Consider the following 72,089-nt stretch of genomic DNA (forward strand, 5'->3'; position numbering starts at 1 on the left):
CACATGTACACTGCCCTGAGGAAGAGCAAAGAACAGGAATAAGCCCATCTATGGCTACATGCTACTTCGGTTATTTTGGTCAAATCAGCACTGGGCACTTTAATTTCATTTCAAGGGTGGTGAGGTTTAGGTTACTCTTCAGTGACCTAATCCAAGCCCAAGTGAAAGATTTTAAACTTTAACAAGAATGAAGTGGAATTTCCCCCCATTTGAGCAGATCAGCCCAATTTCTTGCAAGTATTTTTTAGGGCCAGGTTCATGTCCCATTGAGGTAGCCTCATGCACTGGTGTGGCCTCTAAAAGGCAATCAAGTACCATGAGAAACCAGGATGGCACCAGAGCCTGGACAGGTGGGTCATAAAGCAGTCCTGTTGGGAAGGAGAGGTGCTCACCTGCTCCTGGTTAATGACAAACAGGGCAGAGGTAGATGGCAGGCACGGCACTCCTCTCTGCAATATGGTGACCATGGAACAACAGCTCCTACTTAACACAGAAAGGTAACAAAATATGTGGTTTCTAAAAGCTGTCTTCTTTTTCCTTATGTGCTCATGATATGAGCCCAGTATGCGTTTTGGCAAGAAGAAATTATAATTTGATTTTTCATCTACTTCAGTGAGACCTTTTCTCATTTTCAGGATTTTTGACCTAAAGTCAGTGCTTATCGTCACTTTTTGTTACTTACTCACAACGCATGTATGTAATAGCTTGCAAAATAACTGACAATAAATAAACAGAAGAAATGTATATGATTCTTTTAATACAGCTTCCTGTTTCCTCTGAATGTAGCTCAATCTGTTTACCTGCGTATTTGTTCTCTTATCTCATGCATTCACGCTCTCTGTTCTTTCCTGTCTTTTCCCTTTCAAAGCACATTTGAAATGGAACATGGAGAACACTATATAGCAGCTGTTTTTAATTGATTAATCAATGTAGTTAGCTTCCTAAAAAGACTTCCAGAAATATGGGACATTTAAAATAAAAGTGCAGCGAAAACACCGAGTTCTCAGAAATGTTTTCATCAACACTGAATGATATTTATACCATTATTAAAACATATCAACAACGTATTGGTCCTCACTTAGGCTTTATTGAACAGCATGCGAGTGAGGTCAATAAGGTCCTTCACTGCAAGAAAAATATTGTCAAAAGTATAACCTTGATATGTAGAATTTTAAAGTGTTGGTCTTTCTATCCACTTAGGTGGAATTAATAAAGCATTTCCCTAAAACATTTCCTTTCTTTGATCGCCTTTGCTATCTGGATTCTGATAAGCAGTGAACCTGCAGCCTCCTCTCTCTGTTGCCAGAAGAATACTACTTTGGCATTTCTTCTTCCACTCCAAAAATTCCTTTTATTGCTGTTTTTCTGGACTTTTCTCTGTCTTCTCAAGGTCTGCTTGTGCATTTTCCAGCCTTTTTGCTTGGATTAGTTTGAGGCACACAGTAAACAAAATTAGCTAGGTTTCTACAAATGGATGGTTGTTCACCAACTGCTTCCTGCTTGCATAAGTGCGCACAGCGAGTAATGTGTGGTGTCATTAGTCCCGTTTAGCTGCACGTATGGCTGGGAGGGCATGTTTGCGTTTCATTTGAACAGATATGATTAGCTGTTCTCAGAGCTTGTCTGCAGTAACACTGAAAATGTGTCATGCACTATTACCCAAGCAAATGTAATGCCCCCAAAATAAACATGCCCCACTAGTTTGCAGGCAGTAATTGAAGGAAAAACAGGTGTTTCCCATATTCTATGTGATTGCCTACACATGGGGCTTTTATATTGTACTTCAGTGACTTTGGAGGTCTGGCTTCTGCTGAAAAAGAAATAGCGGTACCAAAAAAGAGTGGGTTTCAACAGTCTTCTTTGGTCTACCGCCAAATTAAATACAAGTGGTGCAGCCCTCTTTAGCATTTAAATACTTAAATCACACCAGCTACCACTTTAGCCATCAAACTGTTTCTAGCAATTGTGGTTTTAAAGTGTGGTACTGTGTGTGACTTAGCATGTTAAAACCAAATGCAATGCAAAATGCCACTTAAGTATTGTCAACACTCCCAAGTTGGGGCTTTCACACAGAACCAGTAAAATAACATTGACATCTTTTAATAGATTGCTTTTACACCGTGCAGCCTGAAGTTTCATCTTGCAGAACCAGTGAGCTCCTGATGGCTGCTGAGATCGATGATATTGCAGTGTTACCAGCAGGCATGATTTTATGAGATGCAGGTAGAAATGTCAGTGGCCACTTTTTGTGACACACGTTTTTACAGTGGGTTGTTCTTCTTGATGAATGCACCTGGATAAGAGACGGAAGGAGGAAGGAGGAGCTGCTTCTGCCAGCTGGTCAGGGTGAAAGTCAGAGTTATGCTGCACATCTGGTGCTATCCTGTGGCAGTCTGCAAAGCCACTCACACGTGATGGAAGCCTGTAACACACAGAGTACTCAAAACAAACTTAGCTTGAGTTGATTGTTGATCCTTGTGCACTCCACTCTTCCCTGAAAGCAAGTGGCCCTGCACTTCACCCCGATTTCTTTCAGCACAGAGCTTGCAGCGTGCAGCCTCTGTTCCAGCTGTCAGTCATGGAGAGCTCCTGAGAATGAAGCTCTGGTTTCATCTTTCATTGTCAATTTAGCAGCAGAATGCAGAGAAGCCTCTAGGATGTATTCCTTCTGTTTTCAAGTGTTATTATATTGATGACTTAATGTTTGCTCACAAAAAATTTCCAATAGTTTAGCCTAGTTTTGATAATGTACTGAAAGAAAGCTCTATAGGTGAACAGAAAAATCACAGAATCCCAGACAGGCTGAGGGTGACAGGACCTCTGGGTCCATCAGAACCAACCCCAGCTCCAGCAGGGACACCCAGAGCAGGGTGCCTAGGCCCATGTCCAGGCAGTTTTGGAGATCTCCATGGAGGAGACTACACAGCCTGTCTGCATCCCAGTGCCAGTCACCTGCGCAGCACAGAACTGCTGCCTGATGGTCAGGGGGAGCCACCTGTGTTTCAGTTTGTGCCCATTGCTTCTGGTCCACAGGGCACTACTGATAAGAGCCTGGCTCTGTCTTCTGTGCACCCTCCCTTCAGACAGAACATCACAGCTCTCTCAAACCTTTGTTATAGGAGACATGCTCCACTCCCTTTATCGTCTTGGTGGTCCTTCACTGGACTCTGTCCAGTATGTCCTTGTCTGTCTTCTACTTGGGAACCTGGAAAAAGACACAGTACTCCAAGTGACAGCATTGTACTCAACAAGCTGAGCAGAGAATTACTTTCCTTGACCTGCTGGCAATACTTTGCCTACTTCGGCCCAGGATAACATCAGCCTTCTCTGTTGGAAGGACACATTTCTGGCTCGTACTCAGCTTGGTGTCCACCAGGATGCCCTGGTCATTTTCTTCCAGGCTGCATTCCAGCTGGGTGGCTCCCAGCATGTCCTGGAGCTTAGTTTCATTCTGAAAAATAGTAAGGTCAGCTTTAGGAAGTGACATCAGAGATGAATTTGCTCTCTGGCAAATGTAATTACACAACTCCAGTCTTCATTAGAATAACAAACCAACCAACAAACAAACAAACAAAAAACCTTTCAAAATATGAAAATGATAAAATGATGGAGTTTCCCTGAAACTTCAAGATTATTTCTGCAGATAAATAACTGTGTTTTACGTGCCTTTGTTTCTCATAGTATCATAGACTCATTAATCTAGGAAGAGACCTCTAAGATCATCAAGTTCAGCCATCAGGTGATTCCCAACATGCTGCATTCACTCAGCTCCTGAACACCTCCCACTTCCCTGGGCAGCCTGCACCAGTGCCTCACAACTCTGTACAACAAAATTGCTCCTAATGTCCAATCTGATCTGTTCCTTTTTATCTTTGCTTTTTCTCTGTTTGCCTTGCTAACACAATTGATCCTCTTCGACAAGGTGAACAAAAATAAAGGAATACAACTTAATCTCTTTTAAGTTTCATTTGAGTGACAGCTTTCTCATTTCATGAGTCTCAGGGTTTCATGCTTGTGCTTCCTATCTTATAATCAATATGTTTCTTTGGTTACCAGCTGCCATTCAGAGGTGATGAAGCTTCTGAGCTTCCCAACCTTTCTTCATCTGGCAGAACAGTGTCTACATTGCTCTGGCCAATCTCAAGCAGAAATGTGGCAGGATGGATTTGTTGCCAATGGGAATGTGGTGAAACAATCAGCACCAGCTAGAGCAGAGATGAAACCCCAGCCACTGCTTCCTCTTCTTGGCCCCTGCTCCCCAGGCATCCAGCAGAGTCTTCTCACCAGCACATGCTGCAGCAAACAGGACCAGGTATCCTGAATGATGCTGCAGCAGCTAAGCAGCAAGTCAAGCTCAAAAATTGTAACATATTCATAGAATCATCAAGGTTGGAAAATAAACACTAAGTTTGTCTAGTTCAACTGTCAGCCTATCATCACCCTGGCCACCAACCATGACCCTCAGTGCAAGTCTTGGGGCTCAAACATGAGCTATCATGTAAGTATTTCAGCCCTACTAACAAGCAGAGAATAGGACTTTTCATGTAAGCACTTGGCTTCTCAGGGGTGGTCTGTCTCCCTTTCTCATAGGCATCTTTTGAAGGATCAGAAATCTGAGTGTGAACATAAAGCTAGAGCTTGAAATCATATTAGCCTTTTGAGAAGGAGGAGGAAAGAAAAAAACCCAAAACATGCACACAAAACTAATTAAGCTCCAAGAAATAGTGGCTATATATTGGCTGTATCCTATAGTAGTGTAGTGGGTGTAACTTTTCAGGATGTATGAGGACATGTCCATTATCATCATCCTCCAGATGGCCAGAAGCCAAACATAAACAGAAGCACTTCCAAGTACCCCTGAGATGGGTTCCCTGCACAGGAAGAATCCTGAACATCAACAACTGATTCCTGCTCAGTGATCGCATTAAAAAATAAAACCAAGCATTTATTTGCTAACATTTCTCCACAAGAAGGAAATAAATCCTTATGAGAAACCAGGTCACTTAGAAGTAAGCCTGTCTATAAAAGCCATACTGTACAAATAATCCTTTTATAATTGTTCCTATGTCTGAATTTGAGCTCACGGGAATACCACAGGGTGCTCCAGGGGCTACATGTATCTTCCACAGATAAAGAACAAACCTGAAGTTCTGGTGGAGCACAAAACAATTACTGTTGGCTCCACCTGAGGCTGCTGAGCAAGCTGTTCCCTTCATTGTGCTATTATTAGATGGGAGCAGAGAGGGTTGGACAGCAGTGCTCATTAATGGATAGGACAGCCAAGTCCTCACAGCACGTGGCTCATATTGTGTCAGAGCTCAGGCACCTGCGCACACCTGACTCCAGGTCTGAACAAAACGATTTCCCCATGAATAAAGCACAGTGGAATGAATTAAGAATTTGGAAAAGAACATGCAGATTTTCAAGACAGTCTCAGGGAGTCTTGTGAATATAAATCATCACCATACTGATGAGTGGCTTTCATTTCATTTCTGTATACAGATGTTTCCATGTACTTGTGGAGTATCAAATATATAATTGAAGCCAAAGTGCAATAGCAGTAGTGAGAACTGAGACATGGAAAGTCCTTTGTGTTCTGTGTAGAACAGTACCAGTAAAATTGACGCAGGAAAAAGCCTGCATGGACCCAGAGGTGGTTTGACAGGAAGAGCACACTCAAAGGCAACCTCAGAAACACAGTGCTAAAAGTGGAACAGAGGGATCTATATGGCATCCGTCCAGAAAGGCAAGGAAAATACATTTTTGGCAGTAAGCACTGAGAAAATCTTGTGGTGAATACAATAAATTGAATTGAACAGGAATCACATCCAGTCCCTGGCTTGATTTTGACAGACCCTGGGTTGCTTAGAGTTCTGCAGAACATGCGTGGTGCTGAATGTCAGGATGGTGTAACATAATTTTATGGACATTCTACACTGACATTCAGCGATATCGGTGCTTCGGTGTGCTCACTACGGACACACCCTTCCCTTGAGCCCCACTCGGACTCCCACTCTGTTCTGCTCCATGGGTGCACTGCCCACACTCCTCTCGCATTGTTCACAGCAGAAACACGAGGAGGCTCTCAGTTCGTGCCTGCCCCACCTGCCGGAACGCCAGCCTGTTAAAAATGCCTTGTTTTCACTCGTCTTCGTTTCGCATTTATGTTTTCCATGCTCTTCCTATTCTAAAAGCCAACGAGGAGTTGGGTAGGTGTACCTGCTAAATTACCGCAAGCAGCGTTAAAGCATTCAAACATCCAGTTAAAAAGTTGAATAATAGTTAAATACAGTGAGCAGTCCCATTTCAGAGTGAGGACATTTGTCACCCCACCAGGCTGGGCAGCAGCGCCAATTCACGCCGCATCCCTATGGGAGCTGGACGCAGCGACGCGCATCGCTCAGTCCCGCAGTCCCAGGTCGGGAGCTCCATTCAAACACACGTTCCATTCTCTCTCGGATCGTGCGGGGATTCGAGCGCGGCTCCTCCCGAACCCCCGGGGCCGCTCCGCACCACGGCAACGGGCTCTGCTCCCCCCCACCCCCGCCCCATCCCCCGCGTCCCCGGGGCGTCGCCCCCGCCGCCCGTCCGAACGCCCGCCCCGTGGGGAATCACCACCCCGCTCGGGGGCCAGGTACACTTGACGTCAGGATGGTTGTCGTCGTTTTGACGTGTAAACACTCATTTCCATTCCGGCACCGGAGGGTCTGGGAGCCGCGCAGCCCCGGGCAGCCGCACCGAGCCGAACCGCGCTGAGCTGTGCCGCGCCGCACCGAGCCGCGCCAAGCCCAGCCGAGCCGAGCCGAGCCGGGCAGCTCTCTCCTAGCAACGCCGTCCCGCCGCCCCACAGCCATGGACGGGCTCCGCCGAGCCGGCCGGTGCGCGGCCCTGGCGCTGCTGGCTGCCTGCTGCCTGGCCCGCGGCGGCGGCGCCGAGCGGCAGTTCCTCAACGAGTGGGCGGCCGAGGTCCCGGCGGGCCCCGACGCCGCCAGAGCCATCGCCGACGAGCTGGACTACGACCTCGTGGGGCAGGTAGGGGCGGGCGGCGGGTCAGGGGTCCCCGGAGCTCTGCCCTCCGGACGGTGCCCGCCGAGCTCGGGGATGCTGCGGGCACCGCACCCCCGGCGCGGCGTCCCCGCGTGCTGCTCGGGGGCTCCGGGCGGGACGGGGCTTGGCCCCCCGGCTCCCCGCCCCGCCCTGGGGCGCCGTCGCGGGGCCGCTCTCCCGCAGGCCCTCCCGGCGCTTTTTCGGGATGCCGTGACGTCAGTGTTGTCAGGGATGAGTAACCGCTTTGGGTGACGGCTCCGTCCCTCCTCCGGCCGGGGTCCGGGGCAGCTCGCTCCGAGAGCGCCCCATCGGCGGGTGCCGGCGCGGTGCGGGATCGGGATCCGCACGGAGCTCTCGCACCTGAGCCGCGGGCAGGGACGGCCCTGCGAAGTGCCGCGGGTGGGACTGCTCTCCTGTGGGAGCGCGGCTGTACCTGTCAGTCCGTCAGCCGGTCAGTCTGTCGGTCGGTCGATCTGTCAGTCGGTCCGCCTGCCGGCTGTGCTGTCAGTGTGTCAGTCAGTCAGCGTGTCAGACAGTCATTCAGTGTCTGTCAGCCTGTCAGCCAGTCGGTCTGTCAGTCTGTCTGTCTTACCAGTCATTCAGTCTGTCTGAATGGTCTGAAGGTGCTGGTCACTACTGCACGAGAAGCGCTGCTGTGCTGACTGCTCTGCTACTAATGAATGCAACTTCATTAGTGTAAATGAAACTATTCCCCCATACCTTCTGTGTTAGGTCTGTGATAAGCACTACTTGAATAACGTTTTACTTCAGAGTAACACAACTGAGGGCTGATTCTTTGCCCTTTCAGGCACAAAGCCGTGCTGTTGGTTATGAGTGTGGTATGTGCTGTTTGTAAGGAAACACCTTTCTGGAGCGAAGGTGTGTCTCTGTCTTGCAGATAGGGTCGCTCAAAAATCACTACCTGTTCAGACATAAGAGCCACCCCCGGCGGTCCCGGAGAAGTGCTGTTCACATCACCAAGAGGCTTTCTGATGATGAGAGGGTGAGTATTGCATCCCTTCTTCTCCACTGTCCGCTCTGGCAGTGTACTGCCACTGCCTAATGAGGTCACTGGCAGTCCTTCCTCGCTTTGCAAGACTGATGCATTCAGCATTCAGCTTGTGTTGAATAATACTTAATTATTCTGTCATTAACTGGCAGAGTCTGATCCTCTCAATGCATTTTTTGCAAGTGCTTTCCAGTTGCATATTTCAGATACGCAGCACTGCAGAGGTTTGGAATTTCAGATCTGTTGCTGATGAAAATATGAATGAGGAACCACAGGGTTTAAAGTAAAAAATCCATAGATGCAATCAAGCCATGCCTGTGCAATTGCTATAGAAATTAGGTTTGATTTAATGTGATTGAACACTGGGGGGAAAAAAAAGAGAAGGGAGTTGCTGGGTTTATGGACTGTACCTAAGGCATGCCCCATGGAGCAGGCTGTCCATTTCTCTGTACTTAAGAGAGAAGCTTCCTTGCTTGTTAACATGGTAAGGAAACACAGTGGGTGGCAAATTTAAGGAACAGTGAAGGGTGCTGTCAAACAGTATCAGAAACATATCAGAACGCTGACATTTGAATTTCAGATCAGCTTTATTGCAGCAGTGGTCCAAAATGTCAAGTATCTCCAGTATGAACATTCTGAGTCGTGTAAGGACATATCACTTGAGGGCAAGTAATTGGTTATCGGAGTGAAGTTTTAGGGTGCAAATGTCACTTAGGAGAAAAGATCTTATGAAGATTTAAGGGAGGGTTAGAGGTTGCATATTTGTTTTGTGTGTTCTAGTTCAGAGCTGTCCATTTCCATCTACCTCCTTTCAAATACTGCTATAATGGTTGAAATCTTTGAGGTGAAATCATTCTAACGGGGGGTATTCAAAGCCATAGTTCAGTGTAAGCAGTAAAGTTTGTGTGTTCTGATTCTTACCTGCTGCCTCAAGCAGCTGGAGTTCGGGAAGCATTTTGATTAAAATCTCTCAGACACAGTATTTGGGTGCACTGTGTGGAGCCAGGGGTTGATCTCAATGATCCCTGTTGGTTGCTTCCAGGTTGAGATGTTCTGTCTTTTTTGGGGTTTTATACACTGCTGTAGACTTATACACTCAAAAGTGGCTTCACAGTGCTGCAGGTAATTTGCTAAATTTATTCCAATTTTCCTTTTATTTACCATCTAGTATGCAAATTAGTGATGTGAATGAATGAGGTGCAATTATGTTATTATGTAAGTGTATAAACACAAAGTAATCATGCAGTACTGTGTAGTTATACATGGACCTTTCCTCTGAAGAGCAACAGCCCACTAAAAAGACTTAATTTCATTCTTAAAAAAGGGAGGGAGTGAAAACAATCCTGCTTTTCTTTATGTAGTGCCTTTGTGATTTTTACAGCACATTAAGAGTGAAAGCCGGGGGGCAAAGCTTGCCTCTAACCTGAACATTTATCTGCTATGGGTGTCCCAGTGTTCATGGTAAAGCAGATGATGGCACTGGATGCTTCAAAAGGATACAGTTATATGTTTCCTCCCTGCTTCCAGCAGGGACCTGAATCCCAATCCTTTTCACTGCTTTACATACTGGTGAGTGCCAGGTCTGGTCCACTCTTGCAGTGGATGGATAGCCTGAACCTTGCTCAGCTGCTGAGTGACAAACGTTTGGCTTGTTTGTCAGACATATGTGCTCGGTAGTTCCAGCTCATTTCCCTGAGAGCAGCTGTCCACATCAAAAAACAGCGAGAATGGAAGCTGTCAATTCTTAATTACTGTTGGGTGATGAAGAGACCAAGCTTTGCTGTGGACATGGAGGAGGGACAAAGGTAATTGTTTTAACCTGGGCACAAGTACACACAGCCCTGTGTATCAGTAATGCAGTTTAGGATGCTTACACTTGTGTTGGCATATTCGTCTTCTGTGACTAATGCTGCTTGTTAGGCTTTTTTTTTTTTTCTCTAAATATATAGCAAAGGGAATGGCATTAACTTTCAGTATATGTGCCTGATGTATCTTCTATTTTTAACGTTTTATGCTCTTGTGATGAATTCTCGTTAAATTTTCCTTCACAAAAAAGAAAAAAAAAAAGAGAAAAATATTTAAATCAAATTAGTACATATTTTTATTATGATAGCTTCCAACTCACTCTTGTTATATATGGTGATGTCAGGAGCATAAAGTTATGGGATGACAGCAGGCAAAAATGCTGAAATACATTCAGATGTTTAAAGCAAAAGGTTTAGATTCAAAGCAGTCTCCACCTGAGGCTCACAGCAGGACCCTACCAGTCTCTCAAACACAAGCTTGCTTTGCTTCTTTGGAAATTGGGAAAGCATCACCTCAGTCTGTGTCAGAGTGACTGTCCACATGCTAGCAGTGGGTAACATTTATTCCTATTTCCAAAAGGACCACACAACAGAGATGGGTATCATATTGTTTTGAACTGAATTTAGTAATGCACTGAAAGGAACAAGAGTGAGAAACACTTTTAAAATGTAGCCTTCTGATGTAGAGAATGCTGTGTTCATGTGCAAATGCTACGCAATTCAGTGTAAAGATGCATTAGCAAAACACACTGAAATGTTTTGGCTCTCATTTGCCTTAAGTGGATTTATGCCAGTGGTGAAATTAGTCCCATATTCAGAGTTTACTAACTGGTCACACCTCAAAACACCAATTGGAAGGAGACTTGAAGGTCCAGCTGAGCTGTGGGTAACATCGTAGGCATGACTGCTAGACTAAAGCCTGAGATAATCTTTCATCTTTTCTTTGAACTCCCACTTCTAGTCTATAGTCATTAGAATGAAGACAGGATAAAGAAGCAGGCTGTAGATTTGCTTCTTAAATAACCTTCTCACCATAGTGCACATTTTATATAAAAGCCAGTTTTGTTTGGCATTCACTGGGGCTCAACTGCTAACTTGTACTTATTGATTTTAATTGCATTGCATAGTGATTTCACCATGTCCTCTTCCCTAAAGTACACTGTACTGCATTGCTTTTTTCTTTTTGCATTAGGCATCAGTACATTTCTGTGAGAGGAAAACCCTGATCCTTTAGGCTAAGAAAGTCCCCATGTATATGGCTTACTTCTTGCATCTATGTAAATAACTGCAGGTGTCATGGGCAGAGCAGCAGTATGAAAAGAAGCGAACTAAGCGTGCTGCTGTGACTGACTCGGCAGAGAATCTCTTCAATGATCCTATGTGGAATCAGCAGTGGTATCTGGTAAGAATTTGACTTATTGTGGATTTTAATTGTGCCATCAACTGTACTATTCTGTAAGTAACAGAGGGGTGGATAATAGGGCACAATTTATTAGCTAAAATCTACCTTTTTATAGCTTAAAAATGTATGTCATCAGCATGTAAGAATTCCATTATCATGTCTGAAGCTGGGTGCATGTTCCTTCATTAAAACTGACAGTGTGGAGAGCATACTCCATAAGAAAGCAGAAGCATGCATGCACATGCAACAGGCACCTTGAACCTCTTGGTGTAGGATGTAAGTAGAAGAGATTCGGTGTAGATCACGTGTTCAAAACCTTAAGAAAAAGAAGTTTCCTGACCTCTCTAGCTTGAATATGACAAGTGAGAAATACAGTTAATCACATATTTTGTACAGTTTCTTTTGAGAGTCTGTATTTCCACAAGAAATCTCACTGTACTTTCAGTCTAGATGTCAGTGTTTTCACTCTGAATGGGGATAGGTTAAAAGATGTATAGCAAGAAAGATGTTCAAAGTACAAACACAGCCCAAGTGACTAGAAGTCACTTAATTTATTTTCTTCATTTCAGTTTAGAGAAACCTGACCAAACTCTAGGCTGTTCACACTGTGCTTTGTCCTCTCTTCCCTTTGGACTGGAAAAAGTAAATTATAAAACATATAGCATAAAATAATTCTTTGAAGATTACTGCAGACTTCTTTTCAACATGGAAAATGATTATCTTTAGGAATTTTTCTTTTCTTTGAAGCTGAAAAAGTGTTTGCTTGTTTACCTGCTTTCAATAGGAAGCAGGAGGTATCCAAGATGTCTGTAATGGACAAAAGCAAAAACACACAGAGATAAAAAACTATATATATATATAAAATATAAAAAATAATATATAAAAATTATATATATATTATATACATTATATATGTGTATGTATATATATGTGTGTGTGTGTATATATATATATTTGTGTGTGAGTGTGTGAAAAAAGCAAAGTCCGGCTCTCTAAGAGACCCAGTTCCACTTCCCACTTTCCTGTGGTTTGCACTCCTTTTCCCTCCAGTTTACCTATATGAGAAACAGAAAGCACAATGCTTACTCTTGTTTGCAGTACGCATTGATTTTTTTTTCTGACTAAATGCACCAGTTTCTTCTGAAATGCTATCCTTGCCTTGTAGTAAATTACTTATTATCTGATTAATGACACCAGTTTCTAACTTTCATTCTCTGTGCCTTCAACCAACACGAGGAAAAAATATATTTTTATGGATTCTAAAGAACAAAACTTGAAACCTCAAAAATTCCCTCAATAGCAGCAGTCAGAAAAGGAAGTAAAAAGTGAAAGAATTGCCATGACATCTTTCTTCCTCTGTGCCCCATATTTTGTCCACTATTCTTTTGGAAACAAAGAAATTAAAAACCTGTGATCAACTAATTTAGTATGCACAGGAAAACACAAAGTGCTGGGTTTTATGTCTCTGTTTTTATAGTGTAATAAGTGAAGCTTCAAAACTCGATGTATGTACTGTACATTTAATATTAGAGAGGAAAAATGCCCTGCTTAGGAGATGCTCTTCTGAGAGTACTTCCACTTGCTGTGGAAGGAAAGTTCTAGATGATTCACGCTTCCAGCTGATTTACCACAGGAGCAGTAATGAGGGTAGTAAACAGAAAGTTGTGATTCAGCACAGTTGTTCCTAGCCAAACAACTGCCTTAATTGTTTTAGCCATTAATTATTCTGCTCTGGCTAACTTGAATGTCAAAGGAGAAAACACGTTTGGAGAAAATACAGCTACTCAGTGTCTTCTCATCAGGACTAAAGAACAGTTAGTAGGTCTGCTTATTAACTCAGTTTTCCAAGGTTAATGGCTATGTCTCTACTATTACCATCTTTTTGTTGCATACCTCTAATAAATAGAACATGCTTTTTATTCAGAAGTGGAAGCCTTAGGTGACTGAGGTGCTGTCTTTTGGTGTTATGGGTATTTGAACAAACTCATTTTTGTTTTATTTTTTCAAAGTTTGTACAAAATATACAAATCCAGCCTGAAATGATTTGAGGAACCTTTAGAATGTGTCTTTGAATCTGTGTGCAAGTGGCTGCAAATATTAACGCATTTGTAATCCATTCTGTTCCTCAGCAAGATACAAGAATAACTCCATCTCTTCCCAAACTGGATCTCCATGTTATTCCTGTATGGCAAAAGGGGATTACAGGCAAGGGTGTTGTCATCACAGTATTAGATGATGGCTTGGAGTGGAATCACACTGACATCTACGCCAACTATGTAAGTTTAGGCATTAGATTGCTATGGAGTAAGTTAACTAACTGTAAATTTGATATGCAGACAATCTTGCTGTCTCGCTGTTTGTTCTGCAAGGCAGCTCTTACATTATAGAGAATGAAATGTTTGCCACAGGCATAATTTGGAGCCTGGTCTGTGTCACAGGAAGTTGAATGTTATTTAGCAAAGGTAACTTTTGTTTTTCTCAGTGGATTTAGTTGTGTACATGTTTGTATACAGTGGTTTAATGCTGAATTATTAAAGCTCCATGAAAAAATTATGGAATTGTTAATGTTCATCAAATTCTATGCACTTGAATGCTGTCAGCATGAAACACACCAAATAAATAAATACAGGCTCTAGAACCCATTTTGTTATACATTTAAAACCCTATTTTCTAGTTGTCCCAATAAATTCTGTTTTTTAAATGCAGGATCCAAAGGCAAGTTATGATTTCAATGACAACGACCATGATCCATTTCCTAGATATGACCCAACAAACGAAAACAAGTGAGTAGCCTCCCAGTTGTGTGAAGAGAACAAAACAGTGCAATACTTTCTGTGTTATAACATGCAAATGTGGAAGTATCTGTGACCCCTATTAGAATTATATATGAAAAGAAAATTTGTGCCTTGGAACCAGAGAGTGGTTGAAGGTGGAAGAAATCTCTGAACCAATTTGCTCCAAGTCCTGCTCTATCAGATACCCCTTGAGATAGTTGCCTAGGACTGTGGCCAAAAGGCTTTTTGAGTGCTCCACGGATGGAGATTCTGCAGCCTTTCATCAATTTGTGCTGGTGTTCAGGTAACACTCACAGTAAAAAAGTGTTTCCTAGTACAGAACTTCAGTATTTTCATTCACACTAACATTTTCACAGACACTGGAAATTAAAGCACTTAAGTTTTCACATCATGATTTTCTCCGTATCATAGTATGTGTAAGGTCTGATATACTTCTGTAAGCTGAACAAAACACTTTGTCCATATCCCCTTGTGTTTTTGTAGAATAATATCTACCTAAGCAGATTTTGACTTTCCCTGCCTTGCACTGGGAATATTAAAATGCATCACTTATGAAGGACTCTGTAAGATAATGTTTCTTAGAGGAATCTGCCCAAAAAATCTCATTCCACCTGGTCATTTTTTTGTAGCTTAGTTAATGATTTTGGCATTACCTTCTGGGCTAATAGCATGCATTCTAGCTCAGTGCAGGTGGGCACAGATGCAGTCATGTTTCTGACTTCATGCTCTTGTATTGCTGTGACTCTGAAAAAGGTTATGTTTACTTCCTGGAAAATCTTCCATGTAAAAGGTGTCTGGAAACATTGTAGATTGGTTTTGACCTGAGTGTCTTCCAGGTGATAACATAGGAAGTTTCAAAAGGTTTGAACATAGGCACCAGCCAATTTGTTTCATGGACTTGTGTGTCTTAGAAGGAGTGGAGAATTTCCTTGATCTATCCCTCTGGTACTCAGCAGGACATCACAGCGGATCTGTCACACCTGGGAGTATTCATAGTAGCTCTGTGAAGGTTTTGTCCTTCAGAAGGAGAACAGAGGGGACCTGTTTAAAAGCTTGCGGAAATAATAAGTGAATTTATTAAACCAACTGGGATGCCACTATTCCATGATGATGCAGTGAGAAACCAAAGCACTTGTTCTTTATTGTCTGTCAAACAGTACGATAGCATCCACAACAACATAAATCATGGTGTAGGGAAAAATGCAGTCAATCAGCGGATAAACGTCCAATGAACAAGGCATTTGAAAAACAATATTTCTACTTTACTTCAGCATTATTTAAGAGCAGGAGCACATTATCCTCTTGCTCTGATTACATTATCTCTTATATCTACCTGTATTATCCCTAATCTTTATTAATAAGTAAATGGAACCCAGCCCAGAAGCATTCAAACAGTTATTTGAATATCAATCTGTAGTATTAAATAATGAAACTCTTCTGCAAATACGTTTACCTGAAGATTTTCTGTATCAATTAATAAAGAACTGCCTATGGAAAAAAACAAAAAAAAACCAAAACAAAAACATAGTATGTACATAGTTACAAGAAAAAATTAGCAGTGGTGAAGATACTTTAAAGGCTAACTTTCTTAAATCCTAAATAAAGACAGTCCTTAGGAAAAGAATATCTAAAAGTGTGGTTAAAAAAGTCTCACTCATGTTTTGTTCTGAAAAAAATTAACATCATAGCACCATAATTTTACACTACTGTTATGCTCTACTAAAATAACGGTAACTAATAGGTCAGTGAGTCTTAGATTGGTTATTTGTCACCTTGTCGTGATGATTATTTGACAATTAAATACGTAAAATTATACTGACTGAAGTCTATGGAAAACAGATATTTTTGTCTAATATGAATATAACTCCAAAGCTATTAAATAGCTACATTAAATTCAGTTCAAGACACCCACCACATCAAGAAAGTTACTGATGACTTTTTGTACAAGTTACGTGGAAGTGTCTAGGTTATGAGAGGTCATTTACTCTTGCTATATTTATCCAGGCATGGAACACGGTGTGCAGGAGAAATTGCCATGCAAGCCAACAATAGAAAATGTGGAGTTGGAGTAGCCTACAATTCTAAAGTTGGAGGTAAGAAACCAAGAATAGTTAGATGTCTGATGTAGATGGAAACCAGGAAGCATCACTCTTGCAGTTATAGGCTACAGGACAGAGTGAAACTGTTTCTTAAATTCCAGCATATTTTCTGCATTCTGCTTTTCACTTTGGTATAGGTAGATCACGTAATATGTAGAAAGAAAACAGTAACAAGAAAATAATAATATGGATGGTAAAAACAACCCAGAGAAAAGACTGTATCTTTAGCAGAATGATGGATCCACTTCTTGCAGCCAGTTATCTTGGGAGAAGTTGCCATGGGGGAGAAGGATTTGAGCAGAACAGACGAAAATATATCCAAATTTATCCTTTGCTTACAGCGCATTATTTCTATCTACACAGTTATGTTCAAAAAAGTCATGTCAGTCCAGATACTCATAGTGCTGTGATTAATATCATAAATTAATTTTGAAAATAGATATTTATGCTTGTCCATCATTATTTTCATTTTTTGAAGAGGTGATTAAAAGTTCAATCCATTAGTCATTTATGAGCTAGTTATAATCAAAGTATCAATGGTAAATGGTTATTTAGCACAGAGGAAGATACTTGTTACAGTCCTGGTTTTTCCATTACTCAATTTTTCCTTTTAAACAAAGGGATGCTAAGTGGCAATTGACACCTTCAACCGCCATTCCCACCATTTTAGTCTTATGTTCATAGGTTCCCATTTACTCTACTGAGCTGTCACAAATGTCAGCTTTGCAGTCTACCTTTGCCACAGTGCATTATGCTGTCATGCTCTGTTTAAATAAAATATCTCACTCACACGATGAGGATGCCAGATTTTCAAAGCAAGACAAAATGGATGAAGCTGCAGTGATATCTGAACTCCTGCTGTGCCACTATTTTAAGTTACTTGCATCTACACAGAAGGTTTTTTCACAGTTTTCATTTGCAAATGCATATTAGGGAAAGCAGTCTAGCACTCCAAATCCAAAAAATCTACTTGTGCCTGGACAAGGAAGGAGAAAATTAAGGAAGCTGAAATGAATTGTAAGCTGGTATGTATGACTACCCTGATTATGCAAGGGATGTAACAAAAACTCGTTCAAAGAGCAATAGAAGATAGGAGGAGTCTTCAAAGGATTAGCTAAATTTGGAATCTGCTCTGGCTGGTCACTGGAAGGCTTTTTTTGAAATGAGAGCTATGCAGGATTTATTTCTTTACAGGATTTTATTTTATTTTTTTTCTTTTTAAGTGCATAAATGGTGCATTTAATGCTTGTGTTGGACAGGAGTTCAGCAAGGCTTCTTTTAGCAGTTATTTCATTGTACCACTTGCCATGCTGCATGCATTCAGTGATTCAGAGCCACTGCATTGTCTCTGAAAGTCAGGGATATATGCTTCAGAGAAAGAGACTGACACTTGGAGTATGTTGCTCTCTGATAGTCCACAGCAGAGACTGCTTTAACCTTGTCTTAATGATACTAACTAAAAATACCAACTAAAAATCTTGTCTGTTCTAATTTGTCATGTTAATTTCTGGCCCTGTTCTGAAATCTGCACAAGCTTTTTCAAGATCTTGTGTCTGTTAAACCCACGGGCTTTTCTGTGTATGGCATGAAGCAAGTGCTTACTAATGTCATTTTTAAAAATGAAAACTTTCATTTTCTTTTAACACGAACCTCTTTCTTTGAATAGAGCTGAGTAATGTGTGTGTATTTGGAGTAAAGCAGGGTTTATATATCTTCATGCACATCTAACCATCACACCACGCTACAGTATTTCTCTGGCGCTACCATAGAAATCAAATGATGAAGAAGCTTCATTTTACAAAGGACTGGGCTGAGAGTTCCAACATAGTGATATGTTGCTAAAAATAGCCTTCTGCCATGCAAATGTGTCTATGTCTCTGAAATTACCTTGGGCTTTGCCTGCTTTTCAATTTGTGGGACTGATGATGAGAGAAGGCACGCGGAAGAATGTATGCAAGAGCAGATCACTGGAATCTGCTTAAGGAAATATTACTGCAGTCAAATCTCTGGGTTGGCTTAAACATGCAGCATTTCTGGAGATTATAAAGACAAGGCAATGATTTATTTATTTTTTCTTGAGCCTTTTTTATCGGTGTGTTATCAGTGATCTTGTTTTATTCCTTGCTACATTATTTATCAGCTCAGTTGGCTTGGTCTTGTTTGGGAATTATCTGTATACTATTCTCTGCATTCCCACTATCTCATGATGTGTTACAACTCAGTGCCCAAAGCTTTCAGTCATTTTCACACAGGCAGATATTTTCTCACAGCACACTGCTATGACTGAATCTCACAATTCTAAGCCACCTGAAATAGGAGTGTTCAAAGCATTACAAGCTTAAACTTCTGGAGGGTAAGTGGTATTTTTAGAATCTGAGACATAGGATATACCTTGATTCTTTTCTCAGCTTTATGTGTGACAGTGGTATCAGTGGTGGAGCAAATTAACTCCTTTGTCATTTTTTGCCACTCATTAATATGAAATGACCATAGAATCATTTGAGTTGGAAAGAAGCATAAAGCCCACCCAGCCCCAACTGCATGCCATGGGCAGGGCTGCCATCCACCAGCTCAGGCTGCTCAGGGCTCCATCCAGCCTGGCCTTGAGCATCTTCAGGGATGGGGCACCACAGCTTCTCTGGGCAGCTGTGCCAGAGCCTCACTGCCCTCTGTGTAAAGAATTCCCTCCTCACATCTAACCTAAATATTTCCTCTTTTAGTTTAAAATAATTCCCTCTTGTCCTATCACAACCAGAATGTGTAAAAAGTCGTTATCCCTCCTGTTTGTAAGTCCCCCTTGTAAACATTATTAAATAATAAAGCTCAGATTTCTCACAAATGATTTTAGGAGTTTTAGGGTTCAGCTGTTTGCGCATTTTTTAATGCTTAGTAGTGAAGAGGAAGAATGAGACACACAGATGCAAGAGGAAGAATTTCTTTTTTCTTTTTCATTTTTCTAGAATAGTCACATTCTTCTTGACGTGTTTTGGAAAAATTCCCATTTAGTGGAAAATACTAGAAAATGAATAAACAGAATTCTATAGTACTCATGCTGCTGTAATATAAGCTTGGCAGGTTTGGGAGAATATTTATTCCTTGAAAATGGGCTGAGTCCTGACTCCTGTAGCTCGTTTATTGCTGCTGTTGCTGGGAGAGGTATACCACAGTGGGAAGGTTGCCAGGCTGCTGCTGTTTCTGTCCTCATCCAGCCCTGGATGGTGGCAGCAATCCTATTGCAGGTCTAGAGTTTGCAGAGCAAGAGATCCAGTGCAGATGAGCCACTGTCTGCTGCTGAATTTTAAGTACCGCTGATCTCAAGCTTGCTCTGAAGATTAGATCATGCAGTTCCTAATAAAATGTTAATGGCTAGATATCGCTATTCTCTCTGGATTGCTCACAGTGGGAAAAAATGTAGCAGTAAAACAGCAATGAGATTTTTTTTGTCATAAAGAATGAAGAACTGGTGAAATAGAATCACAAAGACAGCACAAGCTTAATAGAGTGGACTGAGTGTATCAGTCATCAAAGTCATAATTAACTCTTAAAAAAACCTGTGTAGTTTTAATGATAAAATAGCCATTTCAGGAAAATGCAGATTTTGTAAGAAAAGAATTAAGTCAAAGAAGCTCAATGTAATAGCAAGAAAACAGGTACACTAATATTTTCTTCTTGTCTTTCTGCAAGAAGAGAGAAAGATGTCAGGTGCAATCAAGTTGTTGCACCTGTTTTAGTTGTTGTTTGTTTGTTAATTTTCAATGTGTATAGAGAACCCTGAGCTCTGTATAAAGTGTAAGTATGCTGTTTTACACTGACCTGGTTATTATTTAGATGAATAGTAATAGGCTATGGCACAGTAGTGGTGCAGTAGTTTTAGATTAATTTTGCTGGTCGGGTAACAAAGGGGAAGAGGAGAACAGGAAGTAAATACAATCTGCTTGTTTTTCTGTGTTAAGGTATACGCATGCTGGATGGAATAGTCACCGATGCTATTGAAGCCAGTTCAATTGGTTTCAATCCGGAGCACGTGGATATCTACAGTGCAAGCTGGGGCCCGAATGATGATGGTAAAACTGTTGAGGGACCTGGGAGACTGGCACAGAAAGCTTTTGAGTATGGAATAGAGCAGGTATGATACTTAAAATACAATAAAATATGTCAGAGGACAGAGTTTTAAAATGGTTTGTCTCAGGCTGAAGATGAAAATGATTTGTGCTCTATTCACATAACTGAAAAGGAGAACAGAAATTTTAATAGTCCTGGTCAGAAATTACCAGCTAGAACATGACTTTCAAAAAGGTGCCATTAGAGCCTTCTTAAGCTTGTTTTAGATGTTATTCTCCACAGATAAGCTTTCTTCTTCCATCCTTACTTCTGCTGCCTTTATCTCACCCTACCCCCACCCTTCTCTGCCGCTTGTTTTGCACTGAACAGTAATTGGATTTCTTCACTGAAAGCCTATAAAAATTTAATACAAAATTTCTGCTTCATGAATATTTTGCTGTATGAAATACTGATGCATTTTAGCGCTCTGTAGATGGGTTTGTATTGTGTTAGTTGCATTAGCTTAGAAATAAATGCATATCACGTTCCAATTAAAGTGACGATAGTAAAAACGCATAATGAAGAGTAATGGAAACAGTGGTTTTACAAGTTGGTGTCTTTTTTTTTGCTATGCTTTTTTGATCTCATTGGATGATAAGTGGGATACTAACAGAGCTACTGGGAATCTATCAAAAAACTGCTCTTGCTCTTGCCAGTGAGGTGAAAAGATATCTAAAGGTGGACAGGCACTAATATAGAAAGGAAATGTGAATCAGAGTCAAGAAAGGAGGAAAATGGAGAATGAATGGACAGGAGCAGAGCAAAAGAGGATACTGGAAACAAAGCAGACAGGAAAGAAGAAAAAAGGCAAGTCTGACAAGTGATGCGCTCTGAGGGAAGAGTGGATGTTGAAGAATGGGTTTACGATAACGAGCATCTCAGTCCAGATGTGCAAGGCAAGAAAAGAGGGATAGCAAAAAGCAGTAGTTAGGGAACCAGTGTTCAGTGGTTCTACTTGGAAAAAAACAGGTTATTCGGTAAAGAATATACATTTTCTTTTTTTTTTTTTTTTTTTTTTTTTTTTTTTCCCCAACTTGTTTTGTTTAATGAGGGGATCAAATTTACTCATTAATTTGTCAGGCTTCTTCTGGCAAGGATCTGAATGTTCTCCATTCCCCATCAAGTCACATAGAGATGAGGCTGCCAACAAGTTAAGTTTAATCCCTGACTCTTTTATTGCTGGCCCAGTAAAGCACTTAGGCATGTGCATAGCCATAAGCATCTGTGAGCTGTTAGGAGCACTCCAACAGAAATAAAACACCTGTTTACATATATAATTGCCTTTCTGGACTGCAGCCTTGATTCTCAAAACAAAATATTATCTCATTTTATGTAACTGATGTCGGTTGTCCTGCATATTTTGTATCAAAAAGAATGTGGCTTTTTGTTTTGTTTTGTTTTCTTTATTTTTAATTTTTAAGTGCTGCAAATGTCACTCAGTTCTTGCTTGAATCTCATCTTAGTGGGGAGGTATTTCAAGTGTATTTATATTCCAGTGAATATAAATACATTAATAAAGAATAAAGCATGAACTTTAGCTCCTCATATGAAATGTATTTTCTCTTCTGGAGGACTGTCGCAGCATAAGACTAATTAAATAGCTGGTGTATACTTTCTCTGTGATAGCTGTGACGGTTCACATGCTGCTGCAGCACTCTGTTGTCAGCTGTCAGGATCAGTTGTTAGCTGATGGTACCTTATTACACACTGAAGGCCCAAGCAGCGAGTGAGAGCAACTACATCCTGAGTTTGCTGGTGCTGGTTCATGGATTTGTAAGAGAAGGGAGTGTTTTCAGCCAGATGTTCTTACTGGTTTTCTGTTTTTCAGCAAGTGAGTGCTAACAATGAAAGACTTCATTATAAACTAAACTAAACTAAACTAAACTAAACTAAACTAAACTAAACTAAACTAAACTAAACTAAACTAAAATAAAATAAAATAAAATAAAATAAAATAAAATAAAATTGGTGGAAGAGTCAGATTATGTATATCATTTTCATTGGTTACCCACAATTCAAGTGCAAGTGAAATAACTCCTGATGAAATATAAAGGGGAAGGGGAAGAGAAGGGGAGGGAAGGAAAATAGGAGGGGAGAGGAAAGGAGAGGAGAGAAAGGGAAAAGCAGCAGTGAAAGGGAAAATAACAGAGAAAGGGAAAAGGGAAAAAGGAAACAGGAAAGGAAAATAAAAAAAGTATTTTTCCTACAAATGTTCAACACTATACACAGTCAAGTGGGAAAAACTTACCTGTTGATCTGTGTTTAACATTAATGCCTATTTTGAGGAAAATTATTGTCCCTGGACACTAAACATAGAATAGTTAAACTAAAAGGTACAGACAAATTAATGATGTACTATGGAATCTGAGATAGGATACCTCAATTAGCCTTTTTCTTTTTTCTTTTTTTTTTTTTTTTTAAATATGTCTTCTATTATATTTATAGAAGATTGTGCTTTTCTACCTGAAAATGTTAGATGTGTTAGGGTCTCGTGTTAGAGACAAGAGGATTTGTTAAGAATGTATTATGATGACTGAAATCTTTTTTATAACCTTTCATTTCCTCTAGGGCCGAAATGGAAAAGGCTCCATTTTTGTGTGGGCTTCAGGGAATGGAGGTCGTCAGGGTGACAACTGTGACTGTGATGGTTACACTGATAGTATCTACACTATCTCCATTAGCAGTGCTTCTCAGCAAGGCCTTTCTCCCTGGTATGCAGAGAAGTGCTCTTCAACTCTGGCCACAGCATACAGCAGTGGGGATTATACTGACCAAAGAATTGTAGGTTATTTTTACCAGATTCAGAACAAACATAAAAATGTGTCATATGTGTAACTAACAAATTAGAGTTCTTAAATGCTTAGTTTCTACTGCTTGCTTTTCATGTGCTTTACACACTTAGTGATTTTGTTTTCAGACAGTAGGGAGTCTGTAGTCCAAAATATGTTTGCATTCCCAAACATCTACTGTAAAACAGTGGCTGATTGTTGCATTTATATTAACATGCTGAAATCTTCTGACATTTTGAGTGTGACAGTGGTCTCTGCATGAAGATGGTTCCATTCATCATAAAGAGAGACAGAGTATATGCAAAAAGAACTTGTGAGGTTAATGTGCCCATATGATATAGTGCCTCTGTTCATGTTGTCACTCTAACACTTACTTTCCGTAAGATTTTTAGCCCCTCAGTTCCTACTAATGACAGCAACAGTGGTGCTTGCAGACCTATAAAAGGTACCCAGTAAGTGGACAAATTGGCCTGTACCTTCATCAGCTGTGCAAGAAATAACTTGTACTAAAGAAATTTGCTATGATAAAATAATGCTGAAGGACCTATGATTTTTTTTCAGCTCTAGTTGATGGTAAATTTAGAATGAATTATATAGATGGAGATTAAAACAATGTCATTGCAAGTTAGCTGAGGAACTGATACTTCCTAAGAGATTACTCTTCAGATAGGAGTTGTAAAGGTCTCAGTGTTCCCCCTTTCTGTTTCTAGAGATACATAGGCAGATGAGTGTGGTATTTAATTGCCAAATAAAGCACATGTTTCATTGCAAATTATAGTTCTTCTGCTGAAGAAGGAGCAGAACACTAATACTAATCCTATGAGTAATTTTCTAGCAAGCAGTAATTTTAAATGTTCTAGGCCCAACACAATGATCTGTTTTCATGATTCACCTGTAGGCCTAAAACACTTATTGTGAAACCTTAGAAGAAAAAAATATATTCAGAGTGGGAGTATTTTGTTCTAACACAAACCTTTTTGATACAAAAAATACAGTTGAAGTAAAAATTGTAGAATGAAACACGATCAAATTTAAACATCTCTCTTTTTGCTGATAAGGAATGTATAAATACACACCAAATGAAAAATACGTGGTTACGTTTGAGAGTGTGGATATGACAGTATTTACAACTGTTTACTTATGCTGTTTTTTGTTGTTTTTCTGTCAGACAAGTGCTGATCTTCACAATGAATGTACAGAGACTCACACTGGGACCTCTGCATCTGCACCATTGGCAGCAGGAATTTTTGCTCTTGCTCTGGAAGCAAAGTAAGATGCCACAAAATTACAGCTGAAATGGTTCCCTACTGGCTTTCATCAAACATTGCCTATTTCAAAATTAAACCATATCACATTGCAGCTCCTCTTTTTGTCAGTCAGTCTTGCTCAGTCTGATGACAAAACTAAACAGATTTCTGCCCCAACACCTGTCTAGCAAATTGGAACCTACATAAGTAACATGTAATGACCAAGGAATTTTAGTCCATTTAGTGTATTGGTGATAACTGTTTACTGAGTCGATCTGCAGCACTTAAAGGCAGTGAGGCTGTACTTCTGCTAAGAGAGCATAATTTGAAGATGATAGAATGCAGGAGTATGAGTGAAGTGTTTAATCAATGTGCAGAATCTTTCCTGGCAGTGATGAGACATATAATTAAAGGTACACAGGCTTTACTTTCAAAGCAGGCAGAGAACAGATATGTTCAGACCATGCCGGACTAACAGTTAGATAGTATGACTTGGGGGTGGGGGTAAGGAATAGGACAGGACAAGAAAGGCAATGGCCTTTTCACTTCAAGTGTTAAGGTGCAGGCATGTGTTTGGCTCCATATTCTATTGCATACTCCTTTGATGATGTAAGCTAGGTCCATATTTTAAAGATTGGAGTGTAATCACAGATAGATAGAATCAAATGCCCAGTGAATATTCATACCCAGCTTCTATGAAGACTGGTGGGAAATAATGATTTTGCTGGATAAATTTAATGCCTAAGGGGTTTGGAGTGATTGGAGTCTAATCTTTCTAGATAACCAGTTCTTAATTTATGTAGGAATCTTGTCTACCCAAAGTATTGTCAGAATAAGCATTCACTGTCTTTTTTTTTTTTTTTTTTTTTTTTTTTTTGTAGAAATTCAGTACTAGGTACATTTCAAACACTTTATATTGGAAAATACTAACAAAGAGAAAAGCAATAGTTAGTACCAACACAATTAACCAGGATCATTTTCTCAACAGCCCAAACCTAACGTGGAGGGATATGCAGCACTTGGTAGTGTGGACCTCAGAATATGATCCGCTGGCTGGCAATCCAGGATGGAAGAAGAATGGGGCGGGACTAATGGTGAACAGCCGATTTGGATTTGGGCTACTCAATGCAAATGCATTGGTGGAGTTAGCTGATCCCAGAAGATGGAAAGGTGTACCAGAAAAGAGAGAGTGTATTGTCAAAGACAAAAGCTTTGAACCAAGGTAAGATGTTAGCAGTAGTTAGGCTTGTTTCTTGGTAAAGTGTGAAATATAGTATTGCACACAGATTGCTCTAAAACAAATTGAAATTAAGATGTGTCTCTTGATTCATTTGGTCTTGCCCAGCTGCATTCCCCAGGGATAGGAAAGGAACATTTGTTTGTTTGCTATTTTTTAGTGTGAAACTGATTAAAATAACTAGTGTGAAGCCTCACATAGAATAATATCACTATGTGATCTTATATGAGTGGATAATGCTGTGAGACCAAACCTGATCAAATAAGAGTGTTTAGACTACAATTAGTGGATAAAGAAAAAGATACCCAAATTTTGCAGTTTTAAAAAGGAACATCTGTATTCAGTCTTAGCAACTCTTCTCATGTGACGACCATAATGTGTGTTGAAGCCAGGGTGATATACTTAGCTTTAGTCCTATCTACAGCACTGCTCTTATGAAACGTAAGCGTCTCTGGGGCCTGCTGAAAAGAGTTACAAGCCATAATCACTAATGACTGCAGCACAGTAAGCCTAAACTGAGCTCAATGTACAGGTAGGTTATATCAGAAGTCAGTAACCTGGTTAATCAATAAGAGCTTTCTTTTTTTCTACCTGTTCCTATGTAAGTTTGTTCTATGGAATAAATACGTTATTTCAAAGATAAAAATTATATTGTGAGTGCACTAAAAATCTCTCTGTAGAAATGGACTGCAGTGTTTTGGATTGTCGCTGCTTGGTAACCTTACTATTTATGTTATTTTACTATCAATTTGATTTTATGAGGCCTCTCCCTTTCACAGTGTTGACCTAGTACTGATGTATGTTGTCTTTGCTGTTCATGCATTTTTATTCCAGTCTTCTTTGTTACATTATAAGACAAATATCCAATATTCTGACTTCTGAATTATTTCTTTGGATATTTGGATACCACATTCTCATTACTAGTAATGGAAATTATGCATAGAATGCTATGTGTACTGCTCTGAGAATGTGCAGGATAAATAAGGCTTTTATTCTAGAGAAGGTATTAACTACAAAAGTTTAAAAGCACTAAGGTTCCTGCAGTGTTTTAACTCCATGTGAACTGTTTGGATGTTTCAGTGAGGCAACTATGTCTAGGTCTGATATAATTATGTAGCATATCTGACTGCAGAAACTTATTTTTATAGTTTCTGTTGGACAGCTTCAGAATCAAATATTTTTGTAAATAAAACTCCTGTAATTTTACCAGATTATTAAGAGCAAATGAGGAGGTCATCATTGAAATTCCCACAAAAGCCTGTGAGGGTCAAGAGAACTCAATTGTATCTCTGGAGCATGTGCAGCTTGAAGCAACAATTGAATACTCCCGGAGAGGAGATCTTCACGTCACTCTGGTGTCTCCATCAGGTATGCATTAGAGACTACCTGTATGTTCTTTGTGTATTAAAAATACATAATTACACAAGTCTAGTCACAGTGAAGAGTGTGAGAACAAAGCATCTAGGAAATGAAGGAACTGATTATCTGAATCCCTTTTTCATTCTTCTGTTTTGGGTTACTTTTGCAAGACGATGAATGTAAATCGTGCTTTAGAGATGAAGGCACTATTTCTAGTATGTTGCCTTCAAGCAACAGGACCTGTAAAAATTGAGAGCCCCTGGTGGTGTCAAATTATACTTTAATAATGCTTATCAACCTTACTGTGATTTAATGGCTTAATGGAAAACTGAGGAAATCTGACTCCCTAGATTTCATCTAAGAGTGTCTCCCCACTGGTGTATGTAAAAAAAAAAACACCAGTATGTCTTTGTTTGACACCTTAGTACAACTGTACAAAATGTACTACAACATGGCAAGCTATCCTTGTGGTGCATTGAAATAGCATCATGAGAGGAAGAAAAGTAAAGGAAAATGAGTAAAACAACTTTGTTGAAAGTATGATCTTTAATATCTTCAGCTGATATTATTCAAAAGCAAAAGAAAACAAATGAATTTAAACATCAGGCTATTTCATAATAAGTCATGATTTGTTCATGTCGTCGTTTCATGATCTCACTTCAAAGCAGGCTCAGATATTGTACATATAGTATACTTACACACCCAAACTTGCATGAGATTTGTCTTAAGCCTGACTCTTCTTTCCCTTAGTTTTCACTGTTTTTTCTACTTTCCTACCAAATGTATGTCATCCCATTTACACTATTATCTTTAATCATAGAATAAAAGAATCATAGAATGGCTTGGAAGAGACCTTAAAGCCCACCCAGTCCCACCCCTTCCACGTCTTTCTTTTGCTAGGAGCCCTAGACATGCATGCAGTACACACCACTCTTTTGATGCAGCCCAAGATGCAGTTGCCCTTCTAGGCTGCAAGCACACATTGCTGGCTCACATCCATCTTATTGTCCATCAGAACCCATGGTCCTTCTCCACTAGACTGCTCTCAAGGAATTCTCCTCAGATGTACACCCGCCTGGGATTGTCCCGACCCAGGTGCAAAACCTTGCACTTGTCTCTTTTGAATATCATTTGGTTCATGTGGGTCTGCTTCTTAGTCTTGTTCAGGACCCTTTGGGTGTCATCCCTTCCTTCTGTTGTGTCATCAGCGAGCTTGCAGAGGGTGCACTTGATTCCACTGTCTGTGTCACTGACAAAGATGTTGAAAAGTGCTGGTCCCAGGTTGGACCCCTTGGGTACACTATTCCTCACTGGCCTCCACCTGGACATAGAGCCATTGACTATAATTCTCTATCTGTGAGCATCTAGCCAACTCCTGATCTACCTAGTAGTCCACCCCTGAAATCTGTATCTCCCCAGCTTAGAGATAAGGATGCAATGTGGGGCCATGTCAAAGGCCTTGCAGAAGTCCAGATAGATGACATCAATTGCTCTTCCTTGGTCCAGTTATGCTATCACTCTGTTGTAGAAGGCTGCCAAATTGGCCACCAGTGAAGCCACGTTGGCTATCTTGAATCACTTCCTTATCTCATATGTGTCTTGACATCTTTTCCATTGGCTCCATGGAGGATCTGCTCTGTGATCTTCCCAAGCACAGACATAGTCTCACTGGCCTGTAGCTCCCCAGGTCTTCCTTTCTACCCTTCATAAAAATGAGAGTGATGTTTCTCTTTTTCCAGTCACTGGGGACTTTGCCTGACAGCCATGACTTTTCAAATGTGATGTATTTTTATCTTGTGATTAGGCTCCCTGGGGTTTCTCTGCTCCCCTTACATAAATAGAGCTCCCTTGCTCCTTGCTTATATACAAATCAGCACAACAGATCTGCTCTCCAGTAGAATCTCTTCTGCAGCAGAATTGTTTTGTGAATTTTTGTAACAGTAATAACAATACAAATACATTTCACCCTTTCAGAGTTCCAGACTGTAATGGTTTATATTCACTCACCAAAAAATATATAATGATAAATTCAGGGTGAGGCCTTGGTGCATACGGCATAAGCTTGTTTGTTAAAGTAACCAGTCCTCAGAAATAGCACATTCCACACTCTCCAAGCCACTGCTGAATAGTGTTTTTTCAGGGTACCTTTACATTACATAGCTTGCAAGCAAACAGTGTGAAAGTTGAAGGGGAAACATATGAACAGTCTCTACTGTTGATTTTGCACTAACACAGGGACCAGCACTGTCTTACTGGCTGAGAGAGAGAGAGATAAATCTCCCAATGGCTTTAAGAACTGGGATTTCATGTCTGTGCACACTTGGGGCGAGAATCCAACAGGCACTTGGGTGTTAAGGATTACTGATGTGGTAAGTATGTCTGCACACCATCCAGCTAAGTTTGAAAGCTAACATGTCACTAACCATATCACAACTACTACCAAATATGTTGAATACTGAGTGTGCATTAAGCAAGCTGTAACAGGAGTTTATTTAAACAAAGCATCCCTTGGATTAAAGATTAAAGGTTCTTCTGAGCCAGAAAAAAAAAGACAGTCAGATTTTCTTGTTCTTACATGAATGCAATGCACTATACTCATTTCATTGACATGTACCTGTCAAAAGAAATTTCATGCCTGTTTTTCTCACATTATATGTCACTGAAAGAAATCACTTCTTCATATAATTTTCTGTGATTCATGGTGTTAAGTATGTAATCAAATTTGCATATGATTAACTGCAAATTAGTTCTTTTGTTCAGAAAAGCATGCAAGATAAACCTAGTCTCTCCTTGGTACACAGACATAATTGTCATTAACTCAAAACCTTCTGAGTTAATGAATTTCTGGTGACCTTAGGGAGCTATTCCGTTACATATCTTCCCCCTAACCTCTTTCTCAAGAGTAATGACTGCTGAAAAGCCTATAATGACTAAAGACAAGAAATCTACAGATATAAAATAAGTAAGTTTATTAAAGCCATGTGGGAATATGAATTGCAACAGTGAGACACCAGGAGATGTTTGATAGGCAGCTGAAAAATCATTCTTTTCAAAGTAAGAATAAGAGCTCACTCATCTCTGGAGAATTTCATTGAAAGTGTCTGTTAATCAGCTTGTCCTTAGGGATCAGATCATGCAAGAATCTGAATGCTTCCTATCAGACACTGAGTCTCCAACCCTTATTGGCCTCGAATTGTAAATATAGGTTTAATACTGAACAGATGGACAAGGCAGTAGAAGTAAATATTATTGACAACTCTATAGTGTTAATACTGTAGGCTTACGGATAACCCCATGGTTACAGATATCCTGCTCTTTGTAACTAAAATAAGGCATTTTTCTAGAAGAAACCTAAGAAGGCCATTTTGTTTTTGATTCTCTCTCTTTTTCCAATTGCAACAGGTTCCTGAAACCTTCAGTACAGTAACCTTTTGTCTACAGTAAATAATGTGTTAAGAGTTTTTTGGTTCCAGAAATGAGTTTTCCCCTTAATGACTAATTGGAATAACAGATCACCATGCAGAGTTACTGATAATTGAGTTGTCATATAACTTTCATACGTAAAATTTGGTATAAACTTTCTATAGTGAAGAAGAGATTCAGTGGTTCTGCTCAGCCACTAAATAAACAAGCAAAAATTCTGAAAGAAGCTTTGGAAAAATAAAATTTCATTGTTTTCTGTACTTGTCTCTCTGCTTTTTAAAGATCAGTGTCAAAACTAATGTACAAAGCATTTGTTTCTTGTTTCTATAAGCTGTCATTCAGAACGCTGATATACATCACTGCAGAATGTTATTCCAAACATTTTGTAGGCAACTTTTTAAAGAAAATTGCCATTTTGTTGGCTTAGTGAACATTAATAATACAAAATACTGATTCAGTAATTTTAATATTGTTATGAAATTCCATTGATGCTTATCCCATCTTCTGATAAGTTCTGTCCCCAACAGTCAGTCTTTAGGGGCTTACAAATAAAGGTCTAAATTTATATGTTGGCAGAATCATTTTTATTTTTTTTTTAATTTTAGTGAATTCTCTCTGCTTTATGATAAAATATCCTCTGTTTATTCCTCTTATGTTCTTACAACCTATGCTAATGCTGTCTTGTCCTTTAGTCCAAAAGAATACAAAATGAAGGAAGAATCGTAAATTGGAAATTGATTTTGCATGGCACTGATACCCAGCCTGAGCATATGAAACAACCACGTGTATACACATCTTACAATGCTGTACAAAATGACAGAAGAGGAGTGGAGAAGATGACAGACCTTGTAGAGGTAGTGTCACATTAATTCTTTTCTTTATGTATTTTCAAATTTGTAAGAAAACTGAAGTGTTTTGTTTTTTGTGTTTTTTGTTTTTTGTTTTTTGGTTTTTGGTTTTTTTTTTTGTAGTGTAAAAACATACTCTACATTTATTTCCTCTTGCTCCAGATTGTTTGTGAGTTGTGCAAGCATTGCAGTTTTGTCAGCAAAACTGATACTTTTATTAGTCTCAGGGTTTTTTTTAGTCTAACACCTAACAGTTTTAGTATGGAAAGAGGATGCTGATACTATAGCTTTGAATTCAACAGCTTATGCAACTGATGGTACAGGAGGGAGGAATGCACAATTTTTCTAATTCTGGTTAGAATGAATGTTGAATCCCAGAAGAATCTGCTGATATGTTTTTAGGGAGTTTTGAAGTACGCTTGTTATATAATGCATCACAAAAGTCAGGACAGTTCAGACAGTTCAGTCAAGGAGCAGCAAGCTCCTTTTTCACCCCTTTCACCCATAAGACAGAGTTCTTATGGAAAACAAATGTATTTGGGGCTTCTGAGAATAGCAGTGGGTTTCTGGATGCAAATGATCACAATACTCTGAATGTAGTACCTTCTCTTATTTTAGAGGAAATGATAACAGATAAAAAGACTACAATAACACTGTTTGATGGAGCACATTCTCTGCTACAAAACATGTTTTTCAACACAGTCACCACCAATAGGTTTGCATTTTTTTGCCAGTGATAAACATGAGCCTGAATGACATAGTCATAAAAATCTGCATCAGCAGAAGTGAACCACAGCTGCTATGACAGCACTGTTGCTTGTAATGTGTTGCTCACACAGTCCATCTTTCATCAGCCCAAAGAAGTGCAAGTCAGAAGGCACCGTATCAAGACTGTATAGTGGATGTGGTACACAGTTCAAACAAGACTGGCAACATGCTCCATGGTCTTCAAACTGTCTCTGATGTAGTGGGCAAACTTCATAGAAGAGGAGGCGTTATTTTTGAAGTGGCCTTTGTACCAGCGATTATGTTAATGTCTACTGAATACTTAATTCATTACATCCCATCTATTCATGTCCCCTTTAAGTAATTAGAATGTCCATAATGTATAAAGAGATTAAACTTCTTCTTCAGAGAAGATTGAGGGAAACATGATTATGGACTTTAAATACATAAAATTAAGTGTGGCAGACAAAATAAAGTAAAATAAAATTGGGAAAAAATAAAACTGGATTCAAGTAGTTTTGTAGGAGAAACTTGGTGGAAACATATAAAAATCAGCTCAAGATGAAGTGAGTCTTTCAGTAGAAAAACATCATGCAGCTTCATACTACAGAATTCGAGGCATAGGAAACTGTTCAAATGAGACTGTGCATCACTGATTTCTCTGTACATCTGTACTTGGCACTATCCTTCTAGAGTTTATTGAAGTACAATGTCATGGCCTCAGATAAGCCAAAGTTCACTGTCTTCTCAGGTAAGAACATCTGTGGAGCAGATAACATGGAAGCATTAATTCAATCCTTTCCACAAGGGTATGTGGCACATTTGGAGTCTCTATCACCACCGTGTGTACTTCCTCCATATGGATAGCCATGGAAATGTCTCCCATAGCACAGCCAGGCATATTTTTGAAACTAAGACAAATGTCACTGTAAAATTACAAGTCACATCCTTCCACTGTGGGATCTGAGTAACTTCATAACCTGTAGGGAGATTTGATTCTTTTGTCGTAACTGACAAAAATAGCATCTACACACATGTACGTGAAAATTACTAATAGAGCAAATCTTAATCCAGTTTTGTATTGATGCTTAACCACTTTTTATGCCAATCTGCTTTCCAGGACCACACCACACAGGAGAACTTGAGTGAAAAAAGCAAAGTAACTCAGGATATCAGTAGCAGCAGTAACAAAGCAGAAGATAAGTTCCCATCAGAGGCTATGCTGCATTTACTGCGAAGTGCTTTTAGCAGACAGATGGCTCAGAAGCGACTGCCAAAGAAGACTGCAAGTGAGAAGCTAAGTATTCCATATGAACACTTCTATCAAGCCCTCGAAAAGTTAAACAAGCCCTCACAGCTAAAAGACTCAGAAGAAAGTCTGTACAGCGACTATGTTGATCTTTTTTACAATGCCAAACCATACAAGCATAGAGATGACAGACTGCTGCAAGCCTTGGTTGATATTATAAATGAAGGAAACTAAACTATAGGATATGACACTGAGTTGGAAATATTCATTCTCCCACCCCACCTCCAGTTTTTTGGGTTTTTCTTCAGAACTCTGTTGTATGCTCTAGTTGTGTGATTGCTGCTTTGATTGCTTCGTATTTAACACAAACATCAAGGAAGGAAAAAACAAATGTGAGAGGATAAGGCAGTAAGCTGATGCTTTTTAGTAATAGCTTTTTTTCACAGACTTTCTTCATTACCATCAGAGTAGATTTGCCCCCTCAGGCATGAAATGCAGCAGTATTCCCTTGAAAATACTAATGCTCTATTTTAAACAATTTTCATGTTACTTATTCTTCCACCCTATTCCCTTAGCCTGCAGTAGGATTCACAGCCTGAATTTCCAAGCAGTTTTAAACGCAACTGCCGAAGCTATGGGGAGATACTCTCATCTCTGTATTTGCAATGAGTAGTGCAGTCTTTCTTATATTTGGCATTTATTGTAGATTTAACACCTGCAGCAAGTACCTCTTCCCTCATAGTATAGTATTTTATTTTATTTTTTCTGAACAACAATGCACTCTTACCCTTCTGTTCTCCTGTAAAGGAGCAGTTGGGAAACTGGAATTGAATTGGAGCATCACTGAAGTTATTAACGGTTTAGACTAGAGACAGTCATATTCTAACATAAAAGAGCTCCAAACAATGCATTCCAGACCATGGGGATTCTCACCACCTAACTTAAACTGCCTAAATGAAGTGCCTGAATTATGAGCTTAGTTTTTCTAGGCTGTATGTAGCTAATGAAGACAGATAGCACTTAAGAGCACTTGACTAGATTTTGCACTGGTTCAGAATTACATGATGTGGAGTACCTATCTATTTTTATTGACTATGTGAACTTTGAAGAACCAGCCTCCTGCCTTTGGAGCCTCTGTCAGATTTCTAAGGTTAAGTAACATAAATGCCTCCTGAGACGTCCGCAGCAGCCAGGACAGCAAAGCTGGGATCGTTTTGTCCCATCCTTAACCTGTGATCATAGTGGTATAGAAAGGAACAGTACCGTCAAAGTCCATTTAAAAAGTGCATCTTCAAGTGTCCGGTGAATTAAAACACCTCCCAGATATCTAGGAAGTTAGGGCAAAATGAATGGAGGGAGGTGTAATTAAAAACAAACAAACAAACACAAAAACAAAAAACAGAAAAAGGGAGTCATAAATAGAGGGAACGACAGAATGGGATGTGGAGGAGAGAGAGGAAAGGAAGAAGAATGTGCAGGAGTGCGGAACAAAGCAGCAGTGATAGGAAAATAAAAATGAAAAGATAATAAAGGAAAATGCATAGTGGTGAGGCTCCTTTGAAGTATAATTGTGAGTACTGAAGGAAGAAGCAGATTGGTCAGAAAGATCTAGCAACCTTTCCAAAGTAGAAAAAATTATATGTGCTATCATATACAGTAGAATGGTATGAATGGCAGCATATTAGACAAGAATTTTTCCACATGTACTTCTTTAAAATCAGAATGAAGACAAATAATATTTTTCAGTTCATAATTTAAACAAACACCAACAAACAAACAAAAACTCACCTACAAACAGTGCAGTGCTGGATGCTTAGAAATCTACTACAAGGAAACAAAAGCTCCTAGTGTCTCGTTGCAGTGCTAAAGATAATCCAAACAAGTGCTGACTAGGTTTTACTTTTTTCTTTCTGTCGTCTGCTGTAGTAATGTAGACTAGAAGTATTTTCCAAATATTCTAGAAAAATGTGTTCCTCCTTTATTGTCTATTTCTTAACATGATCCAAGTGTCTCTAAAAGAGGAGTATAACATTGTGTTCATATTTCATCTGTTTGGATAGAGATTTTTCAAATTACACTAAATTCTGTAATCACTGCTTAAAGGTAACTTGGAAAATTATCTTAGTGAACTTAAGATTTAAAAACCTTTGCTATGATTTTAGTGGTTTCATGTCTACCTGTGGCTCAGTCTGTGTTTTTGCTAGCTTTAGATAGATGTAGCTTAGTTGATTTGAAGAATTCTTCTGTATTTCTATCCATACTTCAAAGACAACAATTGCAAAAGTAAATGTCTCTTACACTTAAATTGCTTACTCTCTACTAAGACATTAGAATGGAACGAGAAATGAAAAAAAGCTAATAATTTGCAATGAGAGGTTTTTTATGTTGTCCCTTTAGCACACAAGCTTTCTGGTGATACATAACTACTGAACAAGCAGAATGTTAAAATTTCTAATTGCTGCTACTGGAGGAGTTCGTGAGAGCACTAGCTTGTACCTACTAAGGTTCAGTTGTCAGAATTGGGAGTGTAATGACTACAATTATAATCCCATTTGGTGATAATGGGCCACTTTTGGCCCTGTGCAGAGGCTATCAGAAAGCGGTTATTTTAGCCAGTTGTCAATCAAGTATGTTAAAGCAAGGAAAATACCACAGACACTCAAATCAGTTATTTAAAAAAAAAAAAGTTTTCAGATTTAAACGGGTGGAAAACACAGGACTCTCCTTTGTTTTGAGATGAATTCCTATGTTGTAGCCAAAGTTTCATCAGAGGACAACTTTGAAGTCTCTCTTTTGAATGTTTCCAACCCAGAGTAGGTTGTATGGGAGTAAATTATTTTTATTGTTAGTCTTTCCTTGGTGCCTGTGTGGATTTTGTGAAAAGAAAAAAAAAAAAAAAAAAAGTTGAAGGAAAAAGAAATGTTTTCTCTCAGAATTTTAAATTATATTTTCTTTATAGGCATTTATATTGTAGCAAAGATTTTATTGAGCAGACAGAATTTTAAAAGGCATAATAAATTATATTGAAGAACCAGATTTTTCTTGGGGAAGAGACAATTTCATCCAATAAAGGTATTTTTTAAAAGGCATGTTCCAACAGCAACTGCAATATGTATATGATGTGATGTTAAAAGTTGTCTAATAGTAGCATAATACAGTGTGTTAGCAGAGCTCAGAGTGTGTGGTCTTAACATTTGTAAAGAAAACAAAAAGGTCACGTCAAAGCACTGACTTAAAATGACAGGGAAATACAGTTTAGAATTGAAAACATTGGTATTAGAAGTAATAATGAGTTGGGTGCAGAAAGTGTGTCCTTATTGAGTAAGAAGATCTGCAGAGGATTTCTCCATAACAAGTAACACTGCACCTTTCATGTCTGTGACTGGAATGAGGATCGCTGCTTGATGGCAGTGGCAGAAGTGCTCATTCAGGTGTGCCAGAAAGACAAAATTCTGCATGTTTCACATATAGATGTGTCACAAGCACTAAAATGAAGAAGAATTGGTCATGGAGTCAAATTAAATTCGTATCTTTTTCTTGCATCAAGGCCTCAACAATAAAATGTGTATTTGTTTTCCCACTACACACATTTCAACACAGTGAGAAAAAAGCCCTTAACATACTATCAATCATATGTGGAAGCAGTAGAGACCTGTTCTTCAGAGGATGCTGCTTCCTGGCCCTGACTGAGCTCTGTGCTGATGCCCAAAGAGGTGCAGCCTTCTCCACCAAAGACCCTTATGTGAGGACACTGTGCTGGGGCAAGCTCTGCATGGAATGAGTTTTGGCTTCCAAAAAGCTTTGCCAGCTGTGGGGTATTTGCAGTAATTCTCAGCCTGGGTTTCTTCCCAGTGTCTTGTTTAACTATAGCTTGCTGAGCAAATCCTGCTTCATCAAATGCTTCCTGTATTGTCAAAATACTTTCTGTGCTTTCAGTAACTTACGCTTCCACAGCAAAAATCCTTCGAAGCAAATGTGTACAGAAAATACATTTCCAAAACAGTGTAAAGAAGCTTGAAGTCTACATTCAAGCCATATTAACTAATCCAACTGGTGTAGCCCTAACCTCAGAAAATGAGGTGTCAGAAAATGTCTCCTCTTATTTCTCCTAAAGTCACTTGAAAACAATCATAAGCACCTTCAGTGTAAATAACACGTTACTGGCTTTGGAATTGTATTAGTGTTAGAATTTAGGAGTGAGTTTAATCTCTTCTTTAAAAAGCATCTGCACATTGCTTATGAACCAACATATATCTTACACACAGATCACACCCTGTCAGAGTGACAGCTATGCTTACATCCTCATGCATCACAGTAGTGCTGCATTTTAGACGCTTCTTGTTAAAGCAAACCAACTCCTACCACTGCAGGTTTTCAAATGTTACAGATCCAAGACAGGCACCAGTTACTCCAAGTTCTGAAAAGCCCAGAACTGAAAGGAAAAAACCTTCACACTCCTTATTATGCAATAGCACTTCTGTGCTTATGCAGTGACGCAGAATATCTACTCAGCCTGAAACCTTTCTTTTTGGTTGCATCCTTTTTATCACGAAGTCTGTGTCCCACTGTGTCAGTGTTTCAGAAAGAAACAACTCTACAAATGCATTTTTTCCCCTGAATCAGTTACTAAGCAAACAAATATTTCTGACTGCAGACTGAAAAGGTTCAAACTCCAACCCTAACAGACACTGATAGAAATCATTTCAGTAAACACTTTAATGGCTAATGACATGAGTACTCATTAAAAATATTGCCTCTCTTATTGCAATTTATGAAGATAATGTAACTAGAAAGAAGGAGTAATTTTACATCCAACAATGCAGTAAATGCACACTGGAAAATAATGTCTCATGCATTCCAAGTTCCACTAAGATACCAGAGAAAAAATAAACAGATAATACTTGAATGTGGGTAGTTATCAGGAAAAAAAATATCTTAACAGTTTTATCGTTTTAGCCAATTGCCTACATCCAATCAAATCTATCCGGGTTATAGCTGTATTTCTGATGTTTTATTCTTTCCCCAAAACAAATGGATTGCTTTCTGTTCCTCATACAGTTTTGTTTAACTGTGCCTGTGTTATCAGTCAGTGCTCCAAATCATGAACATGCGGCATAATGCAGTACCATATATTCTGATAAGGAAATGAACTTGGAACTAAGGAAGTGCAGTTTTGCATATGCTGGTCCATGAAGTGCTCATGTGAAATGGATGTATAAAGGTTAGACAAAGAGCAAAGCCATATGTCAGCTCCATTAGCTGCAGTGAATTAGTCCTACATTGAAGAATAGCGATAGTGCAAAGCAGAGCAGCACAACCATCCAGGAAGTAAAGGCAATGCGCAGTACCAGGGTCCAGTAAGCAACTCAGCTACCTGCATGCGATTTTGTGGTTCATAAGGGACATTTTAAAAATGAAACATCCAGGAAAAACCCACAGCTTTTCCTCTTTTACCCAGCATTTCAACTACTCTGCCTTAGAGCAGTACACCATGAACCTTGTCCAAAAATACTGAAAACACTGTTTAACCATTAACTGCATCAGACTTTCTGAAATCAATGCAAAAAGGAAGATTACATACATGTTTTACGTGATTCAGTCTAACCGCTTCTTAATGGTAGAACTTAGCAACTCTGAGCAGGACAGAATGAAAGAAGATGCAGCCTTTAGTTGCTAGAGCAGAATTTAAACTTCTGCTCAGATTTTTCACCAAAGTAGAACTGATACGACAGGCTCCTTTGAAGAGTGGCAGAGGAGGAAGGGATTTTTATTTATTTATAAAATAAACACCTGGAGTACAGTTTTTCAGAGAATCCTGTATGTCTGCACGTGCATTAATGGACAAATAAACCTACTCTTAGCCAAAAAATGTACATGATTTTATAGCGAGTTTAAAACAATTCAGACAGTTCAGTAACAGTGGCTTTGTAAGACAATGGGTAAAACAGTGTCAGGCACTGTAACAGCTGGGTGCTATGTGTCTCATGAAAACACTGCAGTTAAAGCTCCTTCAAGGCTTTGATATCTGAAATTCTTTATGGAAAGGTATCTGTAGCACAATGAGTGTTCCTTTTCGACTTTCTAACAGAAATAGTCTCCTTTGGAGCTCCTGTCAGATTCAGAGTTTTCTCTGCATCACACTGTGGAGACTGGCTGTCTCATGTGTACGTAAGCAGCTTACTTCTGAATCATGAGACTAACCCAGGCACTGCATTTACACATCTAAACTTAGGCAGGGTGAGTGTTGTCCTCATCTCTCTGTACCCTCCACCCCAAGTCTGTTAGTGAGCGGTGCTGAGCACGTCTCAGTGCAGCTGCTCAGTGCTTTCGAGAAGCCACGCTGAAGCTGTGCCAGATTTAGCATCCATTCAGATAACAATGTGCTCCTATCCAGTGATCACTAATGAAAATTTCACAAGGATATCAGATTTCAGTCAAATATTGCTGTCCATAAATACCCTGTGTGATCCTCAAGCTTAAGGAAAATTCTGGGAGGGGAATGCTGGCCTTTTTATTTTTTCAGTATAGCATGTTGTGTAAGAGCATACTGTAGGCAACATAAAAACATTGAACATATGCTTCACCATACTTCCTTAAATTGCACCCCTTTCCTGTGTAAGTATACATACGGTATTAAGCACCTTACTGAGCACTTGGCTGAATCCAAAAGGCTTGCTCTGCCAGGGCCCCTCTGCACGGAGTAAAGGGATGCAGTTTTAAAGTCCTCCTTAGTTACTGCAAATGTCTGCTTGCGATTCTATATTGAGTGTCATGAGTCATGCCTGGATTTCCATACAGTGTGCAATTGAGTTGCTTGCACTGCATTGTACTGGTTCTCAACCTAATATGGTGAATCACTCTCCTCCAGGGAAGTGCACACAAGTCCTTCTTTATCAGGGAAATAATACTCACAAAGCCCCAGGAAGACCTGTGTATCTGGCATTTTCTATGCAATTTAGTTGTCACTAAGTATTTATAGTGTTTGGAAATTTAGGACCTATGCAACCTTAGCATTCTTCAGAAATTCAGAGAATTACATCCCTTTAACAAGAAACTAGACTGTAATGTATTACTACACACACCTAATTTATTTGAGTTTGGGTTATTAAAATTTATTTGGTAAGTTTATTTATTACATTGCTATTCAAGTGCCTTGGGGTTGGAAAGGAGTCTGAAGATGTGCACTGCTACTTACACTGGCATAAATTTATAATTACTCCACTGTTCTTATAGGCTTGTTACAAATGTTCTCATATACCTGAGAAATGAAGCCAGACAAGAATGATCTGAGTCAGGTGTTCCTCCACAGCTGTGGAGAGGAAGAGAAATGAAAGCTAAGGAAGAGTGAATTTTGTGCTTTTCTATTCTCTTTATTCAAGCAGTTTTCTATTGCATTACCTTGTATTCAAAGGAGAAATAATAAGGATCTTTCTGCCACTCATGCTGATGAGTCAGATATGGTTTGTTTCATAACAAAATTCATTGCTTTCTTGATCTTTCATCCCTCCCATTCTACCAGAATTCTGCATAGGTCAGACTGAAAATAGTGCCTCCTATTTATTTCCATGGAGACTGCAACAGATACAAAGAGCACACTGACACGTTTTCATAGTTTAAAGTCTAAGCTACCAAACACACTTTTTCAATGCAGTCACCATTAGTTGTGCTTTTTCACCAGTCATGAATGAAGCCTGTGTGCCGTGATTATAACAATCTGCATCAGTGGAGGTGACCCACTGTCATTGTCACCACTGCTGAAGTGCACCATTCACTGCCTCACTGTGCTCACATCCACTGTTTGGTCTCCATCAATGTTCAGCAAGCTTTCAGGTGTGCCATTTTTTTTCTGCATGGAGGAATTCAGTGACACAACTTTGCTTCATATGTGATCCCATATCAGATGCCATTCTGTCAGACTGTCCTGCTGCTGCCATCTGTCACACAGCAACAACATGTAATGGGATGTCAGTGGGAAGGTTCAGCCTCTACAACCATATCACCAACATCTGCCTCTGACATTGTAGGTCAATATAATAAAATGGAAAGCATTATTTTTGGAGCAGCTGCTGTTTCTAAAATCCAGAAGATATCAATTCCACATGTTCAAGGTTCATGTGCTTTGTATCAGACTTCCTTGATTTCCTGCCTGTAATCTTTCATCACCTGAGAGTCCAAGCCTTTATCCATTTTTAGGAACATTCATCAACATGTTCTGTCTTTAGAGATGATTTCAGTAACAGCTATGTATGTTTGGGTTGGACTTGATGACCTTGAAGGTCTTTTCCAATCCAGATGTCTCTATGATTCTACGATTCTATGCAACCCCAATTCTATATTGCTTCCACTGAAACAAACATCCCTTGTGTGGGGTGCAAGATGTGGCTAGAATATTATGGAGTAATAAGAGCATGATCATTTTCTGTTAATAAGGGTGAGGCTAAGCCTGCAAATGTCTTCTGCTTCTCTACTCCTGCAGTGCATTTTTGATGCAGTATGCAACTTAATTACGAAGGTCACTATCTCGTGCATTTGAATCCCATTACTATCAACAGAATCCACACATTGTGTGAAAGTTTGCAGGTCCCATAACATAGGAATTTATCAGCTCCCGATCAAGACTCATTAGTAGCAAAGCAGACTGTAGATGGTAATCAACCTGGAATAAGCGCATCTTCAGGACTGGAAAGCTGCCAATTAGCCAAAAGCTGATAAATGTGAAACAGCACTGCCCAGCTAGAAGATAATGGCCATTCTCCTCTAGAATTACCAGATAATATATACAGAGAAACAGACATACCAATGCATGAAACAATATAAACCTTATGAAGATAAGCATCACTAACTCCTCTTTTTGGTAGCATCAATTTTCCTTCTCTGATAGTGCTTTATACTTGTTTGTAAACAACAACTGGACAGTAGAGGGCTACAGCTCTCTTCTTCCCACCAGCTTAGGTTTTAAGTTTTTCTAGCCTGAAGAAGGTGAAGAAGGAGATGAGCTCTAGCACCTCAGCTAACTAGAATATAATTGCAAGAGAGCCACAATCACTTTTTGTTTACCCGGAAAGAAGGAAGGGCTGAGTCATCTTCGGGAACATGGCATGCTTAGTACCTGCTGTACCATCTGTGCAACCACAGATCAAAACCTTCTGGTTCTGGATTATTCTTAATGTGCTCCAACTATTGTTGTCCACAAATAGGTTACATGGAAGACCTTCAAGTAGATTATAAAGTGTTTGTGGTATTTTTAGGTTTAGCTACAATGTGAATCCACAGCAGCTACTTTTTGTGCTTAATAATACCCTGGATTTGTAGAGATAAAAACAGCATGACAAAGATAAAGCTGTATTGCAGGAGACAGCCAGAAGCTATGTCATGCTGCTGCTGCACGGACTGCAGTCAGGAGCTAAATGCAGCAAGATGAAGGGCAAAGAGAAGATCCAAGTGTCAGGGAACACTGGCCTGCTTTGGCATACATTTCTCTGTGCACATCAATCCCAGTCAGACTGGCAATAATCATAGTAATCAAAGTACATCCTATTTGTCCCATTAACTAACAGCTGTTTTTTTACAATCTGTGGTAGCAAAGGCCATGTGTATGATTATGGCATTCACTTTTGGTACTCTTGTCATACTTCTATGTCAGAACATAGTCAGAAGTACTCAGCTTTATTCTGCGTTAAATAGAAATTCTGAAAGATCAACTAGGAGCTGCCAGCCCCAAGATGGATTCTTCTCCTGGGTGCTGCTCAGCATCTTCATCCACTCAGCTCAGTTCTCTGCTTGGGACAGGCTGAGGCCTGGCTCCAATCTGGAATGTCTCCCACCCCTCTCCATTGCCTCAGCACCCACGCCATGGCACAGGCAGCTGGCAGACATGCATTTCTGACACTGCAGATAAGTGGCACAGGGCTGTTCTGCACAGCCACACTAGGTGGGGGAATTACCTCTCTGCATTACTTAATTTCTCCTGTGAACATCAATGGATTACTTCATATTAGGCTACTAATTCCATTTCTTGTTGAGATAAAAAAATAGCTCACGGGTTTTCTGCCTTCCTGTCAGTTTTTAATAATTTTAATCATGTTGTAGGTGCATGGGCATGTGGAGTATCTGCTGAGGCACTCCTTTCATGCTGCTGTGCTGTTGAAATGGAGAGCAGTCAGTTGAGGCATATATCTAGAAAGGAACTCACAATGCACCTTAATTATCTGACAATGCTGTCAGGAAGACATTTTTTTAAATAACATTTATAACAAAGAGAACTTATAATCACAGAATAGAATCATAGAATCATTCAAGTTGGAAGGGGCTTTTAAAGCCCATCTGGTCCAACTCCCCTGCAATGAACAGGGACACCCTCAGCTCCATCAGGTGGTCAGAGCCCCATCCAGCCTGACCTTCAGTGTCTCCAGGAATGGGGCATCCACCACATCTCTGAGCAACCTGTGCCAGTGCCTCACCATGCTGATTGTAAAAGCCTTCTTCCTTATGTCCAAACAAAATCTGCTCTCTTTTAGCTTGAAACCATTTCCCCTTGTCCTGTCACCACAGACCCTGCTAAAATGTCCTTCTTTCTTACAGCCCCCCTTTAGATACTGAAAGGCCATCAAGTCTCCCCAGAGCCTTCTTTTCTCCAGGCTGAACAGCCCCAGTTCTTTCAGCCTGTCCTCGTAGGGGAGGTGTTCCATCCCTCCAACATTTCTGTGGTTCTCCTGCGGACATGCTCCAACGGGCCTAGGTAACCCTAATAAAGTGGGATAGCAATACCTAATTCTTGCTCCATCTCAAGTCCCCACCCTGCTGACCCAGCAAATTGCACAGAAGACTTCAGATGCCCTGTACCTGCAGCCTGCTCTTCCCAGCACAGTCCCATGTGTTTGTGGGTGCTGCTCAGCAGTATTGTCAAATCCAGGAGGGTTTGCAGCGTTGCAAAGTGGATGGAGTAGAAGGCTGAAGGCTGACTGAGTGTGCTGTTGAATGCTGAGAGAGGAAACACAGCTGAAATCCACAGCTCCTCAAGGGATTTAATATGTCCTGATTCATAACAGCAGCTGAGGCTCTGCTTGCAAGGCATCTGAAAGCTTTTTGTACCACTGGAGCTATACACTCAGACTCTAGGCAGCCATAAATGCACAGGAATACCCCCGCTGTGTCATATCACACCGCCTTTCTGAGCCCAGGTTTTATTGTATATATCTTATTCACATAAGGCTGATTACTTTCAGGCAGTTATTAATGTTACATTTTTACCATCCCAGATTTTATAGGGCTTTGTCTACATTAGAATTTGCTGAAATTGGTCTCACTTTCCCAAATGTCATTATCTTTAAACCCTTTGAAAGGAGTTGTGCTGCATTTTCCTTACCTGTCAGGCAGAGCCGTGGTTTCAGCTGTCTGGGCACATTTGACCTCTCTGTGCCTGTTCTGCCAGTGGTAGCCATGCCCCACAGCCAATCTCAGCCCTGGCTTTGCCAAGCTGTAGTATGGCAGTGGACCTGCCAGGCTTTCCCCAAGGTCTGTAATGCAGTGGCATTTTCCCTTGCATCAATTTCCTCACATGTCTCTTTATTAGCTTTGTCTGCTACCCACATGCTCCATGCCTTTTGTTGTTCTCCGCCTGTGATTCAGATGTCTGTTGTTTTGCATTAATTTGCAGCTTTCACTAGTGCTAACTAATCCTCCCAAGTATCAAACTTCATTACACACTGTTAGTTTCTTCTGGATCATTAATGAGGATGTTAAATAGAATAAGTTCTGACACCTATCCCTTTGCTATTCTGTTGAACAAACCCTCCCGGCTTTTCTATATTGTCACTTAGGATTCTATTTGTGGTCTTTCAGCCACCTTTAAAATGAGAGCATTCCTTCTAAGCTCAATTTACATTAATTTATGGAAAGAAAATTTCATTAGTGTGACAAGTGTTTTGCTGCACTCCAAATCTGGTTGTTTTTAGATCCCCTCCTACCTTGCCCTCTGGTGCTCATTTGATAATTCTCTCCAAATAAGAAAATCAATAATACCACCAAGCAACACTTGTTTCTTACGGCTCAGGGGTTTGTGACTATCTGAATAACCAGCACTACAAATCTCAGAGCACGGTCAGTATTTCACTCCTGTGCCAAGGTTCATCAGCATGCTGCTCCTTAGCCTCACATAGGCGTAATATCTGTTAGGGAACATGGCAGTGGAGGATAAAGTGCTTATCAAAGACTCACAGAACCATTATCCTGAGCTGTAAGGGACACACAAGGATCAAGCCCAGCTCCTGGTTCCACACAAGGCCACCCAAAATTCAAACCCTGTGTCATGCTCCTCACGCATTGCCCCCCAAACTGTTCCTCACCTTTGTAGCCCTGCTTCAGGCACTCTCTAATCATTCCATGTCTCTTTTGTACTGTGGTGCCCAAAGCTGCATGCTGCACTTGAGCCGAAGCTGCACCATCCTGCTCTGCTGCTCACTCCTTTGCGCTTTCAGCTGCTTGTTTCAGCCAAACACATGGATGTCCCAGCACTTGCAGCTCAGATTTGGTAAAGTACTCCCCATAATAAGTATTTTTCATTGCTGTGAGTAGGCTCTGTCCTCTCTCTGCTTTTGTTACTGTTCTCCGTTCCAGCTAATCTCATTGGAGTGACAGCACTGTAAGGAAGGTTCCAGTCTTCATCCTTCCACTCCAGGGGAACATCAGACTCTCTAAATATGGATGTCTCTTCCACTACAGTACATATTTGGATTAGCGTCACTTCACGCTTTATTTTCAGGCTAGTTCTGGTTCTTGTTTTGCAGTCAGCAAGCCATAAATCCTCAGTAACCTGGGTAACACAGAGCCTTCCTGTGCTATCTGGACATGAGTTTGGAGCACTCCCAGCCATAGAGGTTGTATTGCTTGCATTGAAAGTGAAGCATACTGCAAAAACAAGTGAGCACAGCCCAACTGCTGAACATGGCACAGGTCTGACATCAAAGATTCATCTGAAAGGAAACTCCCACAGTGCCTTTGGTGCACACCAGCCTTGCATCCAGTAGAGCTGTTTTCACAGGGTTTTACTCCATAGTCTCATAGGCGCTTCGTAACTAATATGTTATTTCTGAGTGGAAAGTGAATAGGAAAGTATTTTGTTTTGTAGTGCATGAAAACTGATGTCTTTTTTTACACTCAGCAAGAACCAATGTGCTCAACTCTTGTTTTCCTGGTTAACAAGAAGACCACATGTAATTAAAAGGCTTTCAGGTGCCTCCCTGTCTAACATGCTTATAAAACATACCATGTGTTCAGCCTGCCTTGAAACTCACTGAGCTTGTTAAAACATAAAAATTGTACTAAATAATTGGACAATTACCAGTATTGAGAACATCTTTCATTTTAGCACTGGAAAATTACACCCTTTACTGAGAAGGTAATTTTCATAAAAATCAACACTTTGGGATAAGAATTTATTAAACAAGTAAAGGTTGATTATGACTACTCAATAAAAGCTTGAAACAGTCGAAGGTAAAGTACCAATAGTATGAAAACCTCTTGCTCTTTTTACTTACCAAGTAATCTATTGATGTAATAATTCAATCATACAATTTCAATGGTAGTGTCACTTCTGTCATCAGTTAAATAGCTAAAAAAAACCCACAATATCGCTGTAAAGAATTACAGAATTACCTCCTAATTTTTATGCTTTCTTGCGACCTTCAGAAAGAATTTCTCCACAGCATCGCCTGTTTTCCCCTGGCTCATTGAGACCATATGTTTTGTTTCTAATTAAAGCATGACCTTGCAGCAAGGATGACTGTCTTCTTGTCATCAGCTGCATGAACTGTTCTTCCTGACTTCCTTAGGTATGCAACAGTCATGACTGATTTAATCCATCCATGCTCTTTAAGACCTACAAGTCTCCTGTCAGATGATTTTTTTTCCCCTTTCCTTCAGCTGTGCTGCCCCACTCCTATGAATTTAAAGCTGCTGTGTCATGTTAAAACTTGAATTTGATTCAGTGTCTTAATTACATATTTACTTGAAAATGTTTTGAGGTTGTGTCATGTTTTCTGATCCTTTAACAATTTGGGCTGATGGTTACAATGAAATTTTGTTTCTATGAGTCAAAGGAAGATGCTGACTGGATAATGGGATGTGAAGGAACTACTACCTGTCACATTCACAGGGTATTCATCCCATCCTGTGAGCAGGATTTTCTGAGTGACAAAAGTCCCTGGATGTCTTAGAATAATTTTATGGGAACCACCTTTTGTTTCCTTGACTAATAAAGCAGGTATGAAGATGGTACTGACTTCCTATTTCAGCCCTGTAGCTTGTTCCTCCTAGGCAGGTATTCAGTTTTGTTAGATTATTTTCTCAAATCTTTGTGTTGGTATGTTTAAACCAGGTTCATAAAGAGAGTCAGGCTCATTTAATTTTTGTACACGCAGAGTTAAGTAAAACACACTGTTATTCAACAACAGCGAACAACCAGGAACAAACAGGGAATTGATAGTTGCTGTTGTGAATCAAATGCACAAGGTTTTGTTTCCGTAGCAAGATCTAGCTATTGGTCTGAGGTCTGGAGTTAACAGCTTTGTTTGTGGTTGGGTCTCAGTGATGACAGGGCCTGAATATCACACTGAATACATTCTTCTAAAAACTATGCCAGAAAACAAGCCTGCCAGAAAATAAAGCATCTTATTCCAGAGAGCTGTGCTGCTCAGTGTTCCGTAGGAAAAATAATGATTTGTTTTGTTTCTGATTAGCTAGGAGGAGGAAAAATCCTCATGAAAACAAGGTGGTTATAAATTGCAGTAATTAGGGCTGGATCCTAGGAATCTGCATGTTGAAATGCTCAGCAGCTTGCTTATAATCAGCTGTCTCCCAAGGCAGAAATCACAGCTTTAGATGAGACATGGGGAGAGAATCAGGGCAGGGAGGTGAGATGTCTCATAGTCATTGTGCTGAGCAGAAAATCACAGGGAGTGTTTAGCTGTGAAAAAAAACCAAATCTGGGAGCAAAGCCACTTAAACCAGGTCTAGAGAGAGGTGTCTGACTCTGGCCAGAAAATCTGTGACTTGGCAGTGAGAACCTCCCAGACCATAGTATGAGCCTTCCTTGCAAAATGCAAATGGATTAAAACCAATAAACAAATGTTCCCTAAAGAGCAATCTCCCGCCCTGCAATTAGGCTTCCAGCTGGGAACTGCTGCTCTTGTCACACTTCACTGTCACCTGGGCAAAATGCATCCGGTGTCCTGGTGCACATACTGAGCTCCAGGAGGAGCTTCACCAGACCCAGACTCTGCTCACAGGCTTGTCCTGCATGGCCTACTGATGAACTGTAAGTGTACTTACAGACATTAAATCTCTATCAGTCTCAGTCCTTGACTTCAATGGGATTCAGCAGTGAGAGAGAATGCTATCTTCAGATCTCACACCTCTGTGGCCAGCACCATCAGTAAGAAGTCACTTACCTGTACTAAAATTCAAGGAGCATTTTTCTGTCATAAGCACAAAATGTAACTTCTCAATTAGAAAATATTTTGTCGGTCTTAATCTTGTGATGTATGATGTATGCAGCAAATGCGTAAGAGATAAAAACAACTTTTATGCCAGTGTTTTTACTCTTTGTCTTCCTTATCTGATTTCTGATTGAGCTGATTTTATCTTTGGTGTCAGTGTTGTTTTTTCAAGCCACTAGCTAGGTTTTGCGATCAAGTTTTGAGTAATTTGGAAGGTCAGAGGAACAAGTTTCCATTGCTTTGCTTCACTAAATACTCCAGAAGAAGCTCATCTGATGGGCAAGGTTTGTCTGCAAAACTACTTGACCATCCCCTAAAGGGCAAATCCACAAGATCTCTATGCAAGCATCCAGCATAACACCAAAGAAGTCTCTGAGAACTGTTGATGCTAGAGGGCATCAATGCATCTGGTGGGCTTCAGCAGGAGCTGTCAGGGTGTGAAGTGTGATTCTGCAGCCTGAAACCATAGAATCATAAAATGGTTTGGGTTGGAAAAGACCTTTAAGATCATGTAGTTCCAACCCCCTGCTATAGGCAGGGACGCCTCCCGCCAGACCAGGTTGCTCAAAGACCCATCCAGCCTGGCCTTGAATACTTCCAGGGGGGGGGCATTCACAACCTCACTGGGCAACCTGTTCCTGTGTCTCACCACCCTCACAGTAAATTATTCCTTTCTGATATCTAGTCTAAATTTACCCTCTTCCAGTATAAAAGGATTTTTCCTCATCATGCCGTTACATGCCTTTATGAAAAGTCCCTACCCAGCTTTCCTCTTGGCCTTCTTCAGGTACTGGAATGCCACTGTAAGGCCAACTGGGAGCTTCACTTATTTACACTGAAGTGTCCCAGCTCTCAGCCTGTTCTTGTAGGGAAGGTGCTCCAGCCCTCTGATCAGCTTCAGGTCACTCCTCTGGACACCCTCCAACAACTTCATGTCCTTGTGCCGGGGGCTGCAGAACTGGATGCAGGTCTCTAGATGGGGTCTAATGAGAGCAGGGTAGAAGGATCAATCATCCCTAAGATCAAAGCAACTGGGATTAGGGATGAGAGAAGATAAAGATTTACCATGAGTGGTGTTTGGATTTGAGGCTGAGTAATGGGCAGGGAGGCTAGCTGGATCACAAGGCAATATGTGGGGTGAGAGATGAGATACTGGTCCCAAAGAAGAGGTCATTAGATAGGACTAGGTACCAGGGCATGTCCAGAGACTGAAGTCTGCCATTCTGCAGAGGCTGCAATGAGTTTTAATGTTTCCCACCCATTGAAAACATAAGCAAATTAATGAGCCCTGATGGGGATGTTACCAAGATGACAACTCTAAGGCATCACGTCACAAAGCTTTCCTTCCCTACAGTGAGTCACTGCTCTCATAATGGGAAGTCTAAAGCCAGATGAAAACACAGAGTGGCTGTTCTGGCCAAAGGAGTCTCTCATCAAAAAGCAATAGGAAAGTCATCGTCTGAGTCCAAACATCGACAGAGGAATTCAGGCACATCTCGCTGGGCAGCAAGCCAGCAGGCAAGCTGTTGCAAGAAGTAGAAATCTTTCTTTGTTATGTTCCTGGCATGAGTGTGTCTATGCCAGGTCCCCAGAGCCTTGGTCTGGCAATGAGCCCCATTCATCCCCTTGCCCACAGCTGAGAAGCCAGCATGGTGTCTGCATGTCTTTGCGGTCAGTGTCCAAAGGCACTGAAGATGAGCAAGACAGTGGTTGCGCACCAGATGTTTAAAGGAGCTTAAATAAAACCAGCTCTTATTTTGCCTGCTACTAAAATGCTTCCATGTGGGATAGAACCTGTTGCATGTGGAGTATCTGCCCCCAAACCCATCTCAGTATGGACTCAGTGCATTGGTTCAGACCCATGTCCAAATGGAGCTGCACTCAAAGCCTGTCTGCTAGGCCTGGCAGGAAGCAAGATAACAAATTACATGTAGTGCATCTGCCTTTTGAGAACAGGGCTGAGTCTTGAAGACTGAACAAGGATAGAGATTATATACATTACTGCTCTTGGAAACACTGAATACTTATATAATTGTCAGTAAGAAAGATACCTTTTATGCTTGAATCAGATGTATCAGAACTATTACCCTTGATGTTAAGAGAAAAACAAGCAGAAATCTATTCTATAAATAATCCCTTCTAGACATAGGTAGGATTACTATGATTACTAATTCTTTTTCCTAATTTCTACAGTTATCATCACCTCTTTGTGCCAGGGTTGCCACGAAGACATTTAAAGTCTTTCTACAGTCACAGAAATTGGCTAGCTGAAACTGCTTGATTTTATTATTATTATTATTATTATTATTATTATTATTATTATTATTAGTAGTAGTAGTAGTAGTAGTAGTAGTAGTAGTAGTAGTAGTAGTAGTGAAACACCTGAAGTCCTTGAACTTGGTCTGCCTCCATCTGTTACCAGTGGCTGCCATTATCTACTACCTGACCTTACCAACAACTTCTACCTCACTGAGCTCACTGTGTATGTACAGTGAAGCTGACCCAACATTTTTTATTCATTGTTTATGTCCTATTCTTATAGAAAGTTTTTGTCCTGTTTATCTGAGAGTTTACGTGATTGAACAAGAGAGCAAAACAGGTATTAGGTAAAGTCAGAGAAAGAGATGGAAAAGAAAAACCTCAGGCTGAATTTTTAGATAAGCGTTCTTTTATAAGAAAACGGATTACCCAGACAGACCTCTGCAGCCCTGTGCAAGGGAAGAGGAATAAATGAGCGTCATCGTGCAAAATGAGCCATCCTTACAAGGCTCATCTTCTTGTTTGGAGCTCCACCTCGTGGACATTGGCCACCAGCGGTGGTCACTGGTGACGAATCATGGAGTCTGTCAAATCTCCTGGGCAGACCTGGAGCCTAATGAGGTTGTTACAAACGGGGGTACTTTGCAGTGATCTTTCTTTTCCTTTCTTTTTCCTTCCTATTGTTTCTCTTTTTGTAAATAAAGTTCATATGTGCTGTGTTTGCGTCAGGAGGTGTGTGAAGTATGAGACTGGAAATCTGTAGAAAATAAGGCATTTTTCAATGAACAAAGTATGATATCTGAGTAGATATTCAAGACAGAAACACAAGATATTTGTGACTGATGCTGACTTATGGGCATTATGGCCACGGTCAGGAAACCCTGCACTTGAGAGAATATATCATTCAATTCTCTGGACTAAGCCTTGTTGAGGCATAGTACATAGGACAGACATGGCTCAAAATTTCTGGCTGCCATTCCCGACAAAGAAGCCCCCCAGTTTACAGCATTTGGAGAAGATGATGGAGCAGGGTTCACCAAAAGCCCGTGTACTGTCTGAGAGCCAGACTCTTGTTTTGCTGTGTAATACAGATCTGTGTATATACAGACTGAGCACTAAACAAATCCTTTGCTGAACAGCCAGCTGGACAGTTTCCAAGATGCTCTTAATGATCAGCTGAAACAAGAACATCCTGTTGAGTGCCTTATCAGATAGGCAATTTCCCCCATGATTTGGCAGCCCTGAGCTGTCCTCTCCAAAGTCTGCAGAGCTGGTGGTTCCAGCACAGGACCCAGGAGCATAAAACAGCCATACCATAGTTGCTGGCATTGCCCAATCACTTTCAGTGCAAAATTTATCCTGAAAGGAAAAAATAAAATAAAATAAAATAAAATAAAATAAAATAAAATAAAATAAAATAAAATAAAATAAAAATAAAATAAAATAAAATAAAATAGCTATAAGGTGCTAAAGCTAAAGTCTTTCTTGCTGGTTTTCATAGTCTGTTCTTCAATTCCCTTCAGTTAACTGAGGAGAAAAGCTACTCAAACCTTGAAGATGTAGCAGCAGACCATTGGCCCCAAAGAAACAAAATCTGGTGCTGAGAATGAAGCACAAGAACGAACTGGTGTTCACTCTGACACGCTGGATCCCCAGTCACATTTCCATTCATTCTGTTGCTTTTTAACTCTCTCCGTATTCTCCTCATTAACATGACGGATGAGTGCCCTCTAGTAAGCGTGATCGACGCGATCAATGCACAAACCAAACGCCTGTTGCAGCCCAAGCGCTCTAGAGGGCACCCTGCTCTTAGAGCACCTCTGGCAGAGGGCTGTCTGGCCAGCAAAGTGTAATGTCATCCTTCCTGAAGACACGGGAGAGTTCTCACTGCAGGGACCTGTACCAGTCCTTGCTCCTGAGAGATTTCAGCTCCCCATGGGCAATCTAAAAAGAGAGTATTACAGCAAAAACTGTATATCCAATTATGATTTTTCTCACTGACACTGAATAAGCATTGGTTTAAACAATGTCAAGGAACAGAGTATTCAGGGAACAGCCTGAAGCACAGCCATCTGTCTGAACATGGCCAGGGCTGGAGGGCGGCCAGACCATCAGCCTGTGGGTGCAGATCAGTACTGGGATCAAGAAAGGGAAATGAAGCTGTCTCAAAGCACTTTTGAGGATGACCAAAGTGGATATCAGCGTTGACTACCAAGCTAAAAGCAAGTAGAATAGTGGTATGCATGTAAGCCCTAAGTTCCATACTGTGTAAGTATCCTATAAACCAGATTTTGTTCTTCCAAAACATACAAGCATTCTTGTCATCACAGTCTTAATAATACACTTTGCCAGGAGGAGGCTCCAGTGTAGCCAGCCTGGCTAGCTGGCTAAACCCAGGGTCCTATTTTGCATGCAGAGCAGAGCAGTGCTAATGAAGAAGTGCAATCAGCTGCAGGAATGGTCTTCGGGGTGAACCACTGACTGTAACAGGGATGCTTTCCAACAGCAAGTGTGCACCATGCCTTAGCACTACGGTTAGGGTCTGGGTTAGAATTAGGATTTATAGTTAGGGTTAGAGTCTGGTTTAAGGTTACTGTTTTGATCAGTGATAGAGACAGGGATAGGGTGAGGGCTAGGATTAGGGTTTCCTTTAGGGTTAGGATTTCGTTAGGGTTAAGTTTACGGTGGAGGTTAAATTTAGGGTTAGGGTTAATGTTTGAGTTAGGATTAGGAGAACACTGGGGATAGGTTTAGGGTTAACGTTAAGTTTATTGTTAGTTTGGGTTTAGGATAGGAATAGGATTTGGGTTAGGTCTACGTCTGGATTTACTTTAGGGTTATGTTTGGGCTTTATGGCTTCCTTAAGGTTTGGGATTTAGATTTAAGGCTAGAGTTACATTTGGGGTTAGAGTTAGGACTGGGATTAGCACCTGAGTTAGAGTTAAGGTATGGGTTAGGGTTAGAATTCAACATTAGGGTTGAGGTTCAGGATATTTTTAGGGTAAGGACTTAGTGTTAGGTTTAGGGGTAGTATTACATTTTTTTGTTAGGGTTATGATTTAGTGTTATGAATTAGATTTGAGGGTTTTGTGTTTAGGAGCTAGGGTTAGCATTAGAGTTAAGGCAGGGGTTAAGGTTTGGCTTAGGTGTTTGTGTAGCGATAGGAATAGGGTTGCTAAATTTAGGCCTAAAAAAAGTGGGTTGTTGCAAAGTTTGGAAACAAGGTCTGGCAGGAATGTCCATGGTCTGGCTGGGAGTCTGCCCCAGCATTAGGAAGGCTGCCTGATTGCCAGTCCCTTGCTCTAACCCCAAGGCAAGGCTTCCTTCCCCAGCAGTGTGCAGATCACTCTGCTCAGGTAATGCTTGGTTTGGCTGTGGTCCTGTGAAAGCATTTGCAATGCCAAGTGAAATAATTCAGGAGAACTGTATTTGGCCATTCCATTGCATTTTATGGCTGGCAGAGAGGAATTCAGGTTTAGTCTGGTCAGTGCAGTTTTGTGTTTTGAGCAGTTTTGTGTAAAGAGACAGTTTTATTACTTGCAATTAAGTAACAGTTGGATGTTTGCTGGCACTTGTTTACTGTCTGGAAGAGGCAAGGAAAAGCCAAGTGAAATGAGTCACAGGCAAACATGAGTTTGACCATTTATCCTTGAAGTACAATTTTGATTTCAAATCTTATCTCTTAAAGCTTAAACAGTCTCTAGAAATACAGTGAATCTAGAATCCATGATGCTGTTGTCTTTAAAACTAATTTGCCAGTATGAATTCATTTCATTTGCTGGGCAAGATAAAACCTTAAAGTGACTTTGATTTTTTTTTTTTTTTTTTTCCTTGGAAGAAAGGAACAGAAGCTAAGCAATAACCAATCATTTAAAATTTCCCAGACAGTAGGGGAATATTAAATATGAAATTCCAAGCCAGCCAAGCCTATATCTGTGAAGAGACACAAGGACAGGCTGGCACTGGGGAAGAAGCTGGCTGTGTCATACCACCAGCAGCAGGGAGCAGTCTGGGCAGTCATGGTGGAGGTACAGCTGTCCTGAAGTGTTCTCCACTGCGATGAAAACAAACATGAGTCTATGCACTCTCACCATTTATCTATGGATAAATACTGAAGCAAAGAATCAACAAATAATAAGATCTCTTGAAGTTCTCCTGAAAAGCTGATATTCCTTTTTGGAAAGATGAGTAACTCAGCATAAAAGTAACTATTCCCCTCAGCAGAGGAGTCATCAGATGACATGGAGCAAAGTGAAAGTCAGACTAGTTAGTCTCCTTTGACTTTGAATTGGATGAGTGCATTAATCCAGCAGTAATCCAAATAGCGTCAGAATCCCCAGGGAGAAAACCTAGCCCTGGCCAGGCAGAACTCAGGAAGGAAACCTGCATCTCAGCTTTCATTCTCCAACAGACGACACAGAAGTAGTAAGCCTGTTATTCTGGAAAATCCCCCTATAGATCAGGGAATATACAACAATAATCATAACTTCTGGGGAAGACAGTTATCTTGCTTGTATCTGTGTAGGAATGCAGAAAAGTTGCAGGTACTGAATGATCCAGCAGGAAATAAAGCTCACAGATGGACAGAGAGTGATCAGAGATGTCTGGGGCTCAGCACAACTGTTGCATTCCTCAGCCAGATTCAGAAATCTAACAGAAATACTGATATTGCAAAGTTGCAGGAAGATGTGAGGGGCGGACAACGGGAGAAGCTTTTCTGAAGTTTATTTACTGTACTAGATACATTTATTTTCTGAGATCCCAAAGAATACATTAAAAAAGTGGCAAATTTTGTAATGATGGGGCAAATTTCAAATGGAGTTTTTGCCTTGTTTTGCCCTCAAAGTCCATCGTTCAGGAGATGAAGAGCTGTGAGGAACCTGGCTCCATCATTATGGCTCCACCATAAATGCATGGTGCTCATGAAACTGCTCTTTAAGCACAGCAATTTGACAGAACACACAGTGCATTCTGAGGGATAGGGTGCATTTTAGCAAAATCCTTATCTCACTAAGAAAAATGAGTTTGAGAAACGCTTTCCACTGGGAATTTAATTAGTTTTAAAGCAGTTTTGAGAGAGGGATCAACTTCACTGTCTTCATCCAGATGCTCAAGGCACGGACAATTCTTTGTAACTCCCTGTGATCAGATGCTTCTTCAGATGCTGGACCCCAAACTTAACATTTTCAACATCTCCACTTTTTGTTTGCAACTCTTATATTTATGGATTTGCTTGTATACAACTGGATTCTGACTCTGTTTCAGAGTATTGTGTCCACCACCTTTATACCTCATGGTCATTAACCAGTTTTCTAAGAGGTTTTTTTCACTTTGTAAATGTGGAGCTTAGACAGCCTCACTTCATTCTTACAGATTAATTCACAGCATCACAGAACTATCAAGGTTGGAAAAGACCTAGAAGATCATCTAGTCCAACCATCACCAATACTTCCCAGCTAAATCATATTCATCAACACAACATCCAAATATTTCTTGAACACTCCCATGATAGGTGACTCCACCACCTCCCTGGGCAGTGCATTCCAATGCCTGAATACCTTTTCCGAGAAGTAATACTTCCTAATGTCCAGCTTGAATCTCCCCTGGCTCAGCTTAAAACCATTCCCTCTAGTTCTATCACTGATTACACGAGAGAAGAGGCCAACTCCCAGCTCACTACAACCTCCCTTCAAGAAGTTATAGAAAGCAATTCAGGAGAAATGTCCTTCACTTAAATGCCTTGTTATCACTCTTTGTGTAAGAGACTTCTTGAGAAGATGGAAGTACAAAGCTGAACATTGTGATAGTTTTGTAGTGAATTTGTAATATTTTTGCAGTCATTTTACAGACCATGTCATAAGAGATGCATGTATCCTTATATCTCACCATGATCTGATCTTTAAAACCAAAGCAATAACTTCTAATTTAACAAGTTTTGGAGGCAGAGTGCTAAGTGGAGTTTTGGAGGCAGTGGCGTCAGCATAGGCATGGAAGGTGTTCCTGAAGCCAGAGGCTCACAAAATCAACCTGAATCCACACTGCAACGTGCATGCAAAATACACAGTGATACCAACCTGACAGGTTGCATCTCATGAGGAAATCCTTCAGCTCCACAGATCTGCATCTCACTCAGCTATTAAAAGTTAACTATGAAATTAACTATGAAAGAAACCACCCAAACACCCATCCAGCTTCAAACTCTGTTCCAAGAGTATGCCATGTCCCATTTGGTAGAAATTCAGACAGTAATTCTTCCAACAGCTAAGGTGTAAGTAGAACATCAGCTTCCTTCTGTAGATAGAAATCTAAGTACATAGGTGACAATCAGGGCCTGGAACTCTGATCACCCATCCCTCAGCCTTCAGCCCAAACCATGTAAAATAATCTAAGGATCAAGAAAAAAAAAAGCAGAGAGAAAATTAAGTTAATGTCCTTGCAATAGTTATTTTAAAGTCTGCAGTCCTATAGCTAAGACATCTACATGACAAGAAGCTATGATTCATTACATTAATAGTTTGCTCTCTGGCCACTTTTCTGGAGGATTTTTGCTTTGCAATCGGTTTTAAAGGTCTGTAGCTCAGTCTGCATTATTGTCAACCTTCCCTGAGAGCACAAAAGGCTGGTTCCAGAAGAGGCATTACACTACACGCTGCATATGAAAAGTAATGCAGCTAATGCACAAACACCAATAATACCAATGTATAATTGTTCTTCATTGTAATATCAGAATCATTTAGTCTGGAAAAAGCCTTCAAGATCACCAAGTCCACCATCAGCCTCATATACCAATCTCCACCACTAAAACCCTTAGTGCCACATTCACGCATTTCTGAAGTACCTCTGGGGGTTGGTGGGGACTCCAGCGCTGCCCTGGCAGCCTGCTCCACTGCTTGACTACTTTTTCCTTGGAAATATCTCTTCTAGCAGCCAATTGAAACCTCCTGTGGCACAATTTGAAATGATTTCCTTGCATCCTAGTATTATTTCTTGGGGTATTTTCCTGTGTCCACTAGTCAGAACAAAGGTACTTCGAGATGGGGAAGAGCACAGACAGAGACAGGGCTTAATTCATGTTCCCAGTTGGTATTGCTCAAATCAGTTCAGCCCTTTTAGTGTTAATAGAAGGCAGAGTAACAGCCGAGTGACTGAAAGCGTCGCCCTGGCTGAACCCTGCTGAGGGCAAGCCTAATTACACAGTGTTTAAAATGGTGTCACAGCATCCTGCCTATATCAGGGCTCCTCAGCTTGCTGACAGCAAGATTTTAGCTTTAAATATCCCTTCTGAAGACATGACTCCTAGAGCGCTGGAATGCTATGATTTCTGACATGTTACACATACTGTCATCCCCTCATTGGGTTAAATCATTTCACCAATTAGAAATGATGCTCCAAATGTGTGTTTCAAAAGTTTTCTTTATTTAAGCAAAAGTTTTGGTTTTAAATGCAATAATAGATAATTAAAAATCAGGTAAGTTCATTTCAGTGCTGCCATTCATTCTTTTAAAAGAGAAATAAAAAAATAAAATTAACGTAGTGACAAGGCAGCCATCAATGCAGTTAAATGTAGGATAACGTAAGTATAAAACTGGTGGTATTTTTCTCTCTTTATCTTATAGATAAGTCTTACCTGGATATAGATGTGGATCTAGATAGACATGTAAATGCATGCGTGTTTTCTATAAGTTCGTCTTGAGTGCCACATAAATAATGGCAGTGTGCCATCATAAATGTAACTACAGTTCACTTCCACAAGAGTTGATATGCATCTCTTTTCTCAAGAAGTGTGATTTTAAAGTAAATCGAGAGCAAATCAAAACTTGTTTTGTCTGCACCTTTCAAAATTGTCAGCAGGTCCTCCTGATTTCAGAGGATCTAGTAGGCATAAATAAAATCTGTTATGAACGCAAATGTAGCAGGATGGTTTCCAACCCACCATCCAGCTCTCACCCTGAGCTCTAACACTGCAGTGAGCACATGGACTTCCAGATCTCCCCAAGCAGCCCTGAGCTTGCTGGAGGATATGCAGAGAAAAGAATTAACTGTGTGGAATCCTTTAATCTTCTGTAGCTTTTATTTGAACCTGTCTCCTCCAGGCAATTTCCAAATTCTGCTCTTCATCTAGTGATCTTTTAATGACAATTGAGTGTGCCTTCTCAAGCCCTTGCATGTGGATATGCACTTATAGGTGGATGGGGATGCTGCTTAACACCAAAGAACTAAAGCCACTGCAGCAAAGAACAGAGAATTGCCTTGTCCCTGCCCTTGTTCATCATCGCAGAGTGAGGCAGCTAATATTCAGAGATCAGTCTAGCAAATGATTTTAGGAACTACTTCTCCTGTTGGCTCTTAGACAGAGACCCTCATTGACAGTGAGGTCAGTGTAATGATTTTTATAGCCAGGATTTTTGTCATGATCACATCTGACCCAGACACACTGATTGTTCATCTTTTGTGAGAAAGTTGAAATGCAGAAACCCCCGAGGGAACATTTTTTATGCAGTTTAAATCTCTTCTATCCATTTTTGCTTAAATTGTTACTTTTTGTTTACAGATACAAACCAAACTCCTATTTTAGCCAGCACACGTAAATATTTGCACAGATTTACCTTTCTATAACTAAATAAATATAGATTTCTTTAACATCAAAATAAAGTTCCATGGCCTTCCTAAACCTTTCTGTCCACGCCAAATTAACTTTGCTGCAGATTAGGATCATGTCCCTAAGTCTTGATTGAGTTTCATTAACATTTAACCCATTTAAAGGAATGCAAATTGGAGTGTACTCTTTATCCCTGCTCTCACATGTTGCGTGTCTGGTTTAGCTGAATTTGCTGCTTACTCTTCAGGGATCTGATCTTTCAGCGTTTTCATCTAAACAGCATTCCTTTTCCCAAGCGCTCAATAAAATCCTTCTCCATGGGGAGCAGGAGTCAATAGGGTCTTCAAGGAAACAAAACAAAGAAGTGACCATGAAATGAATTTTCTGCATGGACATCTGACACATCTGAGGAGCCATCTGGCACTGAGTTCGCACCTAAAGCAATTTGATAGGGATGGTGGTGAAGTGAAGCTGGAAATTCTGTAATTTATATTCACAGACCTAATCCAACCATTAGTTCCTTTGAGTAGCAGCATGAGAGTGACATCCAGCCTATTTAAGATACCTTCTTTGACCAACTCTTGAGAGCTGGCAAAATTAGCATTCATGTCTCTTTGTTACTGGTGACTCCTGTAAGGCACCAACAACACTCCCTGATGCAGCAAAGGGAGAGAAGGGCAGGAAATTAAGTCTACCCAACCTCCCCCCCCCCCCCCCCCCCCCCCTGTGCGTCAGCACAAGGACTGCATGCACAGCATTAAAAAAAATAGGAGCGTGCAGGAAAAGGGCGGGCCCCGAAAAAAAAAAGCTGTCAGCAGGAAACCTCCTATTTGGGCTTTTTAAAGGCTAAGTCCCATAGAGGCAGAGAAAAAAGGAAAAAGAAGGAACTACAGAAATGTTCTCATGTCCCCAGGCAGAGGACTGAAAAACCAACTGGGCTTTGAATAGCTCCTTCAAAAGTAGTTTTCGGTTTCTCATAACTACAAAGTGTTGCTTTCCCCCACCCAGGTGGTGTGTGAAGCAGCAATACATAGCAATTCATGAGATTCACCATTTGCAGCTGGAAGAGCTGAAATGCAATAATATCCTAATTGGCCAGAAAGGTCGCTACCTCTGGTCTGTGAAGGGAAATAAAGCGTGACAAGTCTCCTTTGGCAGTGCAAAACAATGAGTTACAGTTTCAAAATTCAATCTCATAAATGCAAAATTGAAACCTCACGTCAGCCATAACACATCGCAAATCAGAGAATGAAGTGCATGATGTCTCATTCTGCCAGGACCCAGTACAGGCCATGGCCATCAGACATAGGTCAATTTCAGTTTTTCAGGGCCTTAAGGTGGATTCCCTTCTGTCTCTGATAAGGATTTCTTTCATGATCCTCCATAAGTAGGGAGCTGTTCTGCCTCAATTGTGAACATCTATTTGAAAAGGAGAACACACTTTAATCATTTTAATACTCAACAGGAGCCTGCATGCCACACTCATAAAAATCTGCATCAGCGGAGGTGAACCACTGTTTTATAGCTGCTATGACAACGTTGTTGCTAGGAGTACGTTGCTCATGCAGTCCATCTTTCATTGACACAGACAGATGAAGTCAGAAGGGCACCAAATTCAAACATTGTGGTGGGTGTGGTAGGACAGAGCATCCAAGACTGACAGTGTGCTCCATGGTCTTCAAACTTGTATAGGGCCTGGAGTTACTGTATTGCAGGAGAAATATTACCTTCTCCATCCTGACTCTGGAAGTTTGAGCCTTCAGTTCACTCAGTGTTGCAGTGTAGCAGTCAGAGCTGATGGTTTGTCCAGGTTCCAAGAAATTCAGGACCACACCTCTCCCATCCCAAAAGGCAGTTCATATCACAATACCCACTGAGTTCTGAGTCTTGAACAGTTTCTTCTGTGGGGAATTCACATGTCACCACTCCATGGACTGCTGTTTTGACTCCAGCTCATAGTAGTGACACCACTTCTTTCCACCACTGATATTGTCTTCAGCCTTGTGTTGTTTCAGTAGGTCCTGATGACCTCACATATTGAGGTCTTTCTGTTCCTGTGTAAGCATTTGTGACATTCACCTGGAGCAAACTGTGATATTCCAGTGTTGCCACCATCATTCCAAGTGCAGTGAAGCCAAAATGCAGCACCATGCACAGTGCCTTGGTTGTAATTTGTGTGAATGAGCTGATTGAGACACATGGCATGACAGCTGTGCGTGGCCATCCAGAAGGTGGCTTGTCATTCATATTGCTGTTGCTACTGCTGAAACATATCACTGATTGCCTCTCTGTGTTCACATCCACATTTTGGACTCCATGAACATTCAGCAGTCTTTGGTGAAAGGCAGTGTGCCACTTTTTCCACATGGAGGAAAACACACCTTTGCTTCATCAACACTTCCATGTCAAACACCATTCTGCCCCTCTGCTGCCATCTGTCACACAGCAACTACTGGTGGTAAGGTTCAACCTCTGCTGTCGTACCACCAACATCGGCCTCATACATCATGAACCAACATCATAAAAGTAGAGGCATTATTTTTGGAGCAGTCCTTGTAACTACTGGAAGAGTGTCCATATAATGAAAAACTACTAATTACAATATTATTTATTTATTTATTTATTATCACCACCTAGTGCAGTAAACTTATTAAATGTTTGGCCATACAAGGAGATGCCAAGTCCAAGGCACTAAGAAGAGCCTCAAGGAACAGTTAATTCTCCTAATTAACTCCTTACCCCACTCTGTTTACCTACCTAGATCTCTGTTTCTCTTTCCTGCGAGCTGTTCTTCACTTTTCATTCAGCTAGTACCTTCATAAGAGGGAAGATTGCAATCAATAATAATCAACACACATGCTTACCAATATTTCCGTGGTGTGGAGCCTGATCCTATGAAGATTCTGAGTATATTTTGACTTACTCACACTAGACTTGTAGCAACTGATATTATCTCACTGTCTTTAATGTACTTCCCAGCATGGAGAAAGATGGAGTAGGGATAAAATCAAAGAAGTTTTGATTGAGCTTCCAAACCTCAGAACTCTCATTTCAAGCAAGTTTTAGGAATACTGGGAGAATGAACTGTGTCACAAATTGCTATATTTTGCTTGTGCCAAGATCTTAAAGCAACCATTGTGGACTCTGAACTTCTGTAAAATATTTCAAACAAGTGATTTGTTTGTCAGCACCTCTTTTGAAATGGATACCTTTTTATGTATGGCTTTCTACTCAGATGGTGTATTCTTGGTTTTGAATTACTGCATGGAAGCATGAAATGAGTTGCGCAGAAGCAGCCAAAAGTGTTCATGGTTATATGCAAAATTCCCTTAAGAAGAGAGTTCCTTATCCAAAAGCTCTTGTTTCAGAGACCAATCTGGCAATGAACCATGAAACATAGAACTGACACTCAACTTTCTGTTTTGTGGTCTTGCTATGACTTGCTCACAGTGCTGGGCCTAATTGTGACTCTGAGTTGAGATTATTCATGGTGGGGTCCCACTGAAATAATTAGACCATTTTACACCCAGTTCCTCAGTTTCCCCAACTGAATAAATAACCACCAACTTGTTCATACTTTCTAGATGTTCATTACTGTAATTACTCTTTATAATGAAAGACTCCACAGAAAAACGAAGAAGGGAAATATTTAATTCCACAGATATCACTCTATGCATTGGTCCTACGGTGGCATGCTTTACAGCTCTAGTAATCTTTAGTGTGTAAGAGTGTATAAAGGACTTAATTTTGTTGTTCCCAACACACAAAGTGATAACCTGAAAGACTGCAATCACGCAAATACAGTTTTACTTGTCATGGCTGTAGGACAGATGCTCGTGCTGGCTTGCTCTTACCCCATCATAAGTATCTATCAACATAAATTGTGCCCGAGGGACCTGTCAGTACGTGTACATGTACATGTACATGTCAGTCAGCTTGATCTGGTTATAAACTTCTCAGATTTCTCAGTTTCTGAAGTGAAGTGACTATTTGCCTGCTGTAACCAACATGGTGGGAGGTGAGAAGAGAGCAGTTCCCTCTGCAGGACTTCAGTGTTTCAAACGTGATTGGAGGGCTGCCAGCATGGTTTGGCATAACTGTAAAGCTGTTTGTGCCATGGGTCAAATTCATCACTGGAGAAAAAAGAAGGCAAGGGTTTGAAGCTGCTGTGGGGATCCATATCTTTAAGCCCTGACTAATGCTGTTTCTCACCTCCTTAAGCACCCTACAGCTGTGCATGTGCTCTGTGGGAGCTCTGCACCAAAGGAACCCAGGCAGAGGCCAAGCACAGTTCAGCTATTGTTAGTTTCTTATGCCTGCCCATACAGTCAGTAGAAACAAACAATGTATGCACTATACATTTAAATTCAACTTGGTTGAATTGTTTTGAGGTTATGAAAATAGCTTTGTTTGCTGCTGGCTGGGCTTTCTGAAATGCATCTGCAGCCCTTTCAGCACGCTGTATGTGCCTTTAGAAGTGTTACATAGCACTTCAGCTTAGGATCTGATCCTCAGTGAAGAAGTACCTTTAGTTGATATGATGCATGTCATCATTGCAGGTGGATGAACTGAGCAGAATGGATGGGTCTTACGCTGTTCATTCCGTATGCAGTAACCAATCCTGTCTGTATTACTGAATGGTGTGTGATGCAAATAGGGCAAATAAACTTCTTACAATCTCAATATTAATAATAAGACCATAAAACATAGCAGGAATAACTAACCCCAGGATGCTCACTGGTGACTAGGCAGAACTGAGTTATTCCGACTAGTTTTTTTCTCAGATTATGTGCCTTCCCAGAGTATGTGCCTTCACAGACAGAGAAGCTGAGTCAGTGAGAGGAAGCAATGCAATGGACTTAACATGTGATGTGAGTCAGAGCTGACACCAGAGTTTCTGTTTCCCTTATACCAGTTACAAAATCACCCTTCCTCCTGAGCTTTGCCCTACTGAAGAAGGGACATCCAACCCCATGGCTGAAGAGACACGTGGGACAGGCAAGCTTCTTCTAGAAGCTTTTCCTACTTTGTAAATTCGTAAATTGCAGCTGCCTGGTGCAGTGGTTTTTCTCTCCCACCTGGAAATGGAGGATTTTGTGGTTCCAGAACCAGTGGTTATATACTTATAATGCAGACATCTGTAGTTATCTACATGTGAAGTGAATGCTCAGCTGGTGTGACTTGATTCTGATGATTGGTGGGTCTGAACTATTTATTGATTTTTGTTGTTGGTGGTGGTTTGTAATTGAAAGCAGGAACAACTACATTTTCCTCAAGAGAAGGAGTATATCTTAGAGGGATTCTAGGAAAAAGCAAGTTCCAAAAGAGATCTTGAAGAAAAGGAGCGTTCTTGTTACTGCAGCACATGAAATAGACATAATGAACAGCAAGTCCACTTGATTAATTATACAGTTACAAGATGTCTTATGTATTATGGTCTACTTTATCTCCCAATTTACCTGAAAAATGAGAAAAAGGAATTTTAATACATTTTATTTTAGTGAACTTTCAAGAGGTCCAACAATAGAAGGAAATAGATTTACATAAGATAGAATTTTTACTTCTACTGTTCTTTTGTTGGCATTTTTTAAATAAGTATTTTGGCAATTTAGTAATCTGCTCTGGAGATATATTATTTTACCTTCTCTTGCTTCTCCCCAGTTTGCTTTTAGCTGAAGATGTAAAGAACATGTCTAGAAAATCTGGTAAGAGCTGCCAGCTGAGGCTGCCCAGGGCCCCATCCAGCCTGGCCTTGAGCATCTCCAGGGATGAGGCACCACAGCCCCTCCGTGTTGCTGTGCCAGGGCCTCACTACCCTCTAAGTAAAAAAATTCTTCCTAATATCTAATCTAAACCTCCTTTAGTGTAAAATCATTCCCTTTTGTACTACCATTATCAAATCATGTAAACAGTCAGTCTATTTACTGTTAATAGGTTCCCTCTAAGTCTTGAAAGGCCAAAATGGTTCCTGGAGCCTTCTCCTCTTCAGACTGAACATGCCCATCCCCCTCACTCTTCCTTCATTATTTTTCATGCTGAAAACTGCTCTGTATCAGTGTTTGGTAAACCACAATGCTTTATAAGACCTAATTCTAGAAATATATATATATATATATATATATATATATATATTTATCAGCCCTGATATTTTCAAAATTCTTATTATTTTAAGGCAAAAACAAACAAATAAATTTGGCAGAAAAATCACAGAGTGAGGCAAAAGGTACAGGAAAGCTACCAGAGCATGAGTTGTGGTATACCACTGAAGGCAATCAGGACAGTATTTTCCCTCTGTATGTGAGGAGAGGTTGAAAGCGGTGATGCAGACAGATTAACAGTTTTTGCATGGGAGTATTTCTGTCATGAAAGGGTGAGCAGAGGAGATCTGAAAAAGCTGCTGGACTTCTAGTATTCTTACCAGATGTAGAAAGCCCCCAGAGCTTTACTGTAAGAACAACTCCTAATACACCCTTGTAAATCTTAGTTTTAAAAGGTGGTCTAGGGGGTAGGAGCAACATTTGAGAGATATATGTCTTCACAGGCTTAGAATTTGCACAGAAACAGCTTTTATTCAGAAACCAAACAGTTTGCCCACAGAGCACACCAGCACTTGACATAATTACACCCTGAGCAGGTCAAACTGGAAAAGACAGGCACTCTTCTAAGCTCACATCAGTGATGCTTCACATATTCTGCCTCCACGGTTCATCACACCTCCTTACAAGCAAGGTAGTGATCCTCTATGCCATCTGAAAAGAAGTAAGTTGATATTAGCTTAAACTGGTTGCAAAGCAGATGAAGCAAAATGGAAAGAAGGCAGAAGATGATTTAGATGAAATCACCCAGTAGTAGCAGTTGTATGTTTTCCCAAGGACAGGCAGCACTCAGACCTCACCTGCCCTGAGGTTCACGCCCTCCTGAGGAACCCCTCAGACTTCTGTCCCGTTGCATTATCTGAGGTGACAGTTTCCTCACCTGCATGTAACTTGTGAATGAAGCACCTCGCTGTACCCAAGCGCACCAGTCTGAAACAGACTTGTGTCACATGGGTTAAGACCATGAGCTTTCTCACATAAATCACTCTAGAAAGCCTGCGATCAGTGGAAGCAATTAAACTACTGGAAGCATTTTGTCTCGAAGTACTTAATTTCGCAAAGCGAGCTAGATAAAGCAGAACACATGGTAGTAGGACGACAAGACAAGCTTTGAGTATGCCAGGTCTTGCATGTTGCTACTTATCATTTTTCGTTTGTGTAGAATATCACTCCACTTAAAGTATTTTGTGGATTTAAATAGCACACACACATGGATGTGTCTCTGGCAGACACCAGGATCGTCTTTGTACGTGAGAAACAGGAAAGAGGAAAACAAGCTCTGTACCAACGGTTGGGGTTTGGACCTATTTTTCTTTCTTTCTCCATCAGTATTCTGATTACACAGCACACAGGATGCATTTCCACGAGGCACTTTGTGATTATCAATATTAATTGCAGCTGCACAGAGGAGAATGAGTCGTGGGCATTAGCAGCTGCTTTCCACATCATTAGCTGTGTTATCGCTCATGCTCACAAGTCTCGCTGCACCTTGATCAGACTGTGACTAATATCTGCTCTTTAGCAAGGCATCTGTTTTTAATGAAACTTTAAAGGCAATTAGTGACTCAGTATGTCAGTGAATAGGCTTTGTACATCTGATGAGGAGTTAAAATCTTGCCTATAGTAAATGAAAAGGGTTTAATGGTCCCAGAACAGTCATCAATTACCTCTATTATCCCATGAACTATCTCTTACAAATTTCTTTGCATGTTTTTAGATCTGGTTCCTAAAAAAAAATATTTATATATATTTTCCAGGCAGCAGCACCTGCTTCAGGAGCCAGCTCAGCCCACCAGCTCCTGTGGCTGCTTGATGCAATGTGCATCTCATTGCTGCTGATCACAACATCTGCAAAGCTGTGCAGAGTGGATGGGCAGTGCTGGCAGTGTGCTGGGAAAAGTGGCAGATCACAGAATCATAGAATAATTAAGGTTGGAAAAGACCAGTGAGACTGTCTAGTCCAACCATCCACCTATCACCAGCGTTGCCCTCCAAACCATGTCCCTAATTACTACACCTACCCCTTTCCTCAAACACCAGTAACTCCACCACCTCCCCGGGCAGACTGTTCCAATACATTACCACTCCTTCAGAGGGAATGTTTTTTGAAATATCCAACCCAAACATCTCCTGGTGCAACTTGAGGCTATCTCCTCTTGTCCTATCTCTGTAAGCAGGGAAAAGAGGCTGATCTGCACCTTGCCACGACCTCCTTTCAGGTTGTTGTATATCAGCATCTCCTGCCTGTAACCTGTGGAATTTATATGTCATGAAAGGTTTTGGTGCAGAATGTGTTACTTTTGCACAGCAGTTTTGTCTTACGCTTTTCCTCTTCAAAACATGACTTGTCCATAAGGAAAATGGACATAAATGACGTGAGACTTCAGTGAGCTCAAAACATGGCCTTTTTATGTGTGCTCTGTGGTGCCACTGTTGGCAGATTTAGTCCTCTCAGGCAGAAATGAACATTTCTAGAAAACTAACAGCATTGCTGGCATTTGAAAAGCTCTCTGCTCTAGTGATGTCTTTGGCATGCCTCACATTCACTGCATGCACTGTAAGCACAGGAAGTAAAAGTGCACAGGAATCTGCTCCTTTCCCTGCAACAGCCCTACCAGGGATATTAGAAACTCTCATAATTTTATCCCTGTTGAAGGAAACCTGTTTAGATTTCCAAACTCAGCATTTCTTACCTCCCCCCTCCTCATCCCGCCTTTGTATTTTTTCTTTAGTCATTAAAGAAAAAGTCTTTTATGGATCACATTATTCTACTGTCTAGTTTTTCCTTTTTAAAAATGGAAGTACTGAAGTCTGAGCCTCACTAATCTGCAGAGTGTAGAAGAATAAAGGATGTTTATTGTGGATCCCCAGTAAACTTCAGTGGGATGTAACAGAGCCATACCTCCATAGGGAAAACCCTATGCAGCACCACCATATGTGGGTGAGCAGATATTTTAGGAAAGCAAATCAAATACAAAACTGAACTTATAACAAAGTGTCTTTTTTTTTTTTTTTCCTAAGTTCTGACTCTTTTTTTTTTTTCTGTTACCATCACTGCATTGATGCTACTGGGGAAGTAGCTCAGGAAATTATAGCCAAGGAGAGCCTGCATTTCCATCACAGAAAGAGAAACGAGACTGAGGCTTTCTTTACATGAAAAGAGAATGGATTGATCCAATTATTGCAATTATCTCTTTTTTTCCTTTATTTATTTATTTATTTATTTATTCATTCATTCATTCCTTTATTTTCCATGTGTAGTTCTAAGTTGCTGCCAACAGGAAAAAATGAATCTGAAATTTGTTTTCCAACTGTGCAAAATGCATACTTGTCACCGATTTCTCTTTCAGGTTTGGAATGATGAGAAGAAAGATGTGTGGTTGTCACTCGTAGAAGCACATATGCAGGTAACTGTCTAAGATGAGTGTCTGTTGTAAAGCTGCCGGCTGAGCTTTTGTTTTGACTTTCCAAGTCACAATACTCCCACATAAAGCAGAACTGGCAGAGAAAACGTATTGCTAAGTCAGCCTAGAGAATGCCACAAAGAACTGCATGAGCTCTTCAGTCACCTTCCTTAGTTCGAAACAAGCCGAGGTTATTTCAGAAGCAGTTTAAGCCAAGAGCAGAGCTGTGTGTGCAGCTCATACGGGGCAGTGAAGTGATCTGTCCAAAACACGGTGGTTCTGGGTGGGGTGTCCTCAATGTTGGCACAGTCAAATCAGAGGAAGTGACAGAGGGGGAGGAACATGCAGCTGATGGATGCAGAGAATGCTGTTGCTTAGCCCAGCCCTCCTCAAGCACTGGGCGACTGCCTCCAAACCTGGTGACTTTCCAGGAAGGTAGAGAGCTCTCTGGAGCAGTAACAGCTTGTACCAGGGCAGAGATGTGCAGGAACTGTACATGCCAGGCTGTCCCCAGCACAATTGCATAATGAGTCAAATACTGTTGTGTTACCAGGGCAGATGAGCTCTGCTTTTCAAAGCTTTGCCTTGAAATGTTTGAAAATTGCATGTACTCTTAAAAAGAACACCTGCGTGCCACCCTGTGTGAGGTGCTTACCAAGGAGTGTATGAAATGGAAGCACTGTGAGTCTGCACTGAAACAAAAGGAATGTGGTCCAGAAATAAAAATACTGAAATAATAAAAATTAACATAAAAATACCAGAAGAATCGTAGATCAGGAAAACAAACATTAAAAAAAAAATGCTAAACAAAATTGAGAATGTGATGTTTTGACTTGAAAAAGCAGTTTTTCTATGCTTTCCTTGCTGCATTCAGCCAGCAATATACCAACAACCCCTGGGCACAAGGTCAGGAATCTAAGTGCAGGGCTGCATGGGGAGGCATTTCAAAGCTGCTCAGAGCAAGACTCAAAACAACAGGAAAGCTGCTTTGGATAATCATTACCTATTCCCCTTCTCTCTTCATGCTCAAGCTCAGGTGAGTATCTAATTCTTTAAGTTTGAAATATATTCTATTGATTTTCCTTTTTTTACTTCCTGGATGTTTCTGTGATGCCCGGGAGGGATCTGCCTGGCATTTCAAGCTCAGTCTTCCGAGCTCAGATCTCCACAGACAGAGCAGCATCATCCCCAAATTCTTGGAAGCAAAGAGCCATTTGGATGCCGCCATCAACTGCTGTGTGAAAAAGGCATGATTCACTGTCTCTTTGCTTTGCCGCCCTCCTCCCCCCCTCCCCTCCCTTTATTTTTAAAAAAAAACAAACCACATGAATTATTTTGTTCTTCTCACCTCACAGTTTTAGCCAGCTTCTTTGTAACCATGTGGACCAAAAGTTTTTTTCAGAACAGAAACATTATACAAATATAACATAAAATAATGTATATCATATACTAAATGGTATATAGTATGTAATATATAAATTATAACATTATATTTATATGTTATAATATATAAATTATAATATTATACATATATATTTATCTAATTACATTCTTCCAGAAAAAGAATACGTATACTTATGATGAGCTTAGAGATAAAACTGCCAGAGCTGATAACAGCCGTGGTTTTATAAGGTATATGCCATCATTCCTTTTGTCCTGATCAAGCCAAAACATATTGGACAAACCTACTTCCAGAAACTATTTCCAAGCAAAGAAAAGACAAGAAAGATGGAAAGTGACAATGTTGAAGTCTCTCAGGAATCCAATAAGATGGAAAAGGAAGCCAAGCACCCAGACAGCCAGACCTCTGCCTTCCCACTGCACTGCCAGCAGATCACCATGCTACCGTTCATCAAAGAGAACTTCAGTTTTTATTTAGAAGAGAGCAGAGTCCAACTGTCTCCCTGAGGTCTGGTTTGGTTTTCCCACAGTCCACAGGGTGACAAATGTCACGTTCCCATCTCTCTATTTGTGGAGCTCTTGCAGTGCTGGGTAATTGCTCTGCGATGCATTGAGATGCCCTTCAGAGGTGGAACTCTTCTGTTTGTCTTTAGAAAGGGGATGATCAAACAAGGAAATATAATAGCTTTATGAATGCACAAAACGTAGACAGGCAGTAACAGCTCCTGAGCATCACAGTGTCTGTGTTTCTCTTGCGAAGTGGATGCAGCAGGAGGTGTTGGCAGAATTCAGTCTGCTTGGTGTAGGTGACATCATCACCCAAAAATCTGTGTGCAGAGGTTGAACTGGGGAAAATGTCTAAGGCTGGTGCCTGGCAGACAGCACTGTTCCAGCTGCAAACACTGCTGACCACAGGCAGGACTCAGACATTTGCTAAGAACGGATAAGCAGGGCGGGAGCTGCTGAGTCATGTTCCTCTGGGGAAGGTTTGCTGAGTCACAGTGCAGGCAGCACTCTGTCCTCTGCTGATGCCACTATGCAAGACTCCAGCTCTAGATTTTTTTCCCCCTCACTTCTGATCCAAAGTCAAGTCACTGTCCCACAGCAAAGCACCTGATATTGCACCACTGTCACGTGGCCTTGTTGCATCTTTCCTACTGGCTGCTTGCTAACACAAGCCATCACTGGTCAGTGATACCACACCAGAAAATGTATCCTCTCCTCTCTCAGCACCATCCAGACTGTGGGCTGCACTGGGATGTGCTCACCCTCTGCTGAATCCACGTCCCCAATACGTGTTTGCATGTTATCTTCACTGCAGGCAGGAGGGATATAGGCAGTCAGACTCACCTTGGTAAAGCAGCACTGCATCAGAAACCCATCTAGAAAAGTGACCTTGACTTCCCAGAGGTTCTTCTCTCAATTCAGAATATGTATGGAGGAGCTGAAGCTGATCGTACTCTCCCCTTTCAACACAGCATTCAAACTGAAGTAAAGCTAGTAGTATAACACGTAAAGTCACATTTCACATTTCCAGTAATACCCCAGGTGCACTGCATGGTTGCAGCAGTCACATTCATATTTTTCAGGAAACCTGCATCAGTATATTCAGTTTTGTTGGCTGATATACATTTTTGACATACTGATTCATGCATGAAAGACAGTGCATCCTGCTGTCAGCTGCCCTGGACTTGGACTAAA

At 40.6% G+C, this 72,089-nt stretch overlaps 1 protein-coding gene across 1 annotated transcript; it reads left to right on the forward strand.

Annotated features, from left to right (window-relative positions):
- Window positions 1-6,852: 6,852 nt before the first annotated feature.
- Window positions 6,853-36,311, forward strand: PCSK1 (proprotein convertase subtilisin/kexin type 1). The gene is made up of 14 exons (XM_015849709.2): window positions 6,853-7,032; window positions 7,946-8,050; window positions 11,153-11,263; window positions 13,393-13,539; window positions 13,970-14,046; window positions 16,063-16,151; window positions 20,111-20,283; window positions 22,827-23,039; window positions 24,216-24,316; window positions 25,283-25,516; window positions 26,742-26,899; window positions 29,126-29,259; window positions 31,006-31,167; window positions 33,008-36,311. The coding sequence occupies exons 1-14, from the start codon at window positions 6,853-6,855 to the stop codon at window positions 33,368-33,370; spliced, it is 2,247 nt and encodes a 748-aa protein (XP_015705195.1). The 3' UTR covers window positions 33,371-36,311.
- The last annotated feature ends 35,778 nt before the right edge of the window (window positions 36,312-72,089 follow it).

This window comes from Coturnix japonica, chromosome Z (assembly GCF_001577835.2).
Source record: "Coturnix japonica isolate 7356 chromosome Z, Coturnix japonica 2.1, whole genome shotgun sequence".
Taxonomy (NCBI): domain Eukaryota; kingdom Metazoa; phylum Chordata; class Aves; order Galliformes; family Phasianidae; genus Coturnix; species Coturnix japonica.

Excerpts from the sequence above, each read along its gene's own strand:
- PCSK1 (XM_015849709.2), top strand. The coding sequence starts at position 6,853 with ATGGACGGGCTCCGCCGAGCCGGCCGGTGCGCGGCCCTGGCGCTGCTG. Across the intron at positions 14,047-16,062 it reads GACCCAACAAACGAAAACAA|GCATGGAACACGGTGTGCAG; the intron begins GTGAGTAGCCTC and ends ATATTTATCCAG. Across the intron at positions 31,168-33,007 it reads AGATGACAGACCTTGTAGAG|GACCACACCACACAGGAGAA; the intron begins GTAGTGTCACAT and ends TCTGCTTTCCAG.